Here is a 67,849-nt window from a genome sequence, read left to right on the forward strand (position 1 = left end):
CCAATCCCAACATTCTATATGCCCTTGCGGTTGATAATTCAAAGTGGCTATTGAACTTTAGATTCGGCTGAAACAGGACACCTAAATCTTTGGTTTTCGATTTGCGCTCAATTATTTGTGAACCGATTGTATAATTGAATTGTATCGGATTCATTTTCCGTGTGTAGCTAACAACATGACACTTTTTGATATTCAAAGACATCTTGTTCATCTTAAACCATCGCTCTACTTTATCTAGGTCTTTTTGCAAAAGGCAGCAATCTGACAGATCAAGAATCTTCCTAAAAAGCTTGAAATCGTCCGCGAACAATAAAGCCAGACAGAAATACAGGTGAGCAGGAAGATCATTCATAAAGATCAAAAAAAGCAGTGGACCGTTTATGCTTCCTTGAGGTACACCTGATATCTGAATTAGAGATCGAGAATATGCACCTCCAATCTTGACGAACTGCTGTCTCTGCCTCAAATATGAGTCAACGAAACTACAGGCATTTTTCGAGAACTCTCCGGCAGCCAGCTTCCTAATAAGAATTGCATGGCTAACCCTATCAAACGCTTTCTCGCAATCAGTATATACTGTGTCGAGCTGATGACCACTTTCAATTGCTTCCGCTGCTAATTCAGTAAAACTACAAAGATTGCTTACCATCGATTTCCCCCTAGAAAAACCATGCTGAATCGGATTGATCTTGAGATGTGAATTTTGTATTATATCTTGATATATAATCCTTTCAAATATCTTGGACAAAGCCTTCGAGATATTTATGGGTCGGTAATTCACGACTTGACATATTTCCCCCGACTTATAAATGGGTGTTATTACCGATGTTTTCAGAATATCGGGAAAAGTATTCTTTGATATTGACAAATTGAAAATATGAAGCAGTGGATCTATCAGATAATCAATGCACCCCTTATAAATATAAGAAGGAATATTATCTGAGCCTAAGGTTTTTTTGGCTTCAACTTTTTGACACTTTCCCTCAGAGCTTCCTCTGTTATTAAGGAGAAACTGAAAGTTCCCCAATCCGACACTGTGTCGTAGCAATCAGAATCCAAAGTGTAAATTGATTCAAAGAACTGAGCAAAGGCATTCGATATGTTTTCCGCGTTATTGAGAGACTTTTGTCTGAATGTCATCATTGATGGTACCTTATTCTGAGATTTTTTCTTTTTCATAAATGACCAAAAAGTGGAAGGATCATTCTTGAAATTCATTTTTAATTGTTTTTTATATTCGACATATTCAAGCTTCGTTTGTTGCTTAATATTCTTCCTCAACTCCGTAAATTCAACACCTATATGTTTCCTTTTATGAAGTCTATTTTTTTTCATTATGTTTTGTTTGAAATCAGCAGAAAACCATATTGGAAATTTACGTCTTGCACTGACTGAATAACTTCTTTTGAATTTGGGAATAGCTTGGTCCAATATATTGTACATTATATCATAAAAAAGGTTTATACTCTTGTTAACATCATCACATCGAACTACATCTGACCAATCACACTGTGATATAAGATTATAGAGGAGTATGTAATCACCTCTTGAATAGTTATAACTAAATTCATTTTCATATCCACTATTTGACCTAAAATGTGAATAATCGAAGGAAAATTCGAGTGCTGGATGATATCTATCCTCGTTTACAACAGTACATTGGGATTTAATCACAGTAGACACTGACATGTTCGACAAAATCAAATCCAATCTGCGACCCATGAAATTCACTACATCGTTATGTTGTTTCAAGTCGAACAAGTTCAGAAAGTTATTGAGCAAGGTACTCTTGTTGCAGCCGTCAGAAAGTAACGGTACATTAAAGTCTCCCAAAATTAATAAATCATCGTCATCCAATAGCATTCTATCAAACATACTAAAATAATTATCGTATATATCATACTCTGAGTTAGGCGGAAAATAGACAACAGATATGTAACATTTATAATTTTTTGATATTAATTTTACCAGTATACATTCAGCTTCAGTATCCGCCTTGATAACCTCGAATCTTATATCACTTTTAAGTGCAAGAAGAACACCTCCACCCCTAGTTTGACACGTATCTCTGTCTTTTCGAACCACCACATATCGATCATCAAAAAGTTCCTCACTAAACACACCCGCATTCAGCCACGTCTCAGTCAAAGCGATTAAGTCAGAATCAGACGCTAGTATAGTCGTCTGAAAGCGCTCAGTTTTTGATCTTAGACCCTGAACATTCTGGTAGTAAAAACAAAGTTGTTTTTTATGTTGGGATGTTGGGACTATTTTTTGAACTCCAGAGGCGCTGTTTTCTTCCTTAAAAAATGCGACACTGCTGCACCCTTTGGCCATAGGTCACTACTCCAAGCATCTTTCAATTGGTCTTGTAAAATTGTTACCTTCATAGACGAATAATGAGTCGGATATTTAAAAGGGTGGTTCTCACAAACAACATCAGTAAATTTAGTTTCCAACATTTTAACCATATCTTCGGGTGTAGTAGTTGGACTTAGTCTAGTGACATGTAGTGACGTTAATTTAGTAACCGTCTTCACTCTGTTGGTGGTACCGTTACTTCCAATTAAACATTTTCGTTTCCTTTTATTTTGAACAATCTTGAATCCCCCATTGTCCTCTCCATTATTCCAGTTGAATGTTGAATTGACATTTTTATTATAGCTTACATCTTCGTGCTCCTTACTAGTTCGGTTTGATCCTGACTGTCTTGAATTTTCATTTGTTAAATTAATTATTTCATTCATTTTGTCACTTTGTATCGATTCCAATAATTGAACTCTATCAGAATCCACAGATTTGTTTACACTATGTTCTGCTGTCACAATCTGATTAACACCTGATTTGTTGTTTAGCCTGGTGGCAGTGTGCTGTGATTCCGATATAGGTCCTGTCTTCAAATCGTTATTTACATACGTTGCTTGTTTATATGTTTTTGTGGGCTTTAGTTGTTTATTCATTTCTTTTATAATTTCATCCTTGTCTGATATCTTCTGTTCCAACGTTAACACTGTTCAATCTTTGGCCCTCCTCTTCCATTCCAACAACCGAATAATATAAAAATACTGGCTCCGCAAAGTTCACGCCAACTTTACCGAAAGGACGTGAATTATTTACCCTAGGAGCATGCATGGTGCCATCAATAGTAGTGACCGAACAGCTGACCAGTGCAGAGTGGACCTGGTGTCCAGATCGATAGATCGTTGGTACCAGAGTGAAGTAACCGAGCAGAGTTAGCGAACGGACATGGCGACTTATCAAATTGAGAAAAGGCAGGAGAGCCTGGACAGGCTTAATGTGGAACAGATACAGAAAATGATTGATTATTTATGTGCGCGACTTAATGAGTTAGTGAGGGAAGATACACCTAAAGAAGCTGAAGACGAATTTCAACATCCGAAGAGGAAGAAGGCAAGAAACATAACACATACGTTGGATACCTACAACGCCGAAACCGCAAACGCCCCCCTGGTGATGGAAACAGAGATAAACGTTCAGACCGAACCGAACGAAGAAGAACCACAAGTGGAAGGGATAAATAATACTGAGTTTCATTCATGATTTTTTTAAATTCACCTCGGAAAATATTAAAAATCATCCTTCAAATATGGGGATTTAAAATTTAAATCGCTTTGTGCGGAGTTTACGATTTGGCAACAACACATATAAGACAATGAAAAAAACAATGTCCGATCAGCTTGTTTATAAAATAACAGCTGTTGATCTACAGGCGCCTTCTTACTGGCGAGCTTCAACTGCAACCGGCCATATAAATCCCATAAAATTTTACGACCTTCCACGTTCGTCGCAGACTTCATAGACAGCCATCTTTGTCGATCTCATCAAGATAATATATTTGTTGTCCTTTATTATCAAGGCATATTTCAGTCGATGTTGCTAACTTCCCACATAGCATGGGATATTTGTCAAATATTTATGAAATATTTGTACTCAAGGTTTTGAATATTTACTAAATCTTTCGTTGAAATATTCATGAAATAAAGTTATGTCCGACTTTTTCTCACATTGAAATGTTTCATGAAATATTTCATATAGATTTTTGAAATATTTTCTACAACATTGTGTGAAATATCTTCTAAAACCATAGCAATATTACATGGAATATTTACGCAAGATTTCTTCTTATTGAAGAAAATATTTCCTGAAATCTTCCGAAGAGGTTTTCGAAATCTTCCAACGAGGGGGTCTGAAATGTTACGAAATATATTTCTGCGATGTTTGTGTAAAGTTGCTGGAATCTTTCTAGAAATATTTTTGGAAGATTTATATGCAATAATAGGAAATATTTCCATAAAAATTTTGGAAATGTTTTGAATTATATTAAGCGTTATCTGACTTGAAATATTTCCGCAATAATATGCAAAAAAATATCTTGCGAATTCTCTGAACAACATTTCGCCAGGGTAGCTGAATAACTTCATAAAATACATATTCCTGAAGAATTGAGCAATACTTTGAACATATATCTTCGAAGTAATACCAAATTTTTGAGGATTTGTAAAATATTATTGCTAAATACTGTTCAAAGATCTCGTAAGATATTTTTTTGAGGAACATTATATTTATATGTATAAGGTTTTCCTGAAATAGTGTAACAAGGTTATATTTGTATTGAATAGATCAAAATCAGTTAAAAAAATTTATTCCTTTTCCATTAACTACATTAAAATATGTATCAATTTACAAGAAACATTCATCTTCAAGATCTGCAGATAATTGAAACGAAAATTGTCGTTGGCTACTGGCAATCCTGGAATATATATATTTTTATGATTTCCAGAAACAGAAAGTTTCATATTTTGTCAATTTAGGGTCATGAGAGTCCTTCTATGAATAATTGGGGTAATTATCGCAAAATTGGAGGAAAAGTAATGAATATGTACTTTTCAGAAAATTAATTGAGCAGCAGTAAATACGGGGTCTTTATTAAAGATTGTTGCATAGCATTTGGCTTCGAATGATGCTCGTTACTAGAGGGTTTTGAACTGAATAACATCATAGAATTCCGAAATTGACGCCAACTGGTGTAAAAATTATTTATAAAGAACCTGTCAGTACTAGATTGGTAGTACTACATTGGTGGTATGGAATATTTATAGTACTGAAAAGATACACTCTACTGAAATTTTTTTTTTCAACTTGTCAAATTCCTGATCGGTGTGATTTTTGCTATTAGAACAAATAGATGTTAACAGAAGATTATATAGTGCAAGTCTCTAACTTTCAAAAAATTCGGTAAATCGAAGGCAGTTTTTTTGTTGTAAATATGCCCGGACAGAACGATCGGTAGTTTAAGTTGCGCTATGTTTCATTAAGAAAAATGTTGTAGAGCGTGACCTTAATTTCAGACATGACGTCAGTGATGATTCTAATTTTTTATGCCTACTCTTAAGTTACACATACGCACCCAAATATTAAGTTTTTATTTCATATTCTTTTGTTCGATCTTTCAACAAACGTTGTGACCCACAGAACGACAAACTAATGAATACCCTCGTTAATCTTCGCTGCTACTCTCATCAATAAGTTTTATTCAACTTTTTATTTGACAGAAAACGATGATCGAGAACCTCGTGACATTAAATTTTTGAAATAACCGAGTTATTTCTTCGAGTTAAATCAGATTCCCTCGTTTTCGAATTAGTCGATGTTTGTTGAATATCTTTTCAACGACAAGAAATAAGTCTTTGATATTTGGTACATACTAGAGTGTAACTTGATAAAACATTCAGAAATGGACTTAAAAAATCGAGAGGATAACCACTATGTGAAAAATGTACATTGATTTCGGAAATCAAGATGATTTCGGGATTTCAGATGATGATTTCGGTCTTCAAAAGTACATCGATTTCGGAAGTGGTTACTCCCTCGGAAAAAATTTCGATAATGTATCAAATTACAGTATAATATTCCTTCACTTAAGAAAGCGCCATTTAAAAATACTAATCAACCTGTGTTAGTATATTTACAACAAAAAAACTGCCCTTTTTTACAGAATTTGTTTGAAGTTAGACTCTCATTATTTACAAAACAATAAAAGCCCTAAAAAAAATTCATATCACAAGAACAATTTTAGTGCAGACTCTGTTTTTACAGCAACTCGAAGCAAGTAGTCGTGAAAAGAAACACAAAATTCATTCTATTCTGAGGGTGAACTGAAGAAAAGCAAAAACTCTCAGGATATGAAAAAATTAACTCACTTTTTATTCCGTCCACCATCTGAAGTCATCCAACCATATCCGTATGGGTAACACTTCGTATTATTTCGGCATCTGTCGCTTCTTCATATTTTGTCCTTACACCAAAAGCTACTGCAAAACATTCACAGTATGAAGTATGATACAACTTCAATCAAATGATATAATTTGCATAAATAGGTAAACAAATAACAAAAAATAAAAATACGAGTAGAAATCCATGAAACATGGAATTCATTACCTCCCATTAAATTAAATAAATATTATAAAAAGATTAATTCGAAAATTCCATTGAAAAGATTCAACCTCTCGTTCAACCTGGTTGTGGTAAGGTAAGACCTAAGGTGAAACAGTTGAATTGTGATGAAAAATAATAAAAATATTTCGGTGACATTATGGCACAAATGGATATATTTAATAACACGTGTAAGTAGATGGAAAACGTTAAAGAGGAAATAAGTTACTTACCAAGAATCAAGTGGTAATCATACTGGAATTTATTTCGTTCCATATCAATACACACGTTAGTCTCACACAAACACACAAAACGATCGAGACAACGCGCAAACGACATAATCAAAATGGCACCAATGAATGCTTCCTTGTTCGGCTTGCGCTTCTTCGAATGAAACCCAAATCTCACGTACTGTCGTTTCTCGTTTCTGCACTGAGCAGCTGGCTGGAGTGGCTAATGATCAGCGTTGCCGGGTCCAGAAATTTTATTCCCCAGTATACGGTATCCAGAGTAGAGTAGATCTTTACTATGTTGAATTACCTAGATTCTGGATTTTTATTTTTATCAAGCCTTGAGAAGAACGGATAGAGAATATCGACTTCTGAAAGTAGTACTTGTTGAGTTCATTTGTATCCAAGGAATAAAATAAATAAAGTCAGTTCCTAAAGACAATATGATTAAGAATAATTCATCTAATTCACAAATTATTTATTACTTATAATGATTAAATGCCGGTTATACAGTTACAGATAAAAGCTGAATCCAACGTTGTACCCAACTGAACTGTTTAAAATTACAATGGATTCAACTTTGAACTCGGTTTGAACCTGAACTGTAGAATGTAAAACCGTGAATTAGAGTAATTGAAGATAGTGTTATATATGAAACTAGCTGACCCGGCAAACGTTGTTTTGCCATATAAATAATTTCCTAATGATCAAATTACTAAAATGGCTATTAAAAATAAGGGTTGATCGTAGAAGGGTGAAAATTAAGGATTGTATGTATTTTTGTATGTTGTATCATAAAAAAATAGAAATTAAAAATTTTGCCAAAAAAATGAAATAAAGAATTTAGGGGTGGACTACCCCTAAGCACAAAAAATTTCATCAAAATCGGTCAAGCCGTTTCGGAGGAGTATGGTAACGAAAACTATGACACGAGAATTTTATATATTAGATAGAACAGATTTCTGGACATCGGAAAATAAATCTTAGGAAAATATCTTCAACCTGGCATCGCTGCTGATTCTATCGGGGAGGGACCAGAGATATATCTCTGGGAGGGACTGGGAATGCCGCGTCGACGCACACTAGTCTAGTGGAGAGAAGAGCGCGTTATTTGAAAGTTAACTAGGATACGACGAAAATTTAAAGCTGCATTCAATATACATAAAGGGGTAGTAGGTGAATGTAATTGAGTATCTTCGAAGTAATTCAAGCGATAAAATGAAATATAAATTGATGCTACTCTATGCAATATAGTTTCAATAGAATATCTATGAATATAGACGAAATTATAAATTGTTGAAGAAACAAGGTATAGACTATATACCGTCAAATATATTCTTACAGATATTTTGTTGTTATTATTTGCCCTTTCGACGTACTATAATGACTACCCAGTGCGAAAAGAATAATAGCATATACACAATTTTTTCTTCACACATTAAAAAGACAGTAACGTTAGACGAGAGGGATGCTAACGACAGAACATTAAATAAAATGTCAGTAGGATATTTCACGGATATAACCCAAAATATTCCGCACAAAAATCCGGTGATGTGTTGAGATATTCCTGCCAGTATTTCTTATATATTCATTTAAATATAAGAATTTTTATATGAAAACGTTACGGTGAAATTGAAATATCTTTCAAAAATATTTCCTGAAATATTTCATGAAATATTAACAATTCATTTGGGCTTCCACTTCATCTTTCAGAAATATTGCAAAGAAATATTCTGGAGCGATTTCTGAAATATGTATTGTAGCATTATTTGAAACGTTAATGAAATGTTTAGTTGCATTATAGGTACTTCGGAAGACAAATAAAATATTTCATACATATATAAGCGATCTTCATACAAATTATTTACCACCCAATCTTTCAAAGAGCATTCAGTAAGATTTCGGGAATGATAATTGATATAATTTTTACACTTTCAGCTTTCCATCGAAAATCTTCCACTGAAATATTATTTTAAGGTTTTTTTCAATGTATTATGTAGACGAATTGGAAATATTTAGTTTATATTACTGCAAATATATTTTGAAAAATTCAAGAAATATTTCTCACGAATATTCTGATTCCTATGGATATTTATTTTCCTGAAATATTGTAAAATCTGTCATAAAAATTTCGTAGAATATTTCATGAAATATTAATGAATCTTTTGAAGTCATATTTCATGAAACATTTATCACATATCATGGAAATATTCTGCCAATCTTGCAAAAAATTTCTTGCTGTAAATATTCTCGAAACCTTTCTAAATATTTCAATGAAATCTTTCTTGAGAATATTTTTCAAATTTTTCACTGCAATATTCCATGCTGTGTGGGTTGTGCAATCCACATAAAACGCCTTAAATTTTAAATATCCATTCTAATTTTTCATTTGTAAGTGCTAAAAATAATTTTTTGGGAAACGGTTGAAATGGTTATTTCAAAATGTAACGTTTCGAAGATATTTCATGAAAAATACATCATTTTCGTCAGAAGGATTATTCCCTATTGTAATGTTTTCAGTTCTTGAATTCTCACTTCAAATTACAATCAATATTTCTGGATCAATAATTTATTCGATAACTATCATCATACATACAAGTCTACATAATGAATGAATGGAAGAATGTTTGAGTTCCAGATGTATAAAATATTGCGTGATGCGCAATGACGATACATGACATCATCTTTCCCTTAAATTCACTAACATAAGTCTAAACAATTCCTAATTCTTAATCACTAATTCTATAACATAAGTCTGAATATTTCACAATCCCCCAAGTTATAACAAATAATATATAAATTAACTTCTAATTCTTGAACTGAAAGCAATACATATTACAATTCATTATATTGCCAACATTATTTAAGTCTTACGTACAACAACATGAGAACCATGATGGTCATAAACTAATCTATCAGGAGGTTTAATATTTTGTCTTAAATTCCTCACCCTCAATTCACGATTATTAACTTCATGTTCAATAATTTCATTTGCTTTACCATTATGTTCTACAGTATTTTGTGCATCTGTGTTTGGATAAATTATGTTAGGACCTAGTTTCTTCATTTGATTAGTATGTCTCTTCCAAACTTTTTGTAACTCTCCTATTTCTATCAAGTAAGTACATTTACCAATTTTCTTCAAAATTCTACCCTTAATCCAAGATATAAAATTTTGATTTCTATAATCTTTGACTAAAACTACCTCTCCCATATCGAAAGCTACATTTCTATTTCCTTTATAATATGATTTCTGTTTTTGTTGTTCATGTTTTACTTTCTTTGTTATATTTTCATCTTGAAATGAAAAAAACCTTTGGCTTCAGGCAATAGAAGATCAAACCTATTTTTAGGCTTTCTACCAAACATTAAGTTGGCTGGTGTAACATCAGTAGTGCAGTGTGGAGTATTTCTATAGTCAAATAAGAAACGTTCAAGTATCATGTCGCATTCCGCAGCAGAGTTTTCGGGAAGAACCTTCTTAAGAGCGTTCTTTACAGTTTTAACCGTGTTTTCAGCGGCCCCATTCGAACTTGGGTTGTATGGAGGGCTAGTTATATGATTAACTCCATTTTTAGACAAGAAAGTTTTAAATTCATCAGAGGCAAAATATGTTGCATTATCAGATACAACCGTATTAGGTAACCCAAATCTCGAAAACAAATTTCTGAGTGCTTTTATAGATAATAATAATAATAATAATAAATCTTTATAAGAATGGAAATCAATTCAATTTCTCACTTCAAGAAATAGACGATTTGATGTCTTCAATCTGAAAGATTTATTATCTTTAGTTGGAAATATAACAAATAAACTCTGATAACTCTTAAGAATAACTTACTAACCTGAAAGAAATCAAAAACAATGCTATTCCTTTAGGTTTTCAATGAACAATATTTGAAATATGAATTGACATGAATTAATAATTGACAAATCAAGGCATTCTCTAAGTTGAAATTAAATAAAACATAGAAAGGAAAATAGAAAGTTGTCTTTTAGAGAAAATGACACTGTTCATTTTTACATCCCCCCACACAAAGTATGCAACAACCACTATATGTTGGCGTTGTCATATGGGAGCAACTTTGTTACATGAAAATAATTATTGTCCTTTTTTCTATTTCCAATGTCTATCTCGTAGATAGTGCCGGAAATTTTCTTCACTATTGGAAAAGGTCCTATTCTTATTTCCTCAAGTTTTTTTCTATTCAATTTAGATTTATTTTCAACATAAACATAATCTCCAATTTTAAAATCATAATCTTTCCTGTTCTTGTCGACAAGTTTTTTATTGTATTCATGATAACGTAAAGAATTTTTAAATGCTATTTCCTTATCTTTTGGTAAATTACTCTTTTCTATAAGTTCTTCAGGAGCAATGGGATCAGTTTTTCCATAAAGTAAATATTCTGGGCTATATCCAGTTACAGAATGGTCCGTCCTATTGTATTCTTCAATACATTCATCTGCTATTTTCGTCCAAACTCTAGTTTTCTTCTCATTTTGTTTGCATCTTATTCTGTTCACTAATGTCTGATTTAGCCGTTCATTCAAACCATTTGAAAAAGGACAATCTACTGCTGTAAAAATCAACTGTATATTCAAATTTTTCATGTGCTGTCTGAATTTTTCCGAATTTATTCCTGGGTATTGATCTGTTAATAATGTTTTGATTGGTCGTTTATCTTGAATTTTATTAATTAATGTGATGAAGTCTTCGGTTGTTTGGTGTTTGAAAGTACTCGCAAATGCATATCGAGTAAAATGGTCAACTAGGAGATGAAGGTATCTTTTTGAAGAGCGATTTCCAGCAAAGCCTCCAATTGTGCCCAGTGACATTATCTCAAAGGGTTCTTTTGCTGGGCCCAGCTGTGAAAGAAGTCCATACTTTTGACCTACTCTCGTTTTATTTTTACAACAGATGTCACATGATCCACAAATTTCTCTCGCCAGCGAATCCATATTTTGAATGTAATAAAACTTTCTAATTTTTGTATTTATCTTACTAGCACAAATGTGGCCATAATGATTGTGCAATTTTCTGATTAAATCTTTTCCAAAATCATTCGATAAAATTATTTTTTTGCTATTTTTCTGCAATTTGTAAAATATTTCTTTCTGTACAATAGTTCTTTTCATATTATTTATCATTGAGAGATTATTCTGTTGATCGTTTTTTATTTCATTTAATGCCACCAAATTAACTGTTATTAAACATTCGTCCATATTCTCCGTTTCCTTCAGAACTGGGTTTCTAGAAAGACAATCTGCTTCTACATTTTGTTTTCCTGGTTCATATCTAATTTCAAAATCAAATTGTGATAAATAATTCATCATGTCACCCAACTCTTCATCTGGTCTTGTGCGAAATTCTTTTCCTTCTAATGGCTTATGATCAGTAATAACAACGAATTTTTTTCCCATTAGCCAATATTTCCAAAATTTTATTGCCTCCTTAATTGCCAGACATTCTAGAAATATTGCTTTTTTATTCTTCTGATATTTATTCAATTTTTTGGAAAAATAGGCTACGGGTTTCATTTCACCATTAATCTGTTTTTGTTTAAGAACAGCTCCTACTCCTTGAATACTGGCATCAGTATATATAGTCGTATAGGCATTTGGGTCGAAAATTGCAAGAACTGGTTCAGAACAAAGGATGTCCTTAACCTTAATGAAAGCTTTCTGACAATCCAATGACCAATTGAATTTTACATCTTTCCTCAGTAAATTATGCAACGGTTCTAATAATCTAGCGGAATCTTTTATATATTTGTGATAAAAATTAACTTTGCCCAAGAATTGCCTTATCTTCTTCCGATTATCTGGTGGAGAAAAATTTCTTATGGAAATCAAATTGTCATTTATGGGTCGTACTGTGTTATTTCCAACAATATGTCCTAAATATTTGACTTCTTCTTTAGCAAAATTGCATTTGATAAATTTAAGTCTGAATCCTTCTTCACATATTGCTTTCAAGAGTTCCTCCAAATGTTCTATATGTTGTTCAAATGTTGAAGAAAATATCAGAATATCATCTATATAATTTTGGCAGAATGAATTCAAGTTATATTTCCTGATAATATTATTCAAAATACGTTGAAATATCGCTGGGGATGTTTTAAGTCCAAAAGGTAAACATTTCCATTGCCAGTGACCATTTTGCGTCACAAAAGCAGTCTTATATCTATCTTTGATACGAACAGGAATCGACCAAAAGGCAGAATTTACATCTAATGTAGTAAAAAACTTTGCATTACGAGTTTTCGCTAAAATTTCATCGATCAATGGGAAAGGCTGTGGTTCGGGAACAATCAATTTATTGAGTTCACGGAAATCGACACACAATCTTGTCTTAGATCCCTCATCTCTTTTATATGCCAACGTGACTGGTGCTGCAAAAGGTGAGGAAGATTCTTCAATCAGATTCGCCTTCAACAATTTTCCTATTTGAAATTCTATCTCTTTTTGATCCTCCATTGAACATCTGTATGGCTTTTTAGCTACAAATTTGTGTTCTAAAAGTTTTATATGTGCTTCATTATTCTGCACCAAACCAATATCAGATTTGTGTTTTGCAAAAATATTATCATATTTATTTATTAACATTTCAATTTTATTCCTCTGATTTGTTGTCAAATGTTCTAATTTCGCTTCGAAAAGTTCTGTAGGTATACCTTCATTGAAGTTGATATTGTAATAATTGTTATTATCATTATTATTATAGAAAGAATCAATCTTTCTCTCTTCATTCATCTCTAATCTTTGATAAATTTTCAAATCAAAATCTTGTTTCAATTGAATATTGCAAAATAGAATCTAATCCGAGTAGAATATCATACTCGAAATTTTTATCATTAATTACAAAAAACTCAACTTCTTTTTCAATATCATTGATTCTCATTTTTGTAGTTATTTTTCCTGAAAAATTTGCCCTGCCATTGACTGTTTTGAATGTGTTCCTATCCTCTCGAATGTGTAGACATAACTCATCTGCCACTTTCGAATTCAGAAGAGTGACATTTGAGCCTGAATCATAAATTCCACATAATTCATTTTCATTTACGAACACTTTCAATTTGATCAATGGCAACAAAACTAGTTTTTTTTGATCGGAAATGGCCTCATTTAATTCATCCTGTACCCCAACATTGTTCACCGTTCTTATGCTACCGGATACGTTCTCTTGTTTAAAATTAAATCTCCTATTCTTTAGCCGACATAGAGCTTCTGGATGGAATCTCCCTGGGAAACCATTTTTATCACAAATTGAACATGGTTCCTTCTTATCTGCTTTTGTTAGTGAAGGAAGTTGTTCGGCCGATTTGTTCATTTTGCCATTTTTGGTATTTCGAGCATTTTCATATTTTGTTGAACCTTCTAACTTTCGTAACTCACCTAATAATTTCTCAAAAGTTGTTACATTCGATCGATCAATTCTATCTTGTAAAAAATTTGGCAAACTTGTCACAATTAAGTCAATTAATATGTCAGTTGGAAAATTATTTCGGAGATTCAACAACAAATTTTCTTTCCTGAAAGCGTAGTCAACTAAACTTCCTCCTATGTACCTAAATGAATATGCCTCTCTATGCTTATGCCAACTTGTTTCACAAAAACTATCTAAGCAGTTATTTTTCCATATTTGAAAATCAGTTTCCAAACCTAATATAATTAATTTAGAATCAAACCATTCTTTCGCTATCCCATCCAGAAACAAACGTAAAATCAAAATTTTGTCCATATCTTCTTCCACTCCACAACGCATGCATTCCGACTCAAATTTCTTCAACCATAAAGTCACGGAAACATTCTTCCCATCAAAATTATTCAGCACAAAATTGTCCTTTATCTTCTTGAAATCCTTTTTATTCTCCTTGGTCTTGCCTGAGGACAGTTCTGTTGTATTTCGTGATTCTGCTACTTCTCCTCCAAATTCTGTTTTCACGTATGCAGGTGAATAAGTCATTTGTAAATACTCATCCCTAAACATCACATCTTCTTCGGCATCAAAATATATTCCTTTCAGTTCCGGAGTCAATGAAATAACACACGTACGAAATGAACCTCTTGTTTTCATTGATTTCAAGATAATTTTCACCTTCGGTAGAGCAAAAAGTTCATGATGGTCATGTGGATTCTGTTTGTCTTCTGGAATCTCATAATATGTTTCCGTTCCTGTAGTCTGAATCCATTTGAACTTGAATATATTTTTCTTCGCTTTAGTATTTGATGTTTCAAAAGCTATGCAAGTTTTCATGGATGTGGTCATTATAGCTCGAAATCCCAGTGCAGTCCTTCGAATATCAACCAGATAGCTTAAGTTTTTGATTTATAAGAATGGAAATCAATTCAATTTCTCACTTCAAGAAATAGACGATTTGATGTCTTCAATCTGAAAAATTTATTATCTTTAGTTGGAAATATAACAAATAAACTCTGATAACTCTTAAGAATAACTTACTAACCTGAAAGAAATCAAAAACAATGCTATCCCTTTAGGTTTTCAATGAACAATATTTGAAATATGAATTGACATGAATTAATAATTGACAAATCAAGGCATTCTCTAAGTTGAAATTAAATAAAACATAGAAAGGAAAATAGAAAGTTGTCTTTTAAAGAAAATGACACTGTTCATTTTTACATCTTTATTCATCCTGTGAGACATTTAAAAATGTATAGGACAAGTCAGGAAATTGCATAGAACGAACATATTCATCTAGAGGAAAAAGAGAGCAAGGAAAAAATCCTTAATTCCTAAAAAGTATCACATAGAAATTCATCTACACTATAATAACATTTCTCGTACAACAATGCCTTTACTGCTGCACGAAAACACTTTTTGTCGAGAATTTTTATACCTTCTGGTAGTTTATTGAATAACCTGATACATATATAAGTTGGAGATGATTCAAATTTGCTGGTGTTATGCTTAGGTATGGACAGCAAGCTTACATTTCTTGTGTTATACTGATGAAAGCTGGAGAGCTTAACATAGAGGTTTTCATTATCCCTAGTGTGGAGAAGACATTTATAAATATAGATACATGGAACAGTCAGAATTTTATGTTTACGAAAGATAGGTTTACAAGATGTTCGTGAGCTAAGACCAAAAATCAAACGTAAGATACGTTTCTGTGCAATGAGTAATCTCATGGAGTCAATTGAGTTGCCCCAGACCTCAATATTATATGACAGCTGCGAATAAACTAGACCATAATAGACATTCAATAATGCTTCGAGTGAAAGCGAGCTCCTCAGTCTGCGTATAGCGTAAAAAGAAGAGGAGAGTTTTTTACTAACATGGGCAACATGTTCGCACCATCGCAAATTGCTATCGACTATTACACCTAAGAACTTTGTGGAATATTTGGAACGGAGAACCTCCTTTCCAGAACTCAGACTTAACGGAGAGGACTCTCTCAGTTCGAATTTTATCACTTCAGTTTTACCCACATTTAGTATAAGTCCATTTGCCTGACACCATGATGTGAAGTTTTTCAATAACAATTCACACAGATCAATGAGCTCGCCTAAACTCTTTGCTCTCACAACAAATGAGGTATCATCTACAAATATTACAATTTTGGCCATCTCTATATGTTCCGATAAATCATTTATAAATAATATAAATAGTAATGGTCCTAGTACCGAACCTTGTGGAACACCGAGTTCAACAGCAAATTCAGAAGAGCATTGATCTCCCACCCTCACAGTTAATTTACGATGGGTCACGAAACTTACAATCCATCCCAAGAAAGTACCCCGAAATCCAAGATTATAAAGTTTACTTTCGAGGAAATTAGGATCAATGGTATCAAAAGCTCGCGACAAGTCGAAAAAGAGACCGGCAACAGCATAACCTTCATCCAAAGATGACTGAACGAACTGAATAAAATCTACTATAGCAGTCCCAGTTGAGCGTTTAGATCTGAAGCCATGTTGACAATCGGCAATAACATTGAATTTAACTAAGTATGACATCATGCGGTCTAGTATTATTCTTTCTATGACTTTCGAAAATACACTTAATATAGAAATTGGGCGATAGTTGGCCACATCATTCACATCATCCTTCTTGTGTATTGGAATTACAGTTGCTAGTTTGAAACAATTTGGAAAAACGCCATAAGAAACTGATTCATTAACAAGATGCGCGAGATGTTTTATTATCCTCACAGAAACCAAATCATGACCAGTCGATTTTTTATTCTTCAATTGATTTATTGCACCAATAACTTCAATCCTATCTACGGGATGGAAGTAGAAAGAATGATTGCGAATAGAAGAGGTTGTACAAATTTGACTTAGTGCATTACCGTAATTCCGTTCTAGGCTCAATTTAGCAATCTCAGAAAAATATTTCGCAAAAGAATTGGCTACATCTACATCTTTAGAAATCCCTACACCATCAATAATCAATTTGAATTTACTATTATTATTTTTAGTTTTTTTGCAGTTTCCATATTCACTATTCTCCAAACCATTTTATTTTTATTATCAGATATTCTAATCATGTGTTCAAAAAAGCTTAACTTAGTCATCTTTATCATATGGTTGAAAGCATTCTTTGCGTCCTTGTACAGTTTTTGTGATTGACTAGTTTTCAAATTATTGTTAAGCCAATGAAGATGTTTCAATTCTTCACTAGCTTCTCTTATTCTGGGTGTTATCCAATTTTTTGTTATGTTGGTTCTTACATTATTAAATACTAGTGGACAGTGATACTCAATAAGTCTTCTTATCGTGTCAACAAATGTCTGAAACATAATATTTACATCTGAAATTTCATATAAATCTGCGAAGGAATAGTTAGAAACATCTTCAGCCAAATTCAACAGATTTTGAGGTGACATATTTCTGCACAATTTACGTTGAGGACCCTTTTCATGCCTGACTTTATTGTCAACGAAAACATCTAGTAAGAAAGCTTTATGATCGCCAAATTGAACCGGAAATACGTCAGCTTTACAATCTTTCATGTCTTTATTTGTTAGAATATAATCGATTTTTGAGGAGGATGTCTGACCTAATATATTTGTGAAAACCCTTGTTGGTTGCGATGAAGTGATTTTCAGTTGGAAACAGTCGAACAAATCATTCAGAAGTTGAGTCTGTTTCGAACTCACCTGAAGATAATTAACATTTAGATCACCACAGAGAAAGATATGCTCGACCTGTTTGAAACAGTGATGTAATATATTCGACAAGTGTGAGATAAACGATTCAAATTTGTCTGAGTGTGGTCTGTATACACTGATGACCCCAAATGCACTCTCCCCAATCATTAACTTAACCGCACTAGACTCACACAGCATCTCCTCAGTGAACTTCATCACCTTTATTTCCTGAGTGTCCAAACAGTCTCTCGCAAAAATAGCGACACCTCCGTGTTCACGATTCACACGGCAGAAACCGGCCACTAGTTTATAGCCAGGAAATTTAATAATTTCCAGGCTCTCCCTCGTACACCAATGTTCAACAATGGAAAATATGTCGGGATTCTTTTCTGTTATCAGGAGTAATATTAAATCAACTTTGTTATTAATGGATTGAACATTCAACTGCAATAGTCTCAGCTTCAGGACAGCATCAACTATGGGTTCTGATGTATCGATTTGCGCTGGTAAAAATTATGTACACTTGCTCTATTTGGCCAGTGTTCCTGGATAGAGACCTTGTCGTATTCCTCTACCGGGATGAGAACTTTAAAAGAAGAATAACTTTCAGGGTAGCGAGAATTGAGGGATTCACATTTCACCTCAGAGAAGGTTTTCAACAGAAACATCTGTAGATCTTCTACTTTAGTTTCAGGTTTTAAATTTGATACATGCAGAGCCTTAAATTTTTTCACACCCTCAACTGTTGAATCAATAAAATTTCCAACAACAAGAGCTCTTTGCCTTTTTCCTTTCACTCTTCTGCGAGAGGCAGTTTGCCACTCTGTTTCACTATCAGGTTTTGCCAAAATACCAGTATCCTTAGCATCACCATCATGTAAAGTTACTTGTTTTTGATTATTCATCTCACTAGTTTTACTTTGTTTCATTGTTTGTTTATACCCAGGTATTTCATGGGGTACTGTAACAGAAGGTCTCGGTAAGGTGCCAGTTCTCGACGATCTTGTCGCATTATCCATCGGAGTAGCGGTTGCCGCATGCCTATACGTATACGTATTGCTGGGCTCGCAGATATCCTCATGAACGGTTGCGAGTTCCTTATCTTGTTTATCTTGTTTACCTTTTTTACTTCTTAGGTTGGATATGATTGTATCCCTTTGGGCGATTTCTTTTTCTAGCATGGAGATTTTAAATTCTGATAGTTTTGAGTTTTCTATCAGTATTTTATTTTTACTCTCCAACTCGAATATTATTTTCAGCAACAAATCTTGAGTTGACGATTCACTGTTTACAACGATGTCCTCGACGAGTGGTGGAAATAATTTTTCATTTGTTTCTGAACACGCTGGAGAATTAACGAATTCTCTATCACAACACTTTCCCATTTTTCTACTGCAGTGACTGTGGTAGACTTTATTACAAATTGAACAATTCATGCCCGATTTTGCAATATTTCTTTTGCAAACAGCACATTCAATATTGTACATTCGCGGAGCGTTTGATGGAACATCCTTACACGTTGACGCCATGACGACGACATGACTACGATATTTGTGAAGATGTGCTTGCTGTAATGAATACCTCTGGCCATCTCGTGTAAGCATCCAGAACTACAAAAAAATATTTACCTATTAAAGGTCCCAAATAATCAACGTGAAGCCTATCCCAAGCTCCCTTCGGTATTTCCCAGTGATTTAAGGGAATTTTTGGCGGGTCATTACTAATCTTCGAACAAACAATACATTGCTTTCTTATTTTCTCAATATCACTATCAAGGCCTGGCTACCAAAAATAAGATCTGGCCAAAGCCTTTATTTTCACAATACCTTGGTGTGTTTCATGAAGCTGTTTTAGCACGGAATGTTTCAACATTTTAGGAATAACTATTCTATGATTCCAAAATAAGCAATCATCCGACGTACTGAATTCGAATCTTCTATTGAAGTATGATTGAATTTCTGCATCTGAACAATGTTTGGGCCATCCTTTTATCATGAATTCTATTACCTTCTGCAAAACCCTATCTTTCTTCGTTTCTGCTTTAATTAACTTATAATCTACTCTTATTTCCCTACTCTCTGAAAAATTTACGCAATAATTTATATCTTTGTCCTCAACAGAATCTGATTTATATTGAATTGGTAGCCTTGATAAGCAATCAGCACTATTTTTCTCTGATTCCACAAATTGAATTTCATACTGATAATTGGATAATATGACTGCCCATCTACGCAACCTATTGGCAGAAAATTGAGGTATTTGTTTATTATGACCAAATATTGCCAATAAGGGTTTGTGGTCAGTTACCAATTTAAATTTTTTTGCGAAATGATACTGGTGAAATTTCGAAACTCCGAAAATAATGGCCAGAGCCTCGCGTTCAATTTGAGAATACTTCTGTTCACTACAATTCAGTGTACGTGAAGCATATGCGATGGGTTTCTCTACTCCAGAAGGGAAAATATGGCTTAGAATGGCCCCGATACCATAAGCACTAGCATCTACAGTAAGTTTCAATTCAAGTTCTGGGTTGAAATGAACTAGAACCTCTGCCGACGAAAGAATACTCTTAATTTTTTTGAAAGCAAGTTCACATTCATTGGTCCATTGCCAGGTTCTATTTTTCTTCAGCAAATTATAAAGGGGATACAATATTGTTGAAATATTCTTCACAAATTTAGCGTAATAGTTAACCGTTCCTAAAAATGATTTCAGAGTACTTATATTAGTCGGCCTAGGCGCATTCTTCACAGCTAACGTTTTATTTGCACTCGTATGCAACCCTTCTTTATTGATAACATATCCTAAGTATTCTATCTCATCTTGAAAAAATGAACATTTATCTAAACTCAATCTAAAACCTACTTCATTAAGTTTTTTTAAAACTTGATCTAATCTTTCCAAATTTTCCTGTTCATCCTTACCCGTTATTAGTATGTCATCTAGGAAAACAACTACACCTTCCATACCACCCAGCACAGAGTCCATGATTTTCTGGAATTTTGCTGGCGCTGATGCTACTCCGTAGTTTAATCGGTTATATTAACCGACGACATTCGATATCATGTCGTCGAGCAAGAAAGGTGTCAGCGAGTCTCTGCAGATATCGATTCCTGAATGCGGTATCTGTAAGCGATCTATAGCTAAAAATATTGTGAAGTGCAATATCTGTACTAAAGTTTATCACCCTGGTTGTGCCAGAATTGAAAGATGTTGTGACGAAGTCATAGCAAATCAAAGTGAATCCAGTACCTGTGACGTATCCTCAATGTCGGATACAATTGGTAGGTGTAATACAAATGAATCTACGCATCAAGAACTTCTACTAAAGATAATTATGGAATTGGAAGAAGAGAAATCATTATTGATTGAGAACAATTGTTTACTCAAATTCAAAATTTCTTCGCTCGAATCTATTGTTATCGATAAGAACAATGAAATCGAACACCTTAAGAAAGAAATCGACACGATTTCATCTGGTAACAATGCAGATAATGAAGTACCTACATATATTCCACCTTTGAGTACGGGAGATAAAAGCGTAATTAGTAGATCCAAATTGAATTCGGCCAACTCCAATACTTCAAATTCGAGAACCTTTATGAATACCCTAACCGATTCATCCCATGGTAATTTACAACGAATTTCTGATGCGAATACCTATTCTGATGTTGTTAAAATTAATAATGTACCGAACTCGCAGAGTTCAGAGAGTAGGAGAGATGACTGGAAGCTTGTTTCTCGTCGGAAGTTTACTAAGCGAAACTGTTCTCTGGTTATCGGTAGTGGATCTGGTGATTCTTCTGTGGAAGGCATAGAAAAATTTAAGGCTCTCCATGTTTCTAATCTGAAACCGGAAACCACGGCTGAAGATCTTCAAAAGTTCCTAAAAGGTAATTTCTCAGAAGTGAAATGTGAGAAACTCAAGTCTAAATTTCCGGATAGCTACTCCTCGTTCAAAGTTCTCATTCCAAGCTCAGAGTATGAGAAAGCACTCGATGGTTCGAATTGGCCAAACAAGGCTAGTATAAATCGATTTTTTCAACCACGGAAAGCCTATCGTCCAACGGACCGAATGGTACAGAAAAACTTGCTGTCCCCATACGAATTAGAGAAGAACTAGCGATATCTCAAATCAACGTTCAGTGTCTGTCCAATAAACTGGATATTATTGAGGTTCTCTTCAAGGAAAAGAAGCCGGACGTTGTCAGTATTGCTGAGCATTGGTGTGTTCCTGAAAGTGTTGAAACAATGATCATTCCCGGATATGTTCAAGCTGACTCATATTGCCGTCCCAACAGGTTACATGGAGGATCGTTGATCTATGTAAAAGAGAATATACCTACAAAGTCATTATTCGTGTCAAGATACTCTGAAGAAATGGTGTTCGAAGTATGTGGAACTATAGTAGAGACTATAAAGTGTAGATATGTTATTCTTAGTATATATAGACCTTGTGCAGGTAATTTTGAATCTTTCATCAAGCATTTTTCGTACACACTTGATCACATTTCAAAATCAGGTGACATATTACTTGTTTGCGGAGATCTGAATGTAGATTTTTTGGATGATGAATGTCCAAATCGTATTTTATTTTTAGATTTACTTCAATGTTATAACTTATATATCTCATCGGATGCTCCCACTAGGGTTTTTAAAGATGTTACTGGCCACACATCCATTTCTAAGATTGATTACATCTTGACCAGTGTGGATTCTCCGAAATCTGCTGAGGTTTATGAGGCTCACATCAGCGACCATAGAGTTCTGTCACTCAAGTTACCGATGACTTTCATGCCTAAAAATTCTATTTCAAACAAATTGGTCAGGGATCTGAGCCCGCAAAATCTCGACAATTTAAATCATTTTATCAAAAATTGTGATTTTCGTCATGTTTATTCTTCGCTTGATGTGGATGTATGCTTTGGTGTATTCATGTCACTTATTGAGGATGGTTTCCAGAGATTTTGCCCATCAATTGAATGTTCATATCGTGCTAATTATGACAAATTATGGATCACTCCTGCTATACACTTGGCAAAACGTAATTTGAATAATCTTTATTGGCTGTATACTCAAATGAAATGTCAAGCCACTTATGAAAATTATAGGAAAGCCAAATCCTCATACAAGTCACTAATCAGGAAAACAAAATTCAGATATTATAGTAACCTTCTTGAAACTTCTGACAACCGAAACAAAACAGTGTGGAATATCGTGAATTAACACACTGGCCGGACAATGAAAACCTGTAAACCTATTGAGTTGATTATTGATGGAACAACTCATGCTGACCCTGAAGATCTGGCGGTTATTTTTTTCCTCAGTTACTGAGAATGCCCTGCGCGAATATTATCGCTCTAGCTTGTCCAGTGCTTGCACAACCTCATCAATCCTGAACTTTAACTTCTTCTTTCAACCAATTCTGGATCATGAGGTGATTGATGTGATTAATAATTTAAAAAATAGCAAGTGTTCTGGAATAGATAATATTTCTGCGCGTGTACTGAAGAAGATAGGAACTGAAATCGCACCCCATTTCGCCCATATGATGAATCTGTCAATAAGCTCAGGCGTATCTCCCAATCTTTTGAAGAAAGCCATAGTTTTACCCATTTACAAAAAAAATGATGTACAGGGTGGGCAAAATTCGTTGTCTACTGAAGGGATCTCGAGAACTACAGCAGCTAGAAGAAAACGGATGACACATTCTCGAGCTCTTTTTTCCTTACTATTTCAAATCTGAAAACAGATCCAGCCTAACGGTCATAGATTTTGAGTTATGAACTAAAATTGAGAAATTGTCATTTTCAATGAAGCTGAATAACTCGCTTATTTGAACTCGTATTCGAAATCCGTTGTTACATTCTACAGGCACTTTTTTATGAAGAATTCGAATATGATATTAAGAAATTTTTCGATCCAGTCATTTTCGATATACGAAAGGGATTTCTGATTTTTCAAATGTAAACTATAGTTGAAAGTTCTTTCATCTTGCTGGAATTTTTCTGCTGATTTCAAAAATGTATCATATGTTGCTATTCACATGAATGTTACACGAGAAAAAAATTCAATACTTTTTCCTGCTTTTCGATTCTCTGTTGAATTATAAGTAGGCTGGGTTACCATAGCAACCGTTGAATATGCATTATATTTTGTGAACCTGAGCCTCTATGATTGAAATCACGGAGTGCTGAATAAATATTTCGATGATTAATTTGCCATCGTTTGTTCTCGCGATGTTTGGCATGCTTATCTTATGATGGTTCACAATTCGTACACTACCTTTGACAGAAGTACCTATTTCTCATCATCTTACTTCTATAAAAATTATAATTATAATTATAGCTATCGTATTCAATTTATATTATTACTGATTCTTGAAGTTTCTTTCATAAATAGAAAAACGATAATTGAATAAATTTTCTTCTTTAATAAATCAGACGAATGTCTTTTACTCTCTTCAAAAGGATATCGATCACGATATCGATATGTAAAAGAAATAATTATTCGTCAGTCGGTAATTCCTATCGTAGAAGGTTGAGGTCACATATAAAATTATGTGAAGTTCATGAACGATAATGCATTTTCAACGGTCGCTATGGTTACGTCAGCCTACTGAAAATTCAACACTGAATCGAAAAGCAGGAAAAAGTATCGAATTTTTTTTCTTACGTTATATTCATGTGAATAGCGACATATGATACATTTTTTAAATCAGCAAAAAAATTGCAGCAAGATGAAAGAACTTTCAACTATAGTTTACATTTGAAAAATCAGAAATCCCTGTCGTATCTCGAAAATGACTGGATTGAAAAATTTATTGATATCATATTCGAATTCCTCATAAAAAAGTGCCTGTAGAATGTAACAACAGATTTTGAATACGAGTTCAAATGAGCGAGTTATTCACCTTTATTAGGAATGGCAATTTCTCAATTTTCGTTCATAATTCAAAATCTATGAAGGTTAGGCTGGATCTGTTTTCAGTTTTGGATTAATCAAGAAAAAAGAGCTCGAGAATGTGTCGTCCGTTTTCTTCTAGCTGCTATAGTTCTCGAGATCCCCTCAGTAGACAACGAATTTTGCCCACCCTGTACATGATATTGCTAATTACCGACCAATCTCCATCCTTAGCGTCTTCTCGAAGGTTTTTGAGAGAATTGTTTTCAGTCGAAGGATGAACTATTTAGACAAATACAATATATTTGACACCGCCCAACACGGCTTCAGATCAGGTCGCTCGACTCACACGGCAGCTTTATCTTTCGTCGAGTTTGTACATGGTTGCCTCGACAAAGACTTATTCGTAGCCGGACTTTTTTTTGATTTATCAAGGGCTTTCGATAGCCTCTCAGTCGAGTTCATCATTGATAAATGTTATAACATTGGTTTCAGAGGCATATTTCTAACATGGCTTCGAAGTTATCTAGAATCATACTTGTCAAGGTTAACGAATCTTTTTTGCAAGAAGAGAATATTAATCTAGGTGTACCACAGGGAACATGCTATTTTTGTTATCAGGTTATACAGATTTCAATTTATTCCTGAACATTTTAAGATTGGTCTTGTTTGCTGATGATACCTCAGTTGTAATCAGTGCCAAGACGTTCGAAGAATTACAGACATTATGTCAACTGTTGCTGCAGTGTTTTGTAGACTGGTGCCGTAAAAATAATATAATAATTAATATCAGCAAAACTGAATGCATCCACTTCCAAAATAGAACTGATGGTCTCAATAAATTAACTTTACGGTTTTCGGATTATGTGATATAAGCTAAAGAAAGTGCAAGATTTTTGGGAATCTATCTTGATCAGAACTTGAAGTGGTGCTCGCATGTACATTCTGTTTGCAAAAAACTGAATAGCTCCTTTTATGCTATGAGTAGAGTTAGAAACTTAATTCCCCTACAGTCTTTGATGAATGTATACTACAGCCTTGTGTGCAGTCACATTTCTTACGATATAATGTTATGGGGCAATTCATCTGATGTTTGTAGAGTGTTCATAGCCCAAAAGAGGATTCTGCGCATGATGTTCAACATTCCACCTCGAACTTCATGCAGACCTTACTTTAAGGATAACAATATTTTGACTGTTGCATCTATATTCATCTTCCGGTGTCTTTTGTATGCGAAAGAAAATGAAAATCATATCACAAAACTCACAACATTTCATAGTTATAACACCAGAAATTTTAGAATTATGTCTTTACCCATGCACAGAACTGCTAAGTTTGAAAAGTCACCCTTGTATATGAGTATGAAGCTTTTTAATCACCTTCCAAGTGGTGTACAATCGCTTAGTCTTAAGGAATTTAGGAAAGCAATTAAAGATACACTTTATGTAAAATGTTATTACACTGTCGGTGAATACTTTTCCGACAGATTGTAAATGTTCAATCATTATATATTTTGACTTGTCCTATGCATGTATAATGTCTTACAGGATGAATAAATTTATGACTTTAGCCTTGCGGCTTTCACACTCCTCTCCAGAGGAAAATTCACTTATCCCAGATATCTCAGATATCAAAAGGATTAAGCTCTGTTGGAGCCCTTTCCAGGTTTTCGGGCTCGTGGTGGTGGTCGGGTCCGGGTCGCTCCTCGCCTCCCTGCTGTAGGTTGGATTCCTGCTCCACCCGCACTTCCTGTCGGAGCAGACGGTGTTCCTCTGCATTCCCCATGTACTTGCGTACAGTTCTCGCCGTTCCGAGCAGTACCGCTTTCTGCATGACTCTATAGATATTTTCGTCCAACTGAAGTTTCCTCAAGTTCTCTAGTAGTTTCTTCGGTATCAGGCCTGTAGATGAAATGACAATAGGGATGGTCTTGATATCTTTCAGCTTCCACTGTTTTCTGGTTTGTTCCTCGAGATCTCTGTATTTTGAAATTTTTTCAGTGTGCCTATCTAGAAGATTGGTATTATTTGGAATTGCCACGTCTATGAATAGTACTCTGTCCTCATTCTTATTGAGCAATATGAGGTCTGGTCTATTGTGGGTTATTTTTCGGTCTGTGAGAACCGTGCGATCCCAGTAGAGCTTGTGATGTTCGTTTTCCAGCACAGCATCCGGATGGTAATTGTAATAAGGCACCTTTTTCGGAGCTAGAAGTTGGTGTTTTAGTGCCAATTCTTGGTGGAGAATCTTGGCAACAGCATCATGTCTATTTTTGTACTCCGTGCCCGCGAACTTCTGACATCCGCCGGTGATGTGCTGGATAGTTTCATGTGTCGCACAGCCATAACGGCAGCTATCGTCCGCCACTGAGGCATCCTTGGCGATGTACTTCATGTAATTTCTTGTTGGAATCACCTGATCCTGGATGGCGAGCATGAAGCCCTCTGTCTCAGGAAACAACCTTCCGGAAGTCAACCAGTAGTTCGACGCAGATATGTCGACGTAATCATGGTTGACCTCGTTCTGGTGCCTCCCATGCAAAGGTTTGCCAATCAGTTTCTGCATTTTACTCTCCGCAGAGTGTTCGACGGTTTCCAAGTGATCCTGTTGTAGCTTTAATGGTGTAGAACTATCAGCAACACAAACTACTCGATGGAGTTCTGACGAAGCTGCCTTGCTCAAGAAATATTTTCGAAGTCCTTCAATTTCCTGGGACATACGGTTGGACAAATCAACAATTCCTCTACCCCCAAGATGTCGTGGCAGCTCTGTCCGTTCTATTGAGCTTTTGGGGTGATGTTTATTGTGTCTAGTCAGCATCGTCCTTATTTTTCTCTGTAAAGCTGCTAAATCGGTGGTCGTCCAAGAGATAATACCAAATGAATAGCTCAGCGCCGAGCAAGCGTAGGTGTTAATCGCTTTTATCAGATTCTTGCTGTTAAGACCAGTTCTCATTATCCTCCTCAATCTTCGGGTGAACTCCTCGGTTAATTCTTTCTTCATCTGGGTCTGATTGATTTTTCTTGCCTGTCTTATGCCTAGATACTTGTATGTGTCTCCTTCCTTTAATGCTTCAATTTGTGCACCTTCCTTGAGTTTGAACGTACCATCTTCTATTTTCCCTCTCGTTACGTTAAGCAGTCGACATTTTTCTAGTCCAAACTTCATTTCGATGTCTTCCGAGAATCCTTCCACCATTTTCAGCATCAGTTGCATTTGTTTTTTGGTAGATGCGAAGAGTTTCAAGTCGTCCATGTAAAGGAGATGATTCAGTTTCATCATAGTTCTACTGCCGTTCTTGATGGAAAATCCGTAGTCCGTAGAATTCAATCTATGAGACAAGGGATTCAGGGCCATGCAGAACCACAGAGGGCTCAGCGAGTCTCCTTGGAAAATTCCGCGTCTTATTGGAATAGGTCCTGTTGTAATGGAGCAATCTGCTGCCTTCATTTGAAGACTAGTACGCCAGGTTGACATGGCGTTTTTCAGGAACTTAACAATATTGGGATCCACCTTGTAAATCTTCAAGATCGTCAAGAGCCATTCGTGAGGTATAGAATCGAATGCTTTCTTGTAGTCTATGTACGCAGCGTAAAGATTCCTTCGCTTGGAGAACGCTTGATTGCAGACAACTGAATCTATTATTAGTTGTTCTTTGCACCCTCGGCTGTCTTTGGTGCATCCTTTCTGTTGCATGGCGATGATGTTATTCCTTTCGCAATGGTTGTGAATTCGGTTTGAAATGCACGATGTGATTAATTTGTACATCGTTGGAAGACATGTGATTGGTCGGTACTTGGATGGGTCTTCTGTATTCCTTTGGTCTTTAGGTAACAAGTATGTTGTGCCATGTGTGAGGAATACTGGCATTCTTTCAGGATTTTCAATGACATCATTTATTGCGGAGGTCAATTTGTCATGCATGATCCAAAGTTTCTTGATCCAGAAGTTCTGTAATCCATCAGGCCCAGGTGCTTTCCAGTTGTGCAGTCCTCTGATAGCTGATTTTACTTCTTCAATCGTGATCATGTCATGCTGCATCGGCTCACATTTTATAGCTTCAGATTTTTCATCCTCAATCCATCCGGTATCCCCATTGAAGTGAGGTTTCGTTGATAACTGTTCGGTCCAGAATTGTTCAATGGCTTCCTTTGGTGGTAACTTTCCATTTTCTCCATCCGACGATGTGAGTGACCGGTAGAAAGATTCTTCCGACTTTTCGAATGAATTATTGTCTCTTTTCCGGCTATAATTGCTTTTATATCTCCTCAGGCGTTCTGCATACAGACTTAATTTTTGCTTCAGAGTGTCGAGGCAATGGTGAGCTGTAGCATTCTCCGTCTCTCGTTCTGTATGTGTCCTGCTTCCATCCATGATCCCCCTGACAGCTTTCACAACCTTTCTTCCTCGATTCCCGTTCAAGTACTCCGTCAGTCGTCCAATGTCTCTTCTTAGCCTTTCTGTCTTGTGCTGAAGACGCTTCTGCCATGCTGGCGCGTGTAATTTGTGTAATTTTGTTATTATTGTTATTATTATTATTATTATTATTATTATTATTATTATTATTATTATTATTATTATTATTATACTTGAATAATCCTTTGTGAGTTGATATTGTAAGAGGCTCTTGAGATGGTTCATCTATGCAAATTTGTTGATATGCTTGAGACAAATCTAGTTTCGAGAAATGAACACCTCCCTGTAGCTTGCAAAACAATTCTTCAATGCGAGGGATAGGGTACTGATCAATTCTTATGTGGGGATTAACCGTGACTTTGTAATCTCCACAGAGCCTTATTGAACCATCCTTCTTCAAAACTGACACTACTGGTGTTGCCCATCTACTATAGTTCGTGTGAGTCACAATACCTAAAGAAACCAATCTATCAATTTCATCTTCTACCTTTTGTTTTATAGCGTTAAACCGTTGAATTTTCCTAACTCTTTTGAAAATATCACTTCATTCTCATTCAAAATCTCTTTCAATTTATCGCTCACATTTTCAACATAATTGATATCAGAAATGCCAATATTATACATATTGAGAAAATCACGTCCTAACATAGGTGGTCCACCGTTTTCCAGAACAAATAGATTCAATTTATTCGTAACATTTTCATATAAAACATCTACTTCTAAAATTCCTACTGGTCTAACCTTCGCACCATTATAGAAATATAAATACTTATCACATGGTTTCAATTCTACTTTTTTAAAATTTTCTATGAAATATTCATTCGATATAGCAGAAGTACTTGCTCCAGTGTCTATTTGAAAAGTCAATTCCTTTTTCATAATGACACACCTGATCTGAAAACTATTACAACCTATTTTTGAACTATTGACTGTATACAATGTTAAATCATCTAAAGAAACTTCGTCATTTTTCAACAAATCTTCTTCTAAATAATTTTGTTGAAACTGATCATCCCTGTTATTTTTGAATCAAACTTGTCTTAAATGCTCTTGCTTTTTACAAAGATTGCAAATATAATGTTTGAAATAACACTTATCTTTCTGATGTCCTTCTCTTCCACAACATGTACACTTCTGTTTCCGCTTCCTCTGCTGCGCTGGCTGTACTCGCTGACGATTTTCCAGATGCCTGCTTCCTGCTTGTCCTCCTCTCGACTGTCTTAAATGATTGAAGTCCTCTTGTTTCACGTGACCAATTTGAAAACTTTGATGGGCGGCCATTTTGCCCTCAGCCACCGAAATTGTTTCTTCAAAAGTGATAGAAGGTTTTTCTTCCATTAGCCGGTCCAATAGAAAACCTTTCTCCAATCCACAAATGAATTTATCTCGCAAAGTCACGTTGAGTTCTGATCTGAATTCGCATGGAACCGCTAAACCACGTACTCTTGCTGACCATTCCTTGATGGATTCATTGACGTTCATTTTAGCCCCATAAAACTTGTATCTTTCAGCAAGAACAGATTTTTGTGAAACAAAATGTCCATCCATAAATTCGATTATTTCTTTAAACGTCTTCCTTTCAGGCAAATCTGGGCTACACATGTTGAAAATCAATTCGTATGTTTCTTCGTCAACCATATTTAATAAAATTGCCCTCTTTTTATTTTCATCGTTAATCTCATTTGCGTTGAAATGATTCGAAAGTCTTGCTTTATATATATTCCAATCAGAAATATTTAAATGGAACTCACGTAATTGTCCTAATGCGTTCACTAGGTTTGGATGATTTTCACTGGCGTTATTCGGCATTTTTATTAATCACAAGGTTCTTTTTCAACACAATCCTCGTCGCCAAATGTAATGTTTTCAGTTCTTGAATTCTTACCTTAAATTACAAGCAATATTTCTGAATCAATAATTTATTCGATAACTATCATCATACATACAAGTCTACATAATGAATGAATGGAAGAATGTTTGAGTTCCAGATGCATAAAATATTGCGTGATGCGCAATGACGATACAGGAAACCTATTATGAAAAATAGAAAAATCAATTACACGAGAGCGACAACACCTAGATACAGCATCACAGTGCAACCACCGCCCATTGACGAATACAGAAACCTAAGAAACAGCCTGGAAAACGAAAACATTCCAATGACCACACACACACTGAGAGAGGAACGACCACTGAAAATTGTTGCGAAGGGGGTGCCGACAGAATTCTCCCTAGCAGAAATAGGAAATGACCTGATAGAAAAAGAATACCCCACCAGAAAAATAACACGGATGACAGGCAAACATGGATATGAACTACCACTGATCCTAATCGTTATAGACAGGAAATACAAATCGATTTATGAAATTCGTTGTATACACGATTAGTCGTTGTATACACGATTAACTGATTAAGTTTGTTTATTGGTTGCTCCGATAAATCCTTGAATTTTGTTGTTATAACTTGATGTCGAAAATTGGAAGATATACCAGTTTGATGCTTTTGATGTAGTGAATACGAAAATCTGAACTATATTTGTGGTAAACATTAAGAACAATTATTACCCAGGAAACACACCTTGGTTTAGTATACGTCTAATATTCATCCTGATGGTATATTTTTCGTTTTGGTCTATCACAGTACAAGTATTTTACGTCTATATTATACCATTTTTTCTGTAGTAGGTTTATAAAACGTCTTTTAGCGTCAGCTATATATACCACACTATATATTTTTTGCTTATCAATAGTTTTTTCAAGAACTGAAGATTATTTTTTGTTTATATACTTCAATTATTTTAAACTCTTCGTCATTTTCATCAGTTATTAACGAAGTCTACAAGATCTCCGAATTATACGTCGAATATATTGTACTTTTCGACGTACTTCCTACACCTATGTTAAACGAATATGTGATAGGTTTTTGAAATGTCTATAAGTGGAAGTCATATATACATAATGAGATCTATTTTGTCTCCCAGTTGTGTTTTTACGATTGGAACAATATGCATCCTACAATATATATCGCTTATTTCCCAGCTTTAATAATTTTTCATAATTTATAAACTAGGTCTATAAAGTTCCACAAATTATACGACTATAAGTCGAACATATTTCAACCTACTTTCCTACTCCATGAACTTAGGTATATTAAACGGATATATGGTAGGTTTTCAATCTGTCTATTAGCGAATTTTTTTCACTCATCATTGAGGTCTACACTGGACAAATACATGAAATGACAAATATGACTATTATTATAAGCCATCTGTAGATACCTACTACATTACTTCTAGTTATCAGGGAGAAAAGAAAATACTGGTCCTTTATTCATTATTGTCATATCGATGTTTCTGAGTTTTATACCCCCACATATATCGACAATTCACAGCGTTGTCACATGAAATGAAATAATGTCCTGTCCATACATTGATTGCTTCAACCATCAAAGATTCTACTGTCTATACTTGTGATTTGGAAAACTGAATTAGCCCTCTTCTATTCACTTGATATAATTGTAGTCTACTAGTTCTAATTCAAACAAGCCTAGAAGATTTATGAGAATGTTCAAGATCTACTACATTTTTAATAGCCTGGCAACGTTGGTGCCATGTTTACGTAGGCAGAGGATTGAGGATCTACGCAGGCCCGACCAGCCAATAGGCTATTAGTTATCGTTACAATACACGCATGTGGCAGTCACGGCCGTGTTTCTATGCTATGCTATGCGGCATGCGCTGTTCGTAGTTCGTTCTCCTTGTCGTCCATCTTGAAATAGTTTCGTGAGCTGTGTGTGTTTACTGTGTTTGTTTTGTCTGGAGGAAATTAATTGTACTTTGTCATGAGTGATTGAAATGGATTCTGATTCAACATAGTGATGGACAAGCTTAAACATCTGCTAAAAAACAAAATGACCGATTTTGAAGAAAGCTCTCCACTTTCAAGTCTACTAATATGATGAAAAAGATATTTGGTATGTTTTGTTCGACATGTTTTTTTCTCCTAAAACTAACTGAAATAACATTTTACAGAGGCCGTAGTGCTGATGTGGGTACATCTGATTGAAGCAATCTAAAAATATAGGAATAGACAATTATATTTATTTAAAGAGGTGTGCTCAATGTATATACCTGAATTTTGGAAACTACTATTTTATTATTTTCTGAATAAATTGGTTTGAGACCTAAATAGTTTAAAATTTAGTTTTCCTAAAATCCGATTGACACTACGTTATGTCTTATTCGAAACTATGAAAAGGATAAGTATGGAAGAGGGTAAGATTGTTATAATAAATGTTGAAGATTGACTATATTCAGAACAGTAATATCTAACAACAAATAAGCCTAATGTTCATTCATACGATATTCGACAATATAAACGATGATCCGAAAGTGCATTTATTGTTCTTTTAATTTATTATATTCGAAATCATCGATCAAAACATATTAATGCAATTTCGGATCATCGTATCGTCGGATATCGTATACATTAACAGTAGGTCTAACATTGTTCAGAGACGTCTATTGCTGACACTTAATTGTAGTACAAAATACGATTATTAAACGTCTATTTTTGGTACATTGAAGTCGTTGAAATATAGTCTATAATATATGAGTTGTGGACGTTTATAGACGACTGGTTTTCGACGTAATTTCTGAATTACTAAAGTAGTCTAAGAGACGTATATGAAATACGAGTATCAGACGTATATAAAATACGAATAGGAGACGTATATCCAGGATTGATTTTATACGTCTACCACGCGGACATTTGTCCTTCTTATTTTGGTCTAATGAAACCGTATTTATACGTCGGAATAAGTTGACTTATATATGTTTAATAAACGAAAGGTGGTTTTCTGGGTATCGTGAAAAAAACTATATTAATTTACTCGTTCATTCGGAAAGTTATCGGACAGATGATATGGTGATAGTGTAAAGGTGGCCATGGAGTGCGGGATTTGTAGTACCGTTTCATTGGAAAAGAATCCAATTGAATGTGATGGATGCAAGAAGAAAATTTGTGAATCATGTTCCGGATTGTCAAAGTCTGAAATTAAGGTTCTTGCTATGAAGAGAGAAAACCGTAAATTGAAATTTCATTGTTTAAAATGTGATGGTTCCGATACCATTTCTTTACTACAGGAATTATTATTAGCGAAAAATAAACTTATTGAAGATAAGGAAAATATAATAAAACTTCTAGAGAAAACTAAAATAGGAGATGAATTTGCTGAGTCCCGAAGATCATATTCAGAAGTACTACTTGTTAAACCCATCAATAATCAGAAAAGCAATTTAACTATAATACCTATGTCAGAAGTTACGGACAAGATCGATCCTGCTAAACTTAAAATCGGTATAGATGGAGTCAAAAGTATAAGAAGTGGAGGTATAGCCATTAATTGCAAGGACAATGAAACAAAGGATGTTATTACTACAAAATTAAATGAGAGATTAGGCGATAAATACAAAATTGTGGATGCTTCCATGAAAAATCCGAGAATCATCATCAAAGGAGCCGAAAGTAAATACATGGATTACGATGACGAAGAACTGGTAGAATGCTTAGTCTTTCAGAATGATTTGAATCAAATTGATGAAAATATTGCTGATAAAATGAAAATTATTCGTAAGTTTTAACCTAAATCACAAAAGAACACTGCGAATATAATTATGGAAGTGGACTCTTCTGTTTATAAGTTCATTAAGTATAGGAATAAAGTTAATATAGGATGGAGAAGTTGTTTCATAAGCGACTATTATAATATGATCCGTTGCTTTAAATGTGCGGGTTTTAATCATTTCCAGAAGGACTGTAAAAATGAAAGATCTTGTTCCAATTGCTCAGAAGATCATGACTCAAAAGATTGCAAAAATACCGAAAAAAAATGTATTAACTGTACAAAGAAGGTTGAAAAATTAGGCATAAAACTGCAAACCGATCACACAGCATATGATCGGAATTGACCTTGTTACGTAAGAATTGTTGACAGCCTGTCAAAAAAATCAATTTTGGTGAAATATAGCAATCCAATCACAAAAACATGGTGTATTTTAATTGTCAGGGATTCCTTAATAATAAGAATAAAATCGTTCATTTCATTCAGTGGAAACCTGACATTATCTCTTTGTGTGAGACCCATATCACAAACGATATACAGTCAAACGAAATAAGTATTCCCGGGTATGTGACTCTTAACTGTGCATCAGATAACAAAAGAACTGGAGGAGTGATGATTTATTTACGATATGGAATTGTTTACACCGTTGTAACGACAATTTCCGAATCATACCTATGGCTTATTGCCGTAGAAATAAAAGTGCGTAAGGAACGATTGCTGTTAACAACTTTATATCACCCTCCTGGGATTCGCGCACCGATTTTCTTGGATTTTGTGGGTGAGTTTTTTGAGGAGTTTTCAACGTATCAGGGGGGATTTGTTTGTGTCGGTGATTTTAATTTGGACTTCAAGAAAAATTCTTTCTACGCGGAAAAATGTAAGTCTATGATTGATCAGTCAGGTTTCAAACAAATTGTTAATGATTATACAAGGATCACTGAAGACAGCTCCACCCTTATTGATTATGTCATAACTAATGATAGATGTCTGGACCACACTGTTCACTTGACTCCTATGTTGTCGGATCACTCAATAATATCCATTAATTTGGGACCTTTGAATTCTTTTCTTGTTAGTACTTCCATAACTAAACGTTTATATAATAAATATATACCCGATGAATTCCAGAACGACCTTAGAAAATGTATTTGGGATAATACCCCCACTGATGTGAATATTTTGGCAGACAGTTTCGTTGATTCTATTCATAAAATATTTTATAGTATGTGCCCCAATGCTGAGATTGTCGTTAAGAACAAGGGAGTATTGCACTGGTTGAATGAAGAGATTAGACAGCTTATGAAAAAACGTGATGATCAATACAAGAGGGCAGTTTTCACACGTTGTGGCGAACAATGGGAAATTTATAAAAAATTGAGAAACGAAGTAACAGCGAAACTAAGAACATCGGAAAAAAAATACTATTATGATATAATAAAGAATAGTTCAAATGAGAATATTTGGAAAAATTTAAAATCTCTATTTTCCAATAAAGCGGTTAATTCGACAGATAATGTGAAGTTCAAAGATCAAATTTTGACGGAGGCCTCTGAAATATCCGAGGAATTCAATGAATTTTTTGTCAGTAGTGTTGATGACATTGTGCTAAGTACGGTTAAAAAAAAAGATCCCTTTTACTGTATGTCTGAAATTGATGAATGTGCCAAATTTTCGACATTTACGAAGATAACAATGAAACAACTAAAAAATTATATAAAAGACATTAAAAAAACAAATGGTCCTGATGACATAACAACTGATATTTTTAAAGATGCATTTGACGCCTGCCAGGCAATCGTTTCCTGGATATTATTAACGCGTCACTTGAGAGCGGTATTTTTCCCGAATCTTGGAAGTTATCTACAGTCATACCAATTGAAAAAGTTTCAAATGCAAAAAATTGTGGAGAATTTAGAGGCATTCATACACTACCTGTTTACGAAGAAGTTCTAGAACTAGTAGTTAAAGATCAATTGATAAAATATCTCAATGAAAATAATGTTCTCATAGAGGATCAGTCGGGTTTGGCGGTATGTGCTGGGGCGAGTTCACGCTATTTGAGAAAATGCGTGCTCTTGGGGTGATTGTTTCGTCCCACTGCTAGGGTCGGACTCATCAGGTAGGTTATAGAGTGTTGCGTCGCCGGTGGCGCCATCGTTTGGCGTATGCTGCACCGCAATAGACGTATAATCTACCCTGTGATCGCAACCGTCGTGCGCAGTGATGCCATCGTTTGGCTACCCTTGGTACCATCATGGTGAGATGAAGTATTCCTCTACCATGGGTACAACTACGCCGCCACAACACTCCCCCACCAGCGGCGCTGACTGGGGAAGCGATGCGATACGGTAGGCAGGGTACCGCCGTTTACGAAGATGGGAAAGGGCGTCTAGAGTAGCGTCAGAAATACCAGAGATGGGAGCGTGCATTGTGAGCGAGCTATTGTCTCAACCGGTCTGGCCTTCTGGGATACGTCGTTAAGACGGCCCTCCCTCATCACGTCGGGGTCACCACTTTGGCGGTATGTGCTGGGGTGAGTTCACGCCATTTGAAGAATGGCGTGCTCTTGGGGTGATTGTTTCGTCCCACTGCTAGGGTCGGACTCATCAGGTAGGTTAATGAACCCTAGCAGCTACCTACGACAATCGCCGAAGCAGCGTAGTTTGTGCCTGCTATAAACGCCTGTTACGTCGAGGGTATAGAGTGTTGCGTCGCCGGTGGCGCCATCGTTTGGCGTATGCTGCACCGCAATAGACGTATAATCTACCCTGTTATCGCAACCGTCGTGCGCAGTGATGCCATCGTTTGGCTACCCTTGGTACCATCATGGTGAGATGAAGTATTCCTCTACCATGGGTACAACTACGCCGCCACACGGGTTTTAGACCTAAACATTCCTGCGAGACTGCCATTGTGGATATTTGTGATGAGTGGTTGAAAGAAATAGATAAAAACAATATCGTATTGGCAGCATTTATTGATTTCAAGAGAGCTTTTGAGACAATCAATAGAAAATTATTACTAAAAAAGTTGAAAAAAATTGGAATGAGGGGTTACTGTTTTGGCATGGTTCACGTCATATTTAACTGACAGGTCACAAAGGGTCGAATTCAAAAGTGGGTTATCTTCGAACAAGGGAACTGTACATGGCGTGCCACAAGGCACAACGTTGGGACCAATATTATTTTTAATATATCTAAATGACATAAAAAAACATCTGAAAAATTGTAAAATAAAATTATTCGCTGATGATACCATGCTCTATATAATCGGCAAATACATCAATATTTTATGTTCTTTACTTAACGAAGATTTGGAGTTTCTGAGTGACTGGCTAAACGACAATCAACTGAAGGTCAATTTCAATAAATCAAGTTACATGATTTTTGGAAAGCAGAACATATTGCGAATCATTAATGGAGAGAGATTAGTAATCCGAATCGAAGACAATATATTGAAGAAAGTTGACTCAATCAAATACCTAGGCATTATACTCGATGGCAGTCTCGATTTTGGGCCTCATGCGGATCATTTAGTAAAGAAACTTGCACAGAAGATTCAGTTCATTTCTAGGATGAGCAGTAAAATAGAAATGAAGACTAGATGCATGTTATTTAGGTCCATTGTTCTGCCACACCTTGACTACTGTGCATCTCTCTTGTTCAATTTGAAGTCTAATGCCATCAGAAGACTGCAGATAGTTTTAAATAGAGGAATGAGAATGGTTCTCAGATGCAATAGAAGAACATCAATCAGATCAATGTTGGAGGCATTGAATTTGATGACAGTAAGGCAGAGAATTAAATTCAAAACATTTGATCTTATTTACAAAATTGAACATGGTATGATGCCTGATTATCTGTCCAGGAGGACTCGGTATGTTTCTGAGGTTCATCAGTATAACACCAGAAACCAAAATAGCCTTTTTGTCGGGACATATGGTACTAATTTAACAATGGGTTCCACTCTGGTTGGTGGCTTCATATGCTACAATAAATTACCTGGTGCACTGAAGACTTGTAACAGACATACTGCCTTTAGAAAACTGTTGATTTCTTATGTTAAGGAGCAATACCTTTAGTTTGTTACTTGATGATATTCAGAATTTGTAACTAGTATCTATTACTAAATAAAGATTATTATTATGACTTTAGCCTTGCGGCTTTCACACTCCTCTCCAGAGGAAAATTCACTTATCCCAGATATCAAAAGGATTAAGCTCTGTTGGGGCCCTTTCCAGGTTTTCGGTCTCGTGTTGGTGGTCGGGTCCGGGTCGCTCCTCGGCTCCCTGCTGTAGGTTGGATTCCTGCTCCACCCGCACTTCCTGTCGGAGCAGACGGTGTTCCTCTGCATTCCCCATGTACTTGCGTACAGTTCTCGCCGTTCCGAGCAGTACCGCCTTCTGCATGACTTTATAAACATTTTCGTCCAACTGAAGTCTCCTCAAGTTCTCTAGTAGTTTCTTCGGTATCAGGCCTGTAGATGAAATGACAATAGGGATGGTCTTTATATCTTTCAGCTTCCACTGTCTTCTGGTTTGTTCCTCGAGATCTCTGTATTCTGAAATTTTTTCAGTGTGCCTATCTAGGAGATTGTTATTATTTGGAATTGCCACGTCGATGAATAGTGCTGTGTCCTCATCCTTATTGAGCAATATGAGGTCTGGTCTATTGTGGGTTATTTTCCGGTCTGTGAGAACCCTGCGATCCCAGTAGAGCTTGTGATGTTCATTTTCCAGCACAGCATTCGGATGGTAATTGTAATAAGGAACCTTTTTCGAAGTTAGAAGTTGGTGTTCTAGTGCCAATTCTTGGTGAAGAATCTTGGCAACAGCATCATGTCTATTTTTGTACTCCGTGCCCGCGAACTTCTGACATCCCCCAGTGATGTGCTGGATAGTTTCATGTGTCGCACAGCCATAACGACAGCTATCATCCGCCACTGAGGCATCCTTGGCGATGTATTTCATGTAATTTCTTGTTGGAATCACCTTATCCTGGATGGCGAGCATGAAGCCCTCTGTCTCAGGAAACAACCTTCCGGAAGTCAACCAGTAGTTCGACGCAGATATGTCGACGTAATCATGGTTGACCTCGTTCTGGTGCCTCCCATGCAAAGGTTTGCCAATCAGTTTCTGCATTTTACTTTCTGCAGAGTGTTCGACGGTTTCCAAGTGATCCTGCTGTAGCTTTAATGGAGTAGAACTATCAGCAACACAAACTACTCGATGGAGTTCTGACGAAGCTGCCTTCCTCAAGAAATATTTTCGAAGTTCTTCAATTTCCTGGGACATACGGTTGGACAAATCAACAATTCCTCTACCCCCAAGATGTCGTGGCAGCTCTGTCTGTTCTATTGAGCTTTTGGGGTGATGTTTATTGTGTTTAGTCAGCATCGTCCTTATTTTTCTCTGTAAAGCTGCTAAATCGGTAGTCGTCCAAGAGATAATACCAAATGAATAGCTCAGCGCCGAGCAAGCGTAGGTGTTAATCGCTTTTATCAGATGCTTGCTGTTGAGACCAGTTCTCATTATCCTTCTCAATCTTCGGGTGAACTCCTCCGTTAATTCTTTCTTCATCTGGGTCTGATTGATTTTTCTTGCCTGTTTTATGCCTAGATACTTGTATGTGTCTCCTTCCTTTAATGCTTCAATTTCTGCACCTTCCTTGAGTTTGAACGTACCATCTTCTATTTTCCCTCTCGTTATGTTTAGCAATCGACATTTTTCTAGTCCAAACTTCATTTTGATGTCTTCCGAGAATCCCTCCACCATTTTCAGCATCAAATGCATTTGTTTTTTGGTAGATGCAAAGAGTTTCAAATCGTCCATGTAAAGGAGATGATTCGGTTTCATCATAGTTCTACTGCCGCTCTTAATGGGAAATCCGTAGTCCGCAGAATTCAATCTATGAGACAAGGGATTCAGGGCCATGCAGAACCACAGAGGGCTCAGCGAGTCTCCTTGGAAAATTCCGCGTCTTATTGGAATAGGTCCTGTTGTAATGGAGCAATCTGCTGCTTTCATTTGAAGACTAGTACGCCAGGTTGACATGGCGTTTTTCAGGAAATCAACAATATTGGGATCCACTTTGTAAATCTTCAAGATCGTCAAGAGCCATTCGTGAGGTATAGAATCGAATGCTTTCTTGTAGTCTATGTACGCAGCGTAAAGATTCCTTCGCTTGGAGAATGCTTGATTGCAGATAACTGAATCTATTATTAGTTGTTCTTTGCAATCTCGGCTGTCTTTGGTGCATCCTTTCTGTTGCATGGCGATGATGTTATTCCTTTCGCAATGGTTGTGAATTCGGTTTGAAATGCACGATGTGATTAATTTGTACATCGTTGGAAGACATGTGATTGGTCGGTACTTGGATGGGTCTTCTGTATTCCTTTGGTCTTTAGGTAACAGGTATGTTGTGCCATGTGTAAGGAATACTGGCATTCTTTCAGGATTTTCAATGACATCATTTATTGCGGAGGTCAATTTGTCATGCATGATCCAAAGTTTCTTAATCCAGAAGTTCTGTAATCCATCAGGCCCAGGTGCTTTCCAGTTGTGCAGTCCTCTGATAGCTGATTTTACTTCTTCAATTGTGATCATGCTGCATCGGCTCATATTTTCTAGCTTCAGATTTTTCATCTTCAATCCATCCGGTATCTCCATTGAACTGAGGTTTTGTTGATAATTGTTCGGTCCAGAATTGTTCAATGGCTTCCATTGGTGGTAACTTTCCATTTTCTCCATCAGACGATGTGAGTGACCGGTAGAAAGTTTCTTCCGACTTTTCGAATGAAATATTGTCTCTTTTCCGGCTATAGTTGCTTTTATATCTCCTCAGGCGTTCTGCATACAAACTTAATTTTTGCTTCAGTGTGTCGAGGCAATGGTGAGCTGTAGCATTCTCCGTCTCTCGTTCTGTGTGTGTCCTGTTTCTATCCATGATCTCTCTGGCAGCTTTCACAACCTTCCTTCCTCGATTTCCGTTCAAGTACTCCGTCAGTCGTCCAATGTCTCTTCTTAGCCTTTCTGTTTTGTGTTGAAGACGTTTCTGCCATGCTGGCGCGTGTAATTTGTGTAATTTTGGACCATCGTTGTTCGTTCGGCGAATTTTTGCCCCTATGGTTTTCGCTGTCGTTAGCGCAGCACAGTTAAAAACTAGATGCAGATATTCCAATTAACTTCCGTTCTGTAGATACTCAGGTAAAACGTCGATTATAAGTGACAGTTTCCTGGATGTATTGAGTCGTGGAGGTGCTACTCGATGAAGAGGATCTGTTCCTTCCAGTTCGGCAAAGTATCTCCTCATGTCAGAGTCAACTTGTCGGTGGAGCCCTTCCCTATCGTCCTGGTGTTCAGGCTCACTTGCGTTGCAAGATGGACTTTCAGTATCAGTTTCTTCTGCCTGTTGTTGCCCAGGCATGTGAATTTCATCAGAGGTGTTGGTGTTATTCTCTATTGCAGGCGGACGCTGAAGTTCTCGTTTAATTGCGTTGATTCGGGCCGTTGGTATTAGTTCATTTCTCAGAATTACGCGGTACTGGTCTGCCACTCGTTGTTCAGTGACATTGAGATTTGGGTAGGCGTTGCAGAATTCCTCATGGAGCCTTTTCCCATAGTTGTTCGTGTTCTGCCCTAGTCCCGTGATGGAGTTATATATGCGCACAATAGTTTCATTCATGGACGTTGTCCACTTCATGCGCTTTCTAACTAACCCCGCTTGGGTGAGCACTGGCTGAATATCCTGCGCAGCACCTTCAGCGGTTCGAGTCGGCAATTGAATTGGACTCGTTGGTTGATGTTGTTGCTTTGGAGCTGTAGCTTCTTTTGCAGCAGGAGCCCGCTTCCTCAACATCCTGCCACCGACGTCCCGCATGCTGTCATGTCCAGCGCCGGCTCCAGACATGCCCTGACGATCCCCAGGCAGCGACTTGTTTCCGAGGCTTCTCGTTATCACCATTTCCATGGGTTTGTGCTCCCCTTTCTCGGTTTGGGTGAGGGGTAGAGTAATGAGAGCAGAAAGAGCACCCCTATAAAGGATGTGAAAGAGAGAGGAAAAAGGAATAGGACTGCGGACAGCAGGCGTGGCTGGCTGCACCGTCTACGTCGTTACGATGGCTACCCGGCAGGCCATCTACCAGATAGCTGCCAGACAGGCCAGACAGATTATTATTATTATTATTATTAAATTGGTAAGATACGAGGAATTGACATAGAAATGGAAGGATTGAGAATAAGAAGCATTATACAATGCCACATATGCCATGGACACGTACAGAGAAACTGTACCGCTGAATATCGATGCCTGAAGTGTAGTACGCACCACTCAACACAATTATGCGAAAAAGAAAAGACTATACCCGCAAAATGTGCAAACTGCGGAGGGCCTCACCCAGCCAATTCAGTGGAGTGCCCCAGAAAACCAACGAAGAGATTACCTGAAAAAGTACTCAAGTGAACAACAAAACACTTTCAAACAAAAACAATCAGAGAAATTCAGAACGAGAAAAAGAAAGAAAAGAAAACTGGTCAAACAACAACAGAGGATAACAAATCCAAAATAGCGAAAGAACTCGCAAAACTCCTGCTAGACATTGCAGAACTGAAACCCACCGAAGAACAATTTAACAAATACACCCGTAGAATCGGACAGATAGTGAAATTTCTGTAACAATCAAGAACTATGAGAAGTAAACTAAAAGGAATGAAAATCATTTCATGGAATTGTGACGGAATTAAAACGAGGAAAGACAAACTGACTGCTATCGCAGATGAGAAAAATTCTAATATAATTCTACTTCAGAAAATGAAACTCAAAGAAAGCAAAAATCTAAAAATGAGGAACTATATAACATATAGAATAGACCGAAACAACAAAGAGGGAGGTGGCGTAGAAATTCTGATGAAAATGGATATTGTGCATCACCCACAACCAATAAAAGACAATGAACCTACGGCCGAAATTGTTGGCATCGAAATTATTAGAAAAAACAACGAAATAATTCAGATCTACTCGATATACATCCCTCCCAAATGCAAATTTGCAGAAAAAGAACTAGACGACATCATTTAACAAGTAAACAAAATACTCATCGCCGATGACCCCAATGCAAAAAACACGGAATGGAAATGCAAGGCAACCAACCAAAGAGGAAAAACACTAGCACGATACACAGAGAACAGAAATATCCAAGTTCTCGCACCGGACGAAAAAACGCACTCTCATAGAGGAAAAGGCGACATTCTAGATATTGCCTTGAATAAAAATATAACAAACCATCACCCCGTGGTAATCACCATCGGAGAAGAAGACACTCAGAAAGAAAAGACTATACACAACTGGGAAGAATTCAAGAAAACTGAAGAAACATTCAGAAAATTAAGAAAGATCACTAATAGAAAAAGTTAGAACGGGAATTAGCAGACCTAGAGGATATCATAAAAACCTCGATCAAGGAATCAACTACAGAAATAGAAAAAGAGGAGAAAGAAACTTAATTAACAGAGCACATCAAATACCTCATAGCCCTAAAGAAAACAGTAAGAGAAGAATAACATAGGACACTAGATACGAAAGAAAAATCAGTTATGAACCAACTGATTAACACTATCAAATCTGAACTGAGAACCCACTACAACGAACAATGGAACACCAAATTGGAAAAATTGTCAGAGGAAAACCAACCACCATGGGCAATAGCCAAATCACTAACAAAACAAAAGAGAACAAATTTGATATTGAAAACTAACAACCGTACAATAATTAGAGATGAGGAGAAAGCGAATATATCCGCCGAATTACTGGAAGGATCATACAAATCGAATGAAATCCAGGACAGAACATTCGTTAAGGAAGTAACAGAACAAAATGAAGCAAAACTGATAGGAGAAGAACTACAAATTCGAAGAAGTCACCAGCGACGAAGTTCATTCGATAGTCAAAAACCTCAACCTAAAGAAGGACCAGAAATGGACAGATTTGATAACATAACACTAAAGAATCCCCCTGAAAACACTAGAGAAGATAAAAACGGCATTCTCGAAACAAGAAGTTTCCCAACTAGATGGAAAATAGCAGAAACTATAATGATACCCAGCCTGGAAAACCCAAAACACACTCAAATAAATATCGACCGCCTACTTTCAAGTCTGAGCAAGCTGTAGGAAAAAAATTATACTCGAGAGACTGAAGAAAATCATTTACGAAAAAAAAATAATCACAGAAAATTCAACACGGCTTTGAAAAGGGACATGGAACCGGCACCCAACTCACTAGAATAATGGAAACAATGCTGGAAGAAAAACAAAGAGGATATAAAACAGCAGCAGTATATATATATATATATATATATATATATATATATATATATATATATATATATATATATATATATATATATATATATATATATATATATATATATATATATATACTGCTGCTGTTTTATATCCTCTTTGTTATATATATATATATATATATATATATATATATATATATATATATATATATATATATATATATATATATATATATATATATGCCGGTTTAAAACGTCTTTCGACGTTGTCCGACGCCTTGCCTACACCTTTCTCTATTCTCCCAGTCCAAATCTTGTAGATCTCTAGCACTCATGGCCTTAACCACAGTGGGTGTGGTTACCACACCCTGTTTCCAATTAGTTTTAGGCCTTCCTCTTTTCCTACGTTCTGCTGGCTGCCAGTTCATAACCTGCTTTGGGAGTCTTGTTTCTGGCATACGTTGTATATGGCCATACCAGGTTAGCTGCGTTTTTTCGATGTCATCCAATATGGTCCCTTCAACACCCATCATGTTTTTTATAGTGTCATTCCTTATCCTATCTCGCCTTGAAATCATCAGTGACCTCCGTATAGCGTCCATTTCAACCGCTTCCAATCTTCTTTTGTATTTGTCGGTTAATCTCCAATTCTCAGACCCATATAATAGACTGGACTTCACTAACGTCTCATATATATTGAATTTTCTTCTTTTGGAGATATTTTTATTCCATAGTATGCCATTGAGACAGGATATTGCTTTTTTCGCTGTTGTTATTCTTCTCTCTATTTCCTTGTTGTCCGTTCCAGTCGAGTCGAAAATTACTCCGAGATAGTTGTAGTCCAGGCAGTGAGTTATTATCTCACCACTATTCAATGTTAGATCACGAGGTTCCCCATCGACACAAAGATATTTGGTTTTTCCTAAGTTGACTTTCAAACCCCACTTTTCGTATTCTTCAATCAGCTTGCGTATCATGTATTCTATATCATCTCCATCACCAGACACAACAGCTTGGTCATCAGCAAATTGCAAAGTATAGAGGGTCATGTTACCGAGCTCTATTCCCATACCACAGACTTTCTTCTTCCATTGTTTTAAGGCTGCAGCTACATATAATTTAAACAATGTTGGGGACAAACAACATCCCTGCCTCAGACCTTTATTTACAAGGAATTCATCTGTTACATATTTTCCTACTTTGATTCTTGATTTAGTCCCAGTGTATAGATCCTTTACAGCTGTTATAAGGGTGTGATTGATGTTCGTGCCCTCCAATACTTTCCAGAGTTTTACTATTGGAATTGTATCATAAGCTTTGTGTAAGTCTACAAATGTGATATGAACTTCCCTGTTGGTTGCTGTTTTTTTCTCAATAATCTGTTTGAGGCAAAATATATTATCACTGCATGTTCTTCCAGCACGAAAACCGCTTTGTTCTTCCTCTTCCTGACCCCTTGTTTCTTCCTCAATGAGATCTCTCAGCACTTTTCCATACAATCTACTAAATGTGCTTGTTATCGATAGTCCTCTGTAGTTATCACATCGTTTCCTATTACCTTTCTTATAAATTGATATCATATACGCAGATTTCCATTCGTCGGGAATAGGGTGACCATTTACGCATAAGTTGAATAGATAAGTTATCATACTGTACAATTTTTCGGTTCCGTGTTTCAGAAGCTCCGCGTATATTCCCTCAGGTCCACAAGCTCTACCATTTTTCAAGCCCCTCATAGCCTTCTTTACCATATCTTCAGTTACTTCAATAGTTTCACCCTGTATACCTATTCTCTCTGTCGTTGGTTCATTTATATATTCTTGCCTATCTTCAGTGAGTAATTTCTTGTAATAATCCACCCAAGTTTCGGTATCTATTATTTGTATGTGTTCTCTTTCTTTATGAGATGTTCGCACCGATTTAATAAACTTCCAGGCCTCCGTGTTTCTCCGTCCACCAATGTAGGTATTCACATCGTGACATTTTTTATCCCAAAGTTCATTATTTTCTTTTTGTATTAACTTTCTCGTTTCACGTTTAACTATCTTGTAATGTCGGAGATCATCTGGATTATTTGTGGTTAACCATTTCAGATATAATTTTTTCTTTCGTTTCACCAAAGTTTCTATCTCATCATTCCACCATAAATTGCTTTTTTTATACTCGAAATGATATTATCATATATTTCATGGAATGTGAGGCCTTGAAAGTTCGTTAGCAGGCTATTATCCAGTCTTTGCTGGTATAATGCAACTGTACTTTCATGCATGAGGCTATCAAGATTATACTCGTGGTTTGACAGTTTCTGTAAGCCAATAGTTCGATTATCGCTATTATTCACTTGATATTTTGATGGAAAGAATACTTTGGCTCGCACGAGGAAATGATCTGACCCACCACCAAAAGCTCCTCTTAATGCTCTCACATCATTTATTTGAATGCTCGGCTTCTGCTTGACTATGAAGTAATCTATTATTGACTTGAGACCACGTGTTGGCTGCACCCAGGTGTATCGATGTATGTCCCTATGTTGGAAGAAACCATTAGTGATTTTCAAGTTGTTGGTTTCACATAATTGTATGAGCCTGTTGCCATTATCATTGCCTTGTTCTTCTCCATATGGACCTATGATATCACTGTCAGGCGATCTTCCTGTTCGGCTGTTGAAATCACCCATCATAATGATCTCTCTAGAGTCCCCAATTCTGCCGATGACATCATTGAGAGTTTCGAAAAAAGACTCCTTATAAGCGATCGATTCATCATCAGATGGGGCATAAATTGCCAGTAAGGTAATATTATGCTGAAGTAGTTTGATATTCACCGTCATAATATTCTCATCGACCATTTCGTAGTTCGTTATTTTATTTTTCAGTGTAGCCTTTATTAAAATGGACACTCCTCTTTTAGCTCGCTCCTCCTTCGGAACTCCGCTATATATATGGATGTAATCACCAACTCGTTCAGTACATCGAGGACAAGTGAAGATTATTTCAACTTATAAATCACCGGATAAGGACATGCTGGAAGAGGATCTAAAAATGCTACTAGAAGGAAGACACTCTAAAATCATAATTGGTGATCTTAACTGCAAATCGCAGGAATGGAATAGTAGAGTGGAAAATACCAACGGAAGAAGACTGAAGATTTATGCTGAAAAACTTGATGCAGTTGTAATAGGACCTGATATACCGACCTACATACCAAGAGTAAATGGACTACCTGATGTACTGGACATTGTCGTAATGAAAGACATCACTGAAGAAATCAGCATTGATACAATAGAAGACGGAACTTCAGACCACAATCCCATAGAATTCATAGTGGGACATGGCCCAAGAAACGAAGAAGAGACACAAACCAAGGATCGCACAGACTGGGAGAAATATAAGAATTTACTTCAGGAGAAAATCACGGAAATTCCCCAAATAAACACCCGGGATGAATTAGATGAAGCAGTTGAAAAATTGGAAAATCAAATAAAAGAAGCCTATGAAGAAAGCACCAAGAGAATAAGGAAACCAATTCCGAAACATTCACACGGAGATACGCCAAGGGATATAAAGGAACTTATAAAAAAGAACAGAAGACTCAGAAAAATCTACAGAACAACAAAAAGAGAAGAAGACAAGAAGAAACTGAATAAGCATAGCCAGATATTGAAAAATGCTTTAACAGAACTACGTAATAGCAGATGGCACCAGAGATTAAGGGAACTGAATACAATAGATCACTCGGCTTGGAAAATGCAAAAACGCTTACGACGAGAACGGACAGTTATACCTCCACTGCATGGAGCAAACGGAATGGTATATACGAGACTTGAGAAAGCCGAAGCACTGGCCGACTCAATTGAGAGAGAAGCCAGAATAAATTACAGAAATGATGATGACAATGAAGATCTAGAAGAAGAAGTGGAGGCAAACGAAGAACTGATGATGGAACCACCGGAAACCGAAACCATTCCAAAACCGGCTTCACCAACAGAAATCAAAGAGATCATAATGAAATTGAAAAACAGGAAAGCGCCGGGAGAAGATAAGATAACGAATTATATGTTGAAGAAATTGCCTAGAAAAGGAATAGCAGCCTTGACGAATATAACAAACGGAGTGATGAGGACCGAATACTACCCAAAGAGATGGAAAACTGCAGAAATGATAGTTTTCAACAAGCCTGGAAAGGAACGGAAATTTCCTCGAAATTATAGACCAATCAGCCTACTATCAGCACTAGGAAAAATCGTCGAGAGGGTTATCGCTAAAAGGCTGAATGAGGAAACAGAAATGTTGAAGATAATTCCACCTGAACAATTTGGATTTCGATGAGAACATTCGACTGAACTCCAATTACTACGGCTCATAGAATACGTCACCGAAGGAATGCAGACCAAACAGGCCACAGGATTAGTTCTGATGGATATTGAGAGAGCTTTTGATAGAGTATGGCACGAAGGCCTAATCTACAAGATGAAAAAAGCAGGATATTCGACCAAGCTGTGCAAGATTATAAGGAACTATCTGAGGAATAGAAACTTTTATGTGAAAATAGATGGAGCAACCTCTCAAACCAGACAATTAGAAGCGGGAGTGCCTCAAGGATCGGTACTTGGACCTCTGCTTTACGTAATATACGTCTATGATATCCCGAAGAATGCTAGAAATATGCTCACCTTGTACGCAGATGACACAGGAATAGCGTTCAGACATCGACGCCCAGAGATCATACACCGGAGACTGCAGGAAGCCATAGATGAATTACTCAAATGGTGCATCAAATGGAAAATACAAATCAATGGAAGAAAGACTCAAGCAATATTACTGCAAAAGAGAAGATTGGGGATGGAAGAAAACCTTGAAGTTGATGGAGAAGAGATTGAATGGAAAAATGAAGCAACATACCTAGGAGTGACGCTTGACAGAGGACTTACATGGAAAAACCACATCAAATGTGCAGTTGATAAAACAAAAGCCGCAATGAGTAAACTTTATCCACTCATAGGCAGAAGAAGTCATATGAATAAGAACATCAAGTTGACGATGATTAAAACAATTGCGCGACCACAACTCACATATGGTTCGGCGGCATGGGGCTTCGCAGCCAAGACCCACATCAAGAAAATACAGGCCACTGAGAATAAACTCCTTAGAATGGCGATGGACGTACCCTGGTTTGTTAGGAACAAACAAATCTACAAGGACTTGGAATGGGAACCAGTTACAGAATTTATGAAGAGAAAGGCGGAAAGGATATTCAACAGAGCCAAACAACATCCAAATGAGGAACTACGAAGATTGTTCGACTACGATCCAACGGAAGAAGCTAGAAGGTCAAGAACCTACCACCGAAGACCGAGAGATCAGTTAAGGATTTAAATGTAACCAAAGAAGAGCTTAACCTATAAAAGCTATAGGCAGCATACAAATATCAACACGACTACGATCGTGTGAGAGTCCAGAAACCATAAGAGTCAACTGGTTAATAGGCAAAATGCCCGGAACCTATGAAGAAGCAGTTAAGGGTTTTTAGTGGGTCTCGAGCTCAGAGAGTGAGAATCCCCACACTGTTCCCCCTCAGGAGAGGGTGTGTTCGTCTGTTTGCAGATTTTCCCCCTGCTACACAAAAAAAAAAAAAAAAAAAAAACGTTCAGTACCAGTACCTTTCTTCTTTGTTTCAGTTAGTGCCACCACATCCATTCCAAGCTTTCCTATCTCCGAAACAACGATGTCTATTTTTTGTCTAACTCCCTGTATATTCCATGTTCCCATACTCATTAACCTTTTCCTTTGCTTTTGTCGTTTGCCAGTAGATCCGTCCGTACATCCGAGGCGCTGTTTAGGCTTTTTAGCAAGTTGAAATTTTTACGTATAGCAGGGAGCTAGCCTGCTGCTACAACCCTCCTCCTTTATCCGGGCTTGGGACCGGCAGCAGCACCGTCGAGCTACTCAATCCACCCGACGATGCTCCAGGCGGAGTTAGAGCAGCAGTATTGATGGATATATCGAAAGCATTCGACTGAGTATGGCATCAAGGACTCATTCATAAAATATTGAAAGCTGACCTTACGAAAGCATTCGTCAAACTTATAAAATCTTACCTGACAGATAGGAAATTTTACGTGAAAATTAACGAAAAAACATCGGAGATAAAAAATATAGAAACAGGAGTACCACAGGAATCCTTACTGGGACCCATACTATACAACGTATTTACAAGCGACATACCAAGAAATCAAGAGGTCACATTAGGTCTCTACGGAGACGATACGGCAGCCTAGCTCAGGAAAAACCGAGAACAGCGCAACCAAAAAACTACAGACACATTGACAAACTGACCAAATGGTACAGGAAATGGAAAATGAAAATAAATGAGAGCAAAAGTCAAAGCATTATCGAAGGACATCTCTATCTCCTTATAAACCGAAAGTGCAAACTGGACCCAGAACTGAAAGTAAGACTTTACAAAGCAATCATTAGACCGACCATGATATACGGAAGTGAAATTTTAATAATGAATATGAATCAGCTGAAAAAATTGGAAACAATTCAGACCAAGACACTTAGAGAAGCCCTAGATGAAGAGTGGTACACAACAGACAAAGAGATCAGAGAGATGACAGGAACCACAACAATCAAAGAACCCATAACAGAACTGGCAAAAAGAGCCTACGAAAGAATGGAAAGCCATGAAAACAGTAGTACAAGAGAAACTGTAAACTATGACGAAAACTGTTAGATTTCTCGACTTGAAATTAATATAGAATTCGAAGGAAATAGACAAATGCTTTAGCTGATGATTTATTTAAGACTGGATGTACAATCGGTATTAACATATGCAGAAACTGCAGATAAGCATGTGCGCAATAAATCAATTTATGTACTTCAATTTTCTATGAAATGACTCCCAATATATATACAAATACATACATATATAATATCTTCAATCTTATATAACTAAATACAAAGTATCTATTTACAATTCAAAATTTTTCAAAATGCAACTATTTAAAACTTTACTAAGAACTAACGAACATTATTCATTCATAATTTTATCTATCAATAGGTTTCACATATCTTTTCTCTCTTCTTAAAGCTAAAGGTAAACTTAATCGTTAATTTTTGTCTGGCGATTGTTCTTTTTCGTCTGATAAGGGTATTGAGATATTAGATGAGTGATCAAGTTTTAACTGATCCAAATATTTCTTTACAAGACATTTATTTCGACCTAAATAAACACCTTTACCAAATTTTCTTTTAATCACACCTTTTTCCCAGTATTCTTTGTTATCCTTATAAGACCTTACCAACACCTTGTCGTCATTGACAAATTCTAATTTTCGATTACCTTTATACTATTTTATTTGTTTAAGTTGATGCCTTTCGACCTTATCTTGTGAACTAGTGGATGGTAATATTGAACTGAATCTGTCATTGATTTTATGTCTGAACATTAATTCTGATGGCTTCATACCCGTTGTTGTGTGGATTGAATTTCTATAATCAAATAAAAATCTAGACAATACTGTTTCCAAATCGTTATAAGGAGAATCTAAAACCTTTTTTAAAAAATATTTTACAATTTTGACGGATGACTCTGCTTGACCATTTGAAGACTGATGGTAAGCCGGAGCATCTATATGTTCTATGTTATTTTTAGTCATGAATTCTTTAAATTTTATTGATTCTAATTGTCTACCTTGATCTGTAACAATTAATCTTGGTAATCCAAATCGTGCAAATGTTGATCTCAAGATTTTTATTGTTGTTTCTGCCGTAATATTATTTATCGGAAATACCTCTAACCATTTTGTATACGCATCTACAATTATAAGAAAATATTTATTTTTTAATGGACCGAAAAAATCTATGTGTAAACGTTCCCATGCCTTTTCTGGGTAAGGCCAAGGATTTAACTCGGATTTTTGTGGATTTTGACTATTGATTTTACAACTCTCGCATGTCTTGACTAAACGTTCTATTTCTTTGTCTATATTCGGGAACCAAAAATATGATCTCGCTATTCCCTTCAATTTCGCTATTCCTAAATGTGTCGAATGTATTTGATTTAAAATCTCTCTTTGTAATTCTTCAGGTATGATCACACGATTATTCCATATTAAACATCCTGACTCAATAGATATTTCAAATCTTTTACATAAAAATGGTTTGTATCTTTTATCTTTATGGACTCTGGTTGGCCACCGATTGGTTTCGACAAATTTTTTAATTTCTTGCAGAAACTTATCGCGTTTGATGTAATCTCTAATTTTATTGAAACTTATACTTGAATAAGAATTTTTTACAAATCCGATAACGTCAAAGTCTGAATTTGTATGAACTTTTTCATCTGGTATAGGTAAACGAGACAAACAATCAGCTGGATTTTTATTAGTTTTGACATATTCGATTTTATAATCGTAATTCGATAAAATAGCTGCCCATCTGCGTATTCTGTTTGCAGCGTATTGAGGTAAATTTCTTTGTGGACTAAAAATATGAACAAGTGGCTTATGGTCACTAACTAATGTAAATTTATTACCATTGAGATATTGATTAAATTTGCTGAGTCCGAATATAATAATCCTTCTTCTTCGAATTGTGAATATTTTCTTTCAGATTGCATTAGTAAACGTGAAGCGTATGCAATTGGTTTTTCACTTTTGTCTTCAATAATGTGACTCAAAACAGCACCTATTCCGTATTCTGATGCATCGACAGCTAATTTAAGAGGTAATGAAGGATTATAAGCAATTAATACTTCATCAGTGGTGAGAAGTGTTTTAACTTTGTCGAATACGATCTGACATTCTTTACTCCATTTGAATTTCACCTGTTTTTTTAAAAGTGAATAGAGGGGAAATAAAATTGAAGACAAATTCCGAATGAATCCACAATAATAATTCACTAAACCCAAAAATGATTTCAGTTTCGTTATATTATCTGGAACTGTAAATCTTTCAATTGCTTCAATTTTCGAACGACATGGTCGAATTCCGTTGCCGTCAATAATATGACCTAAATATTCGATAGATTTTTCAAAAAACTTACATTTTTCTTTAGCAATTTTCAGACCTGAAATTTCAAGAATTGAAAGAACTTGTTTCAATCGATATATGTGTTCTTCTTTATTTTTACCCGTTATCGCTATATCATCCTGCAAAACGACAACACCTTCGATACCGGTCAATAAAGATTCTTCCTCTGAAAAATTTTAGATGCTGGTGATACACCGAATGGTAGCCTGAGAAATTTGAATAAACCTTTATGAGTAGAAACGACTACTAACTTAGTTGATTCTTCATCTAATAGAAGTTGCAAGTATGCATTAGAAAGATCAATTTTTGAAAATTCCTGACCTCCACCGAGCTTATCGAAAAGTTCTTGAGCGATTGGCAAAGAATATTCATCCTTTTCTAAGAATGGATTAATAGTTATTTTGAAATTTCCACATAACCTAATATTTCCATCTTTTTTTATGATTGGGACAATTGGAGTTGCCCAGTCAAAATAATCAACAGGAGCAATTATTCCTAGGTTTTGTAAACGCTCTAATTCAAATTCAACTTTTTCTCTGAGTGCATATGGTACTGGCCATGGTCTGAAATACTTAGGTTGTACATTTTCTGGATCTTTCAAAGTGAGCTTTGCCTTAGACTTATTAAAAGTGCCTAAGCCTGGTTCAAATAATTTTGGATATAATTCAATTAGGTGAGATTCAATATTGTCAATGTTAAATATGAAGTTGTTTACGTCAATGTTGAAAATTGAAAGAAAATTCATTCCCAAAATTGGAGGACCACCATTGTCAACTACAACTAGTTTGACCTTTTTCTTCAAATTTTTGAATGAAATTACAGGTTCAATATAACCTAAAGGTTTCACATTATCGCCGTTATAAACATGTAAAACTATATCACAGTCAATCAATTGGTGATGTGAAAAATTTTTTTCCTAATAAATTTTTGAAATTGCTGAAATACTCGCACCAGTATCTAATACAAATGAAAAATGTTTTTCTTCAATGCAAATATCAACAGTAAATGGTTTGACGCTAGTCTGTTCGTTGATTGCAAATATAGTATCAAAATTATCGTCGAGAAAATTTTGTTGATTATACTTCTTACTATTCTTATTCTTTTTTGATGGACACATTGGTGCTATATGGCCCTTTTTCCCTTTTGTTACATACGTGACAATTACAATCAATGTAGCGGCATTGCGCAGTTGAATGGTTCTTATTTCCACATACTTCGCAAGGAGTACGCTGGTCTCGTGACGTCGGCTTCTTCGATGACGTCGGAAAATTCTGCCCATTTCCTTTGCGCAGTTGGAAAATTTGACCTTCCTGCTTGGGTGAAAATGGCGGATTTGAACCTTCTTTCTTCATACTTGAAGCTTCCTTACTGACTGCAATCCTTATGGCATCTTCGAAAGTTATGGATTCTGCTTCCTCGAAGAGACGATCTCGGATTGGTCCTTTTTCTAAACCCATAATGAATCGATCTCGTAGCACCATTTGAAGTTCCTCGGAGAAATTGCAATGGACGGCTAAACTGCGAATGCGAGCTGCCCAATCTTTCGAACTTTCTTGCGGTGATTTCACAGCATTGTAGAATTTAAATCTTTCTGCGAAAAAACATATTTGACCTCCGAAATGTTTATTGAAAATTTCAATTAGGTCCTTGAATGAAAGGGATTCTGGTTTTTTCGGTAGGCACAGGTTGGAGAGAAGTCTGTATGAATCTTCTGATAATATGTTCAGAAAAACTGATCTCTTCATTCCTTCGTCCACAATTGTGTTCGCCTCGAAAAAATTATGCAAACGTGGCTTGAAAATGTACCATTCGTTGTTTTGAACGTCGAATTCTCGCAGATGTCCGATCAACGTGGTCATTCGTGGATTCTTCGCGTCTGTTTCTGTCATATTCTTGATCAATTGATCGTCACAACAAAATACGCGATATTAACACAACTTGTTAAATGCTCTTCGCCAATTGTTAGATTTCTCGACTTGAAATTAATATCGAATTCGAAGAAAATAGACAAATGCTTCAGCTGATGATTTATTTAAGACTGAATGTACAATCGGTATTAACATATGCAGAAACTGCAGATAAGCATGTGCGCAATAAATCAATTTATGTACTTCAATTTTCTATGGAATGACACCCAATATGAATACAAAATGTACATATATAATACGAAAAACGAAGAATCAAGAGACCAAGAATCAGGTTGAGAGAAAACCTGGAGGAGGAACAGAAAGTGAAAAGTTGACCGAGAATTATTCAAAATGAAACAGAAAAAATTACTGGAAAACGAAGTAGACGATAGCAGCGAGAGAACCAAGTTCTAGTCTGCAAATACACACAGGATGCAGGATGCAGGATAGGTGCCATCAGAGGCTGAAATGTTCTACCTCTAAATCGGGTTCAGGTAAGACATTTTCTAATATTTGCCCTTACCAGACTTCTTAGAGAAAGTATTCAGATATTTTGTCGGATTACATTCATTGTCGTATTGATCCCGGAATGCAGTGCAACCAAATGGAAATGATTGCATATTAATCGAGAAAAAGCAGCTTTTTTCGGCAGTAAAATTGGGTGTTTAGCTGCTTGTGAATGTTTTAAAGTTGGGTAAAGTTCGGCTTGGAAATCTGCGGCGGTAAATTTCTCTCGCTTTTCTCCCTGAACAATTCGCTTCATAATAGACGTGAACCATATACCTAATTTTTTTCCGAAATGGCTTATTTCATTTTCGTTTGCAAAGAAATTCGTATCAAGGTATCTCAAATTCGAATGCACTGTCAAATTCTGTGAATAACTGTTGCTTGGTAACGAAAGTTAATATCCTTAGATTAGTTTCAATTTACATTCCAGAGGTGAGGGTAATAACATAAAATCGGGGGTTCGACTCCCGATAAAGTTTCATTGAAATTTTTTTTTTCATAAATTCGCATTATCTGGAATGTTTCAACAGCTCAATTTAAAAATTTTGGGCCTCACAAATAACAGTTTTTTTTTTTTTTTTGATTATGTTAGAGGTTCCTGCGAGATATTTGGACGGCTGCAGTAAAGAAACGGTTCGATATTTTTCGATTCTGTTTTAATATTCGTGTTACGTATAAGATTAAGTACAATCGGAAAACATTTCAACAATTTCGAGTGGAATTTTTTCATCGCTGTAGACGTAAAAAAGATTTGTTCGATTTATGAGAAAATTTTTGCACAGATATACTTCGAAAATTGTGTTCATTCAGAAAATGAAAATAACATTAAAATTGGGAACTGAAAAGTAAAATCAAGAACATTGCAGGTTTTCCGCCATTTTGTAAATTTTTTTTTCGGAGTTTTTCGTCTTTTCTGAATTGAGCACTCAAAAATACTCAGATGTGACCAGAAACTGTTACTCTGAGGTTTTTACATAACCGACCACGCTCAATACAATATTGCTCAAAGACGACGTTGAACACCCTATATCTCGCTTATGCCTCGAAAACTGGGTATATGTCATAAGGCAAAAATGATTTTCGCGGTGTCATTTACTGACTATATATGTTTGTCCAATTTATGATGAAACACCCTGTATATCCCGTTTTTGAAGCATAAGCGAGATACAAGGCATTTAAGGTGATTTTTCAGCAATATGGTGTGATGAGTTGTGTGTGATCTTTGGAATAACTGATTCTGGTGACATATTATTTTTTGGTGCTGAATCCAAATATGTTGAAGATTCTGAAAAAAAATTTCAAATTAGCGGGAAACCTGCAAAGTTCGCGACTCGATTCGCGATTTAGTTTCATTCTTCGAATATTTCGATTTACTTTCAATTGCGTTCAAGAAACGAACACTTCATATTTACATGAAAAAGAATCTTACGCGAAATTGTTGAAATTTATTATGGTCAGAATATTTCTCACGAATATGAAAACAGAATCAAAAAATTTAAATCGGTTTCCATTACATTAGAGCCTTCCAAAGATCAGGGCCGCCGTCAGGACCGGCAAACAGGGCATCCTGCACATTCTGGGGGCGGCAAATCAGTTGATAAAACGATACCAATTTTTTCACACCAAATATTTTTTCTTCAAAAGCGAACATTATTAATTTTTAAGCCTAGTTCTCAGAGCTTCGTAGTGTCGCCAGCGACAATCCCCACTCCTTCCTACATTCTCACATGACGTGTTGTTTTCTCCGCTGTCATAAACAGCTGATTGTCAAATACGATTGAAAAATTCTATTCTATTTTGAATTTATATTACATATATCTTTTCAAAAATGAATTTTCGAGTTAGTACAGAGACCATGAAAGTATTCAATAATTTGGGCAAGTCAAGCAGTATTTTGGGAGGAAATGAAGAATTATGCCATCCTCTTGCATATTTTGGTCGAAGAAATAGAGAAAGTATAAGATAAGAAGTTTTACTCAAATGACTCGAGACAAGAGACGACTAAAATTATTGGATGCTATTGAAAGAGCTATTCAAATATATGGGTTATATTCTATCCTCATTATATTTATGCTGTATATTTTTCTACTGGATATAATTTTATACTGTTCCTATTTTTGAACCAATTATATTTTCATATTGTTTCTGTTTTATATTTATAGTAAATACACCTTTTGTATAGAACAGTGCATCTATTCGAGATTATTTAATACAACCACATTACATCATATTAGGTATATACATTTTAAAAAAATACTCGTTCCATGTGTTAATTGCTTGTACAAAAGCTGCTGAACGAATGGTCAGGAACAATGGTCAGCCCAACACTTTCCGCATGGATCGGATCCAGTATATTTCACAAGCCTCATAGCAGCATTTTATCATAAAATGGTCATTATTCCCTTCTTTACATGTACACCAATTCATCTGTACTGACCCTTTTTTGAAAAACTTCTCACATAATATTTTGTTTCAAACAGCAAAACCCAGATATAATGCGAGCATTTGTAGGCTGATAAGCGCTTGAATGCTTTCATTTGCTGATTTGTTTAAAAACTAGTTGTGAAAACTAGAAAAACCACAATATCATCATATTCCATCAGGACTGTAACCTCGTAAATCTCTTGCTTAAATGGTGTATGGATCAAAACTTCCAATCTTGTTTATTTTGTGGGAGTAACGTTCAGCTACTTTTTGATTTGTTTTGGGAATTTCAATGAAATAGGCACTTTTTGTATTCACTGAAAGAAAATTGTAATTTGATTCAGGAAATCTTGACATATTTCTCATTTCAAAACGTGAAATTAGCTTACTTTTCATGTATCTATTACGGATTGGCCAAATGAATATTCATGGAGTATATAGCAGTGAACTCCCATGGTTCATTAGGAAGTTAAATACCTATCTGCCGCAGTGGTCTAGTGAATCCACCTTCTTCTCCTTATTTTATTTCGCCTTTCGCCACGAATATAAAGCTGTATACTTGTAGAAAAACTCCATTCTGAAATAAACAATAAATATGAAATGAAAGAATATTTTCTTTTTCCGTGATAATTATCATTGGTGTTTCATATATTTACCTGAACTTAGATGGAAAATATACCATGATTAAAAAATACTGAAAAGAATATCTAAAATCAAAAACAACTGTTTTTTCGGCTGACAAATAGGTTATATTTACTTGTGATTGTCGCAGAAATTCGAGGTGTAGTTGGAATATTTCAACTACAAAAGGGGCGTGTCGCGACACTTCTCGACAACCAGAAATGAAAAGGAAGGGGTCAGGGGAAGTTTTGTTTACATGCTCTGATTGGCTGGAGAACTGTCGCTGGCGACACTACGAAGCTCTGAGAACTAGGCTTTAGAGTGAAATCGAAAAGGCGGCTTTTTGCGCTTGGTCGCCAAACAATTCACATATGTTTATTTCAAAGTACCGAATAAAAATGCATTTTAACCAGAAACAAGGGGAATACCGCCAGATGGAAAACAATCAAAGATGCCGCATTCTACTCATAAATAACTCAGCTCCACCGCAGCGGCCACTCACTGTCCCCTTTTTTGCTCTCTAGCCAGTCGGTCTCTTTGATAAACGTCACAGATTGTATAGTTTTTGGGACGGCTCCCTAGATAATTCAAAAGTAATTTTTATATTCTGTTTGTCAATCTGAATTCGAAATGTTAATTTCTGGGAGGAAATTAAAATACTTTAGAAGCAAGAGTACCTATCAACCCTTTACAATAGTATATCGTGGTTATACGAATTGAGACTAATGTAGATTTTCATATATCTCTTTATCTGTGTAGTTTAGAATTTCAAATTGAATCATATTGAAGGTCAGTTCTATATCTGTTAATTTCAAACGTTTCACTGTTTTTTACTGTATAATACCGGCGCCGGCGTAGTTAGTAGATATATAACCCACTCTTTTGTATTCTTTTTTTTTTCTTATCTTTTTTTTACATTCAACATTTACTGAGGCATATCAATTCATAAAAAAGACTTATCTCTGAATATCAGAACAAGATGTACGTTATTCTATAAAGAATGATGCAGTTAAATCAAATATAGTCCCAGCGAGGTAGCAGAATGTTATTTTGCGGGGGCGGTGAAATTTTATTCTGCCGGGGCGGCAAAATGTCTGGCGGCGGCCCTGCCAAAGATGCCGAAACAAGTGTTTCCCTGAATACTGCAAGTGGATGTTATAGCCGAAACATTGGATTTTGTAAATCAAAATGATGGTAAAAGCCCATGTGTCATTCAATAAATAGCTATTTTGAAAATGTGTTCAACACGACGACTTCGACAAAAAGAGGCAAATTCATTCTAATTCATAACTTGAACGTAATATAACAATATGATGGCAAATATCGAGTCATTTTCCACCTATGCGGTACGTGACGTATCTCGGCTGGATGCGAATCACAGAACACTAATATTTTTTTTCAGTAAAAGTGTCTAAATCGTCGGCGGATTCAGAGACTTTTCTGTTTTCTTTTGTTTTGTTGATTGTCGGTTTAGCTTGCGGCATTTTCGGTTGCTCCTTCTTCTGTACTGGTTTGGGTACTTCTTTTTTCTTGTCGTCTACTTTGGAGAGGGTGGGCTTCTTTTTCTCTTGGACTTTTTGAGGAATCGTGCTCTGCTGAGCCGATTTCTGGCCTGTTTTCCTCTTCCTTGTCACTAATTTGAATTCACTACATCCTTTGTAGCTTGCTGGATGGCCTTCTTCACCGCACAGAACGCATGTGGCATTTCTCTCCTCACCTTTTCTGGTTCGCAATCTTTTGTGCAATGATTGCCCAAACATTTGACGCATCTGTATGGAAAAGAGCACTTGTTTTGGGCATGTCCGTACCTCTGGCATCTGAAGCATTGGCTTGGATTTTCTGCCCTTCTTTTTGATTCCACTACAATGCAGAGATTGTAGAGGCGTCTCATTTCGAAAATCTCTTTTCTCTGAGTTTTGACCAGGTATAAGGGTATAAAGTTTTTGGTTTTATTGGATGTCATTCTGGACACCTCGGCGTCATGGATTCCTTGGACCTTTAGATCATTTTTGATTATATCTAGGTCAGCATCTATTGGGAGATGCCTTATAACTGCGTAGATCTTTTTCTCTTCCTCCATCTGGTACGTGAAGTACTCCTTACCAATCTGGTCAAAATATTTTGTTATGTTCCTGTAGTCGTCCACAGTCGAGGCTACGATCCTGATTCCGTCTTTTACGACGGTTGCTTTGTTGTAGCTGAATTTCTTCATGTAGAGAGCTTTCGAGATCTCTACCCAATCGGCTGTACCCATCGTCGTGATGGGAGGAATTTTATCTTTTTCAGGCAACTCCGTAGCTTTTTTTGCGGTATCTTCGTCCGAAGGTGATTTTCCTTTACGCGCGCGTTTTGTGGACGGTGGGTTCTGGGTTTTTGCAACTTGAGTTGCAAAATTTTTCTTCATTTCCGGTTCTGGAGCTTGTACCTGTTTGGGGGTATTTTTGGGGACCGCTACCGGCTTTGCAATTTCTGCAAATGTGGGGGATTTCTGTGCCTCAATCTGTTTTGCAATTTCAGCAAAACTAGGGGATTGAGCTGCCTTGTTTTTATCAACTTCCTCTCTCAAGAGGCGTATCTCCTCGACCAACTGAGCCACGGTTTCAGCTAGTTTATTTATTTGAGCTTTCAACTGCCCATTCTCTTCTTTGAGCCTTACAGCTCCTCTGCTTCTCCATCGCTGAATTCTTTGGTGTCCGTAGCTTCCATGTAGGAGCTCTCATTGTCTGAGACCTCCGACATGGCTTTTTGTTCTTATTGAACTATATGAGGTATTTCTGAATAATAATGAATATTGTAAATCCTCACTACTATGTTACTATTAAGCTATGTGGCTGAGTTATATATTTTCTATACTATCAGAAAAATAAATCGACCCACCAGTGATATCCGTGGAACCATCGATCAAACAAACAAATCAAACATCTAATCAAACACTAATATCAAGAAGTGAAATGTCAGTAGTAATCGTCAAAAACACGAATGACATTTGGCCGACCGCCATTTCGGGTAGGGGCGTGGCCTCCGATAGCGGGAATTTCAAAACTGTGAACAAAGCTGATGCTTGTCTCGGGTCTATTCTCAGTTCAATTCAATTCAAGCTTAAACTAGGTTCAAGCTTGAATTTCTTATGAACTGAGACTGTACAAACGAGTCTCCTTTAATGAATTTTTAATTTTATCCAGTTGTCTTTGATTAGACAGTTTCAATGAAGAGCTATTCAAACCTAAGATGAAATTATCGATTTTTTAATTTTAAGGAAATGAAGCACAGTTGAAACAATTGATTTATTGAATAAAAGTTCTCAAAATATGAAGAACATACGAATTATTGTTATACATATTAAGAATATCTCAATATTTTTCAGGTAATAACAAAAGGATAAATTAATATCATATAGTTATGAATAACGTATCCAAAAGTCTATTTTTAAAAAGAACTTATTTCTTTTTAGGGTTGCCAATGATAATTAAAGGACAACTCGATAGAAAGGATATCGTTTTTATTTGTACAAAGAACAAGCAAGTGAATCTATCTAACGCTAGACATCAACTAACTACTATTCAAATTATGAAAACGGAAAAGAGTCACAATCGGTGGTCACGCCTTGTGTCGTCTTCCAGGAATCCTGGGTTTCGGGTTCCGATGCGATTCCGTGTTTCTTGTGGGAAACGGTCTCGTAACACTTCCCCCCTTAGACTGGAACGTCCTCGTTATCAGTACCAAGGCCTTGAACGTTGCTCATCTCTAGGTGGATGATTTTCCTGGGACTGAACAGGAGCTCTTGAATTCTCGTTTTGTTTAACAAGAAAGCGATTATTCCTAGAACCATGAGACAAAGTAATATTCCACTTAGGGCATAATGTGTCATGTGAATGACCGGATGTAGATACATGGGTTCATCTCGGAGTTTCTCAGCTTCTTGAATAATGGAGGTTGGCTCTCTCAAGTGTTTCAAATGGAATTCGATTTTGTGGTTGAATTTCAATGTAATTTTTGAAATGTTTCTGAATGTGATATTGTAAATTGGTACTGTGTTGTCGAATATAGAATTTTCAATTATGATTTTGCAGTCGGAACTCAGCAAATTGGCTCCTTGAATGGATTTCTTCATTATGATTCCATGACAATCTTCTATTACTTCTTGGGTTTTCTTGAAGATGGTCAACAATTGTTTGTTTTTCAGTACGTGGGTAATCTTGAAGTTGTTTATTGACAAAGAAGTCTGGCAAAGTTGAGGCTTTGTCAGGGTGCAGGCTTCTTTTGTTGGCGCTTGAAGACAGAGTACTAAGGAGTTGCTTATTGATCGGCAGGCTTCGTAGGTCCAATATTTTGATCTTAATCAAATACTTCTTTGGTGGTATTATCGCAATATCTTGATGATTGTGTACTGGGTACACTTGGGAGTAATTTGCAATGAATTGCTTAAGAATAGGGATTTTTAATAGGAATGTTGAGGATTTGTCTGTTCCTATGACAGATATTTTTGAAAATTCTAATAATTTATAAGATGAGCATTATTAATTGATGAAAGCTCTTGTGGTTTATAAATTTTCTCAAGATATTGTTCAATTGAATGGAGTTCTTCAACTTTGAAAAGTTCTAGGTTCGGTATTTCAAATATTGCAAAACTTATTGTTCTTTCTATCATAAGTAGATAGTTGAGTAATACTTTCGATTGAAATAAAAGATTTTGTGTCCTGATCGTGAATTCTTCATAAGATTTTATTTTGTCAAATAATGACTGAGTCTTCAAGATATTTTCATTTAACAAAGCCACATCTTCTGAATATCTCTTAGACAAGTGATTGGCAAATGATGTTAATTTATCAATTCTTTCAATTTCATTATTTGCATTTTGATGAAGTTTTTCTAAGTTTTCATTTATGGTATTCAAATCATCATCGTCTAAATTTCCAGTGATAAATTTTATACCTTTTCCAATGAAATTCACCAAACCTCTCTTAACTTTGTAGTTGCCACTAAATTTATTCAAAATTTGTTCAACTTGATTGAGATTTGACATATTTCATGAGTGGATGTACTTAAAGTATCATCAAACTGTTTCTTAAATAAGAGATGTCAATCAAGAAAAGAAATTTGTGATAGTGATCTAAAATTTTTGCATTACGCAAGTTTTCTTCGAAGTATCCGTTATTGATTATTTTGATGACCTGAAGGGCCTGGTTGGTTTTGGTCTGCATCAGCATTATTGGAATTCTGAAAAGAGAAAACGTTTTTTCTTAATTTCTTGACCTTATTAATATTTGCAGTAGTTTCTCGAGATTTTTCGGTTAAACCGCTGATTTTATTTTGTTCCTGTTGTTCAACAATGATTTTTTCGAAAGGAGGATCAGTTTTTCTAGGTCTTCCTCTTTCTACAAAAACTTCTTTTTGTTCCAAGTTTTGAGGGTCATTTCGGTTTTCATTCAATTTATCTAATTTCTTTTGAGATTTTTCCTTATTTTTTTCGTAAACTTGATCGAAAAATGGTAAAATTTCTTGTTTTCTTTTTTCGTTGTATTATTCGTAAACCGTCATATTGAGGTCGAATTCAGGCAGTTTGTCATAAGGACCATAAAGTAAATAGAATGGTGAGTAGCCGGTGGCTGAATGAATTGATTGATTATAAATAAGTGTAGCTGAGATCATTAAATTTGAAGGGTTTTCGTTAGGGTTCTTCAATTTTAAAATTCTTTATTTTTCCAAGATTGTAGAGTGAAATCTCTCAATTGGGGAATTAGAACTTGGATTATTTACTGTTGTGAAATGTAAATCAATTTTATTCAATTTGCAAAATTCTATGAAGGTTTTATTATGGAATTCTTTTCCTTCATCACATACGATTTTCTGAGGAATGTTATGATGTGAAAAGTAGTGACGTAGTTTATTCAGAATAGTAAGGGCAGTGCCATCCTTTACTACGTATGGTTGGGCATATTTGGAAAATAAGTCGATAATCGTTAAAAATTTTGATTTTTGGAATGAGAATGTGTCTATGTTTTCTACTTCTTCATCTACTAGAACAGGTATTTTATTTACATTCGCTAATACTGAAGAGATTTCAACGTTCAAATCGTCATCGGAAAGTAAAGAAAGATTATCGTTTTCCCGATTATTGATTTCAACTCTTGAAAGTGCGTCTGCTACTTTGTTTTCTTTGCCTTTTGTATGCACGATATCGGAATCGAATTCTTCTAATTTTAGTTTCAATGGAATTAGTCTTGAATTTGGTTCTTTTATTTTATAGAGCCAGACAAGTGGGTTATGATCCGTTTCTACAGTAAAATGTTGACCGAAAAGATAGGGCCGGAAATGTTTTGTGGAATCCAATATTGCTAATAATTCTTTCTCGATTGTCGAATAATTTCTTTCGGCTGAATTCAATGTTCTAGAGTAATATGCTACTGGGTGATTAGACTGGGATAAAACACTTCCTAAAGCAACGTTTGATGCGTCTGTTGTCAATTTGAAAGGGTTTTCGAAATCTGGATAAGTTAGAATTGGGGCATTTGTTAATAGTTCTTTACACAACTGAAATGATGATACATAATCTGGATCTTCAGGTTTTACCTTTGCGCCTTTTTTCAAGCACTTTGTCATTGGTGAAACGATATGAGCAAAATTTTTGATGAATCGGCGATAGTAACCTATCAATCCTAAGAATGATTTTATTTCTTTTGTATTCCGAGGTATTGGGAATTTTTCGATCGCTTTCAATTTGGAAGGATTCGGTGCTATTCCGTCGGGAGTTATTACATGTCCCAAAAATTCAACATTTTTACTTAAAAATTCGCATTTATTTAGTTCGATTTTGAGATTGAATTCTTTTAGTTTTTGAAAAATTAATTTTAAATGATAGATGTGTTCTTGTGAAGATTTGGAAAATATTACAATATCGTCCATGTACACAAAACAAAATATGTGGAGATATTTTTTGAATACATCATTCATGACTCTTTGAAAAGTACTTGGTCAGTTTTTCAAGCCGTAGGGCATACGAACGTATTCATAGTGTCCGTTGTTTACTGTGAAGGCCGTTTTTTCTATGGAATCTGGGTCCATTTCAATTTGGTGGAATGCTTTGGCCATGTCCAATGTTGAAAAATAACAACTTTTTCCTAAATTGTCTAAGATTTCTTCAATTCGGGGTAGGGGATAGGTACTTGTCTTCGACCGTTTTTTCATTCAAACGACGATAGTCGATTACCATTCGATACTTTTTTTCGCCGGATGCGTCTTTTTTCTTATTGACGATCCATACGGGGGCACTATAGGGTGAAATTGATGGTCGTATAATTTTATAATCAAGCAATTTTTGTATCTGTTCTTGGATAATTCCTTTCATACTATGAGGGTGTCTTAAGGACTTCACGTAAACTGGTTCTTCATCTTTTGTTCTGATTTTGTGATTGACTGTGTTACTGAATGAAAGATCACAATTTTCATTATAAAAAATATTTCTGAATTTACTGCAAAGTTTTAGAATTTCTCTCTTTTCTTCTGAATTCATGTGTTCAGTTCTAATATGTTTGGAAAATTTAAAATTTCGATTTTCCGCGGGTGGTTCTGATATTTCCGATTCGAATAAAGATTGAACAGGTATTCTTTCTGAGAAATTTATTTCGGTACTTTTTATTGGTTGAGGGATTGGTATACAACATAATCACTCTTTCGCGTGGGCAATACATTCTGGGGTTGAAAATTCTTTGAAGTTCAGCTCTGATATAATAACATCGCAATTTTCGATAGTAACTGGTATTTTGACATGATTTTTCGCAGTGAATTTTCTAGGTTTGATTTTGGAATTGGAATATTCCAGATTGAAAGGGATTTTTAAACCATTAATTTCTAAAGTGTGTGTTTGATAATCGATTTTTGCTCCTAGCCTTTGTAAATCGGAAGTTCCTAATAATGCGTCGAATTTTTTATGCCAATCAACTACATGTAAATGAATATTTTCATAGATCCCTAATTCGTATAAAATGGGGATATGTAAATTGTCATCTGATTCAATAGTATTTCCTAAACCAGAAACACTGAATGGTTCTTTGAAAAGGAAATTGAAAAATTTTTCATAAGCTGGTTTTTTATGAATTAGGTACTGAATTTTTGCACCTGAATCAATAAGAACTGTTAAATTTACTTCTGGAAGTTTAATATAGGGCAATTTTGACTTAATCTTAACACAATTCAAGTCTGAGTATTGTTTGTTTCTAGGGCACATGACTGAAAATTTTCATCTTCATAATTTTCTTCCCACTCTTCTTGAGGGTTAACGAATTCATTTTCTGCATTTTCTGGGAAATATTC

At 35.8% G+C, this 67,849-nt stretch overlaps 2 long non-coding RNA genes across 2 annotated transcripts; one reads left to right on the plus strand and one right to left on the minus strand.

Moving 5' to 3' along the window:
• Positions 1 to 32,353: 32,353 nt before the first annotated feature.
• Positions 32,354 to 33,312, plus strand: LOC123317231. Its single transcript, XR_006538151.1, has 2 exons — positions 32,354 to 33,097; positions 33,156 to 33,312. It is a non-coding gene; the product is annotated as an uncharacterized LOC123317231 (long non-coding RNA).
• Positions 33,313 to 58,363: 25,051 nt separating this feature from the next.
• LOC123317156 lies at positions 58,364 to 59,649 on the minus strand. The gene is made up of 3 exons (XR_006538144.1): positions 59,575 to 59,649; positions 59,308 to 59,495; positions 58,364 to 59,235 (listed from the first exon to the last, which is right to left on the minus strand). It is a non-coding gene; the product is annotated as an uncharacterized LOC123317156 (long non-coding RNA).
• Between the last annotated feature and the right edge of the window lie 8,200 nt (positions 59,650 to 67,849).

This window comes from Coccinella septempunctata, chromosome 7, assembly GCF_907165205.1.
Source record: "Coccinella septempunctata chromosome 7, icCocSept1.1, whole genome shotgun sequence".
In the NCBI taxonomy this organism is placed as follows: domain Eukaryota; kingdom Metazoa; phylum Arthropoda; class Insecta; order Coleoptera; family Coccinellidae; genus Coccinella; species Coccinella septempunctata.